Source organism: Spinacia oleracea, chromosome 4 (genome assembly GCF_020520425.1).
Source record: "Spinacia oleracea cultivar Varoflay chromosome 4, BTI_SOV_V1, whole genome shotgun sequence".
In the NCBI taxonomy this organism is placed as follows: domain Eukaryota; kingdom Viridiplantae; phylum Streptophyta; class Magnoliopsida; order Caryophyllales; family Amaranthaceae; genus Spinacia; species Spinacia oleracea.
Window position 1 is genome coordinate 176,152,396 of NC_079490.1, and position 71,613 is coordinate 176,224,008.

At 34.8% G+C, this 71,613-nt stretch overlaps 6 protein-coding genes across 9 annotated transcripts; 3 read left to right on the forward strand and 3 right to left on the reverse strand.

Moving 5' to 3' along the window:
• Nucleotides 1-475: 475 nt before the first annotated feature.
• Nucleotides 476-14,517, reverse strand: LOC110777391 (uncharacterized). Of its 2 annotated transcripts, XM_021981994.2 has the most exons (14): nt 14,259-14,517; nt 12,886-13,591; nt 11,131-11,212; nt 10,973-11,029; nt 8,475-8,530; nt 6,268-6,487; nt 4,542-4,625; nt 3,759-3,833; nt 3,268-3,351; nt 2,004-2,068; nt 1,573-1,819; nt 1,367-1,455; nt 960-1,074; nt 476-871 (listed from the first exon to the last, which is right to left on the reverse strand). In XM_021981994.2, the coding sequence occupies exons 2-14, from the start codon at nt 13,569-13,571 to the stop codon at nt 830-832; spliced, it is 1,902 nt and encodes a 633-aa protein (XP_021837686.1). In that variant the 5' UTR covers nt 13,572-13,591; nt 14,259-14,517; the 3' UTR covers nt 476-829. The 2 variants fall into 2 exon arrangements, with proteins under 2 accessions (XP_021837686.1, XP_021837687.1); XM_021981995.2 differs by lacking the exons at nt 12,886-13,591; nt 14,259-14,517 and adding an exon at nt 11,555-12,293 and having other exon boundaries at nt 11,131-11,460.
• Nucleotides 14,518-18,466: 3,949 nt separating this feature from the next.
• On the reverse strand, nt 18,467-24,355 carry LOC110777389 (translation initiation factor IF3-1, mitochondrial). Of its 2 annotated transcripts, none has more exons than XM_021981990.2 (8): nt 23,952-24,355; nt 23,745-23,835; nt 22,921-22,988; nt 22,257-22,355; nt 21,919-21,975; nt 21,503-21,571; nt 20,103-20,165; nt 18,467-20,008 (listed from the first exon to the last, which is right to left on the reverse strand). In XM_021981990.2, exons 1-8 carry the CDS (start codon nt 24,180-24,182, stop codon nt 18,707-18,709), a joined length of 1,980 nt encoding a protein of 659 aa, XP_021837682.2. In that variant the 5' UTR covers nt 24,183-24,355; the 3' UTR covers nt 18,467-18,706. The 2 variants fall into 2 exon arrangements, with proteins under 2 accessions (XP_021837682.2, XP_021837683.2); XM_021981991.2 differs by having other exon boundaries at nt 23,929-24,094.
• Nucleotides 24,356-24,758: 403 nt separating this feature from the next.
• On the forward strand, nt 24,759-30,120 carry LOC110780948 (protein FAR1-RELATED SEQUENCE 5-like). The gene is made up of 7 exons (XM_056842697.1): nt 24,759-25,254; nt 25,984-26,413; nt 26,880-27,450; nt 27,855-28,138; nt 28,468-28,862; nt 29,489-29,712; nt 29,815-30,120. The coding sequence occupies exons 1-7, from the start codon at nt 24,759-24,761 to the stop codon at nt 30,118-30,120; spliced, it is 2,706 nt and encodes a 901-aa protein (XP_056698675.1).
• Nucleotides 30,121-34,162: 4,042 nt separating this feature from the next.
• Nucleotides 34,163-35,860, reverse strand: LOC130472198 (uncharacterized). Its single transcript, XM_056842698.1, has 4 exons — nt 35,272-35,860; nt 34,579-35,080; nt 34,394-34,492; nt 34,163-34,307 (listed from the first exon to the last, which is right to left on the reverse strand). The coding sequence occupies exons 1-4, from the start codon at nt 35,858-35,860 to the stop codon at nt 34,163-34,165; spliced, it is 1,335 nt and encodes a 444-aa protein (XP_056698676.1).
• A 13,170-nt stretch (nt 35,861-49,030) lies between these two features.
• LOC110777388 (annexin D5) lies at nt 49,031-53,525 on the forward strand. Its single transcript, XM_021981989.2, has 6 exons — nt 49,031-49,292; nt 50,903-51,048; nt 51,399-51,611; nt 51,741-51,956; nt 52,025-52,114; nt 53,059-53,525. The coding sequence occupies exons 1-6, from the start codon at nt 49,217-49,219 to the stop codon at nt 53,254-53,256; spliced, it is 939 nt and encodes a 312-aa protein (XP_021837681.1). The 5' UTR covers nt 49,031-49,216; the 3' UTR covers nt 53,257-53,525.
• Nucleotides 53,526-53,662: 137 nt separating this feature from the next.
• On the forward strand, nt 53,663-56,237 carry LOC110777387 (annexin D5). 2 transcript variants are annotated; one of them, XM_021981988.2, is made up of 6 exons: nt 53,663-54,107; nt 54,492-54,637; nt 54,787-54,999; nt 55,071-55,286; nt 55,375-55,464; nt 55,669-56,237. In XM_021981988.2, exons 1-6 carry the CDS (start codon nt 54,032-54,034, stop codon nt 55,870-55,872), a joined length of 945 nt encoding a protein of 314 aa, XP_021837680.1. In that variant the 5' UTR covers nt 53,663-54,031; the 3' UTR covers nt 55,873-56,237. The 2 variants fall into 2 exon arrangements, with proteins under 2 accessions (XP_021837680.1, XP_056698987.1); XM_056843009.1 differs by lacking the exon at nt 54,787-54,999.
• Nucleotides 56,238-71,613: the final 15,376 nt, after the last annotated feature.

Consider the following 71,613-nt stretch of genomic DNA (forward strand, 5'->3'; position numbering starts at 1 on the left):
TGGATAAGGCCCAAATACTAGAGGACCCAAGGATCAAGGAGGAATGGAATCGGATGGAGCACAAATGGATGTTGATAATGGACCACAACCACGTTCAAGAGGCATCCAAAGTTTAGTAACAAAGGAAAAAGAACAATAAAAGAGGCCCAAAAAACAATTGGAGTAAACAAAAACAGGCAAATATGAGGATATGAAACGTTCAGATTCAGATGAGTGAAATGTCTGCTTTGCATCACACCAAAAATCGATACAATTTATCGGGAATTCTGATTGGATATCTGTTATCCAAAACTAAATACTAGGGCAGATTTCTATGCAACTGAGTGGCCAAATAAAAGTCATTTTTGTAACACCAGTAAGACGATTTTAAGGGTGTAGATGTCCAGATTGTAACTTTGAAAGAGACAAACCATATAAAGGGTGTTGCGTTGTTGTAACAAGAAAAAACATGTTTGCAACTGAACAACAAAAAGAATTGCAGGAAATATAAGCAATTATACAAAATTTGAGAAATGAGTACATGGCAAATTTGGTCACAAGTATTCAGACCCTTGGTATAACAAAAATTCTAAATAAACTTTGTGAAAAACAATAGTCTTTAACAAATCCAACCTATCAATCTATTCTCGCTACATTTGGAATAATAAAAGTACTCCTGCCGGACCTTAACCAGAAGGACCAACCTACTAAAGATCACAAAAAATAAATTAAAGAAAATGATCCTAATAATTGCCTGAGGCTTTCTCTACAGGTACCGGAAGACGACTCCAATCATCTTCCGGATATCTTTAGCTCGGTCACAAATACTGCAACTCCACAACATACTTTCTCATCTGCTTTCTGGAAATTTAGCCTCGTATTCTAGAGGAAGCTGCATAGAAGTATAGAACACCACTCAATGTATCAGGGATTTATCCCAGTGAATTACACCAAGGCCAAGGATTAAAAAATCTACTTACCATGTATGTTGCACTGATCATTTTCCCCGCAAACCATCTGCCATGTAGTGCACGTTGTGCGTTCATTGCTGATTGGGTATTATCAAACTTCAAGTATACATATCCTTCGGTATTCCTGCTCTCAGAAAGATAAAGAAACAAAGTGTGAACGAAGAACGATCAAGACACATTTTTAAACAAGACACCGATACATTGGGCCTTCCGCATTTACATATAAATACATGTATTTAGAGAATCTTGGACAATTTATTCAAAATAATCTCACCATAATTTAAGTCCTTTTATTGCGCCAGCTCTATTTTCAGGCCATTTATTATACAAAGTACTAATACAGCATGCATATAACCAAGAGTACGCTAATTATTTCATGACTTTAAAATGATGCTCTAAAAGCTTTGAGTTCTTACTTGTCTACAAAGATGTGCTTCAGTGGCCCAAACTTCGTACACTCATCCTGCACATCCTCCTTTATGTCCAGATCGAAATCTGGTTCAGTCTGAAAGAATGAAAAGAAAAAATATGAGCAACAAAAAGAAGCATTTCAAAGAAACCAACGGTATCAACAAAAAGACAGAAGCATTTCAATAGAACCCTTAATAATGATGCTACAAACCTCCAGGCTGGGATCAAACATATTTTTCAACAAAAGACATTCGCTGGGGACGCCCATGGTATCAACCATTGAGAGAGTGCCTGGAGCAGCAGAAAGACCAGAACCAGGTAATCCCCCAAGAGAAGAAACAGAAGGCTGCATGAGAGGAGCGACCAAAGGAGAAATTCCAGGAGCCCCTGGAAGTGGCATAGACGCCATAGAAAGACCTCCGCTATTAACAGCTGAGGAGGCAAGTGAACCAGCAACACTACAATCACACCAACAACATCAATCAAAACGCCATTAAATTGACAGACACCTATTTGTCTCAAGGTTGAGGAAAAGGCATACCACCAACTCAAATTCCCAAGACTTGACGATAAAGCTTAATATAACAAAAGTCATGGCCAACTAGACATTGGCCCTTCCAAATTAAATTGAAAGATACTAACCCTGTAGCATTGCCGCTGCGATCCAACTTTTGCATGAGGAGTGCTCGGGAACTTGCATTTAAAGCCTTAAAAAAAGCAGAATCAGATAATTAATTATTGGTTCTATTTTGAACAGAACATAAGTTGGAAAAGTAGAAAATATTCAGACTGCAGAGACCAATTTCATACAAAACAAGCAAAGATAATTGCGACTTTGCAAGACATATGGTCAACTTGTTGCTTTGAATAGTATAAAAAGACTAGGTTAGCCCTGTGCATTGCCCCAACATAAACAGTTTCTTTGGTGGAGGGGGGTAGTCATTACTCCGTATTCGGGAAATGGCCAATGGGTTGGAAGGACAAAAAAAAGAGGGGAAAAGATGATGTCATAAACAGTACAAATATGTTGTAAGCAATGCCTTCTTATAGTTACAGATTTCACTATCTCGGGGCCTCTGACTACAACGTCAATTTGTCAACTACAACTACGTTGTATTGTGTGTAGTTGGAAAGGGTTTCACCTTATACCCTTGAGGTCATGGGTTCAAAATCCCTACCAGGTGCTGTTCTTGGATGGACTCCCTTATCCTCCCCCCCCTCCCCAAGAGCCTAAAATAATTTCACCTTATAGTATGGTTGGTTTACCGGTAGGGTTCTTCATAACACACAAAAACAGTCAAATATACGGAGTAGATTAAAAGAGTGTTGCTATTATGTTAGGCGGTTTTTTCTTTTTCTTTTGGGGTGGGGGGGGGGGGGGGGGGGGGGGGGGGGGGGGGGGGGTGGCATAAGGTGTGGAGCACAATAAAAAGCACGTTGCTAAATGGTCCAGGGTAAATAACAACCAAGTTGAACACTGACTGCATATAATTGTACACCATATGCCTGGTATCCTTTCAAAGATAATTTGTTTTCTTTCTCCAACTTTTCCTAGGTAACAGGCATGCTGCAATTTGCACAAGCGGCACAACGCTCAGACAGCAAAATAAGTCTAGATCAGCATTAACATGTTTACTGTAACCAACAAAACAGAGGAATGGACAGGTTGATTTTATGCCAGCATCAAATACCCACATAAAACTCACAAAAACAATAAAGCTTTGAGCTACTTAGTGTTTTTGAAAAATTTTCAAAGTGGAAGCAACTTCTAAGGGACATTCTACAGGATAAAATTAACCCTACCCCAGACTCTGTTTCCAAGAAACATTAGAAAGCTTCAAATACAAGATATTAGCAGCAAAAATAAGAAAAGCGGAAACCCCAAGAAAAAGAGTCCCCTACTCACCAAGCCACCGCCTTCATCATCATCTAAATCACCAGTAGTTGCCCCTGCATCTTGCATTCCAGGTTGATCAGTAACAGCTGAAACCTGATATTACAAGCAACAAAATGTAGAATAAGTCACTTCACCAAGAAAACAGTACCTGTTTAGTATGGCATTTAGAACGGCTGTTTCACCAGTTTTGTAATGATTTAGCCATTCAACATATAAAACTTCCAACAAAATAACCACAACCACTAAATAAAAATTCCAAGTGGTATGAGATGGTCCAAATGTATGCGACCTAACTTCTAAACAGTCAAACACTGTTAGAACTTAGAAAGGCCGTTTCTAAAAGACCCTAATAAAACAATTTGCTTTTTAACAAGTAATAAAAAACATTGATCACATGTAGCTGCACATAAATCGGGAATACATAAAAGTATTCAACAAAGGTGTAAAATGTGAAAAACCATTTGCAAACAGAAGACTTAGAGAAGAGCTGTCATGATTACCTTCATAACCCGACCACCAATATCAAGTTGTCCATTTAAAACTTGAGCAGACTTGGCATCTTCAAGACGTGCAAACTGCAAAGCATGACAAAAATCAGCATCAAAATAAAAGAAACTCAACAGGAACCAACAAAGACTATGTAATGTAAGCCACTAGCAGTTTAACACTTCAAGTTGCACGCAAGTACGCAACAAGAGGAGAAGTTTGATGCATGATGATCTATGTCATCTAGTAAGAAGGTGACGAGGAAATTAGGGAGAGGGTACAACTATTGTAATCATTTTCAGCATTTGAGTAAGAACAGGAAAATGGGGGGAACAAAAAAATCGATGAGCTGGGAATTGAAGGAAAAAATCACTAGTCCTCCGTTTTTATTTATTTGCACCATTTCCCTTTTTAGGAAGTTGCATATTAATCTTTTACGGTTTGTTTTCACATGTTTTTTGGTGTGTTCAGACTTTACACGCCAAATATCCATGTTACCCTTAATACACATTTTATATCACCATTGTTACATGGCCTTTCTCTTTCTTTTGTTTGATATCACATGATCATTTTCGATATTTACTCTCTTAGTTTTTGTGCCAACCCCAAATGGTGCAATTGAAAAAAAAATGGAGATAGTTTTATTTACCTTTTATAATCTTCATCATGTCATTATACTATATACATTTTCCCTGACCTCAAAGTGGTCTATACTAGTTGCACGCTTGTGTCAATTGTTTAAAGAATCGGGGAAAAAAAAGCTAATTTTGCTGGAGGCAACTGAATGACATGCTCACCTGGACAAAAGCAAAACCCTTACAGAGACCTGCTTCATCACGAGGTAACTGCACCAGCTCTATAATCCCAAATGATTCAAAAACCTGGCAAGAATTTCAAATGTTATGACTCATAAAATAGATAGATGGTGAAAAAGCAAGTAAATAAATTAAAAAAAAGTCTGATTTCCAAATCTAAAAAGAAACTCTATACAGGCAGCCAAAAGATATATCGGGAATAGAAAACTAGCGACGACACACTACACTAGTACACACGCGCGCACAAACCCCAAAAATACATTAAAGTTGAAAAGTCCTGACAACTAAAAAATAACCACTGCAGGTAGAAGATTGTCAACCTGATCTTTTTTGACAACAAGAAGATAGTCAAAATGGACCTCTTCAAGTATAAATCCACGATTGAAGACATATTACGAGAAGATACGTAACTTTTGTTCCCCACTTGTTTTCTATCAATGATAATCCCAGTGACCCAACCATCCAACATCAGTCTCGCCAATCACAGGAAATAGAGAGGCCTAGATGTATAGCGCCTTCACCAAAACAATTAAGACTAGCAGCGATGCTGTTTCTATTTTTACAAACAAGTACCATGCAACTCAAATATAATTCCTTTTGCTTAATGGATCACATTGACAATGTTTCTATATTTAGCCATAGTTTATTGTCAACGACAACAATTAATAAGTCAACTGAACTTTCTTGATTGAAGCAACCGTTCCATCTTTACTGAAGTTCCAGCAAATTTTCAGGTTTCACTAACAGAAAAATCAATGTGGAATCATATATAAAACTTACCCACGAATTCAGTAGGCAGGAATTTGTTCGCTAACCTATATCTTAAAGATTTGGTAGAAATAAAAGTTTAGAGAAAGAGATTTGATGCTGAGAGTGAAATTTGATGGTAGATATGAGAGTGAGAAGAGAGTTTCTAAAAAGAGAGTTACATGTGCTTGAGGTAGAGCCATAGTGATGTAGAAAGTTAAACTAACCTGAACCGACAAAGACGATTCGATCAAAACTAACTTGAAATCTAGATACCCGTGAAAAGTTATTTCAAAAACTCACTTCTAAGTTGAGAACTAAGCTTGAACAACCGCCCAGCCTGTTAATAGTAGCACAAAACTAAACTTCACTCAAGAACCGGACCCAACCTCGAATAAACCAGAACAATCTAAATAAAACATTCCAAAACACACGGAAAAAATGGTACAAAAATGCACATCAAACAAGAAAATTAGACGAGTCTAAGATGTCTGTGCTCCAAAAGAACATCCCTAGACTCGTTGTAACTCTTTACCGACAATAACCCAGCCCGGTTGACCTATCTGACTGGTCTAGCTTAGAGGGTATTCCAGTCTTCAAACATGGTGGTAGGATTAGCTGCCAGTCAATGGGCCAAACCAATTTCTCTACTCTCTTTTTTAATATATAAAGCAGGTTTTGAGAAACTTGCATAATGTATACAAATACCTACTTAACTTCTTACTCTTTATTTCCAAAAGACATCAACTTCTTTCAATCCCTCAATATCTACAAAAACTTCAGAAATTTAACAGACAAGCCAGTATATCTGTAAGGCTTGTAATACCACATTGTGCAGTATCCAAAAACTACATTAATGAACAACTTAAAACCAACATAAATTGGATCTGAACACACACCCTAGTTACAAATTTCCAATAACCAATGAGCAACCAGGAAGAATAGAAACTGGATTTATTACCACACGTAGCTGATCTTCCGTAATGTTAGGAACTAAATTTCCCACATATAACCTCCTTGCAGCCCCTGAAACAGTGAGACCTGCAGCGGTAGTAGATGTAGACTGAACCAGGTTCTTCTCTGCTTCAGAGGGTTTAACCATGATTGGTTGACCACGGATAAGTTGCCCAGACATAGCTATAGCCATTGGAACTGACATAACATCGTAGAACTCAATATACCTGCACAAGCACATGACATGATATAAATAAAAGAACCTATTTTATCAAACAAACTGCCAATTACATTATGCACTTTCCCAGCCCATAACAAATAGAATAATACACACGAACACAGTATATTAAAGCTATACCTGTGCAAATAAGTGATTGTCACATCATTATTTAGCTGCGTGTACATTCGATGCTTTTGAATTCATCTTAAGTAAACATCAGATTCATTTACCAATTTATTTAGCAGGTGCATCATTTTTTCATTGCAAGTACAAACTTTTAGAAAAAATTGACCTGATGAAAGATTATGTAGCTGGCTTAAGTTCTTAAAATATGAACCTGTGACATAAAGATAGTGTTCCTGAAGTAGACAATTCATGTACTTGCAGCTGAATACATGTAGAAATCCTTCTCATTTTAAAAGAACACACACGTGAATGTGTTCCTCAGTCAATTTGGAACTGTCTCAGCACTGCTAATTAGCTGACAAGTAGAGGGGGAAATTAATGCAAAAGAGTGAATCTGGAAGTAAATCCCTATTGATTTGCCTATATAATGAATTATGACGCATACTTCTCAGGAATGAGTCTGGACTATGGAGTATGATCAGACTCAGGAAATGAGTCAAAGATGAAATAATTTGCAGCAATAAGCTTATACAAACAATACAAACTAGGGTTGATGTAACAAAAACTAGAATGAAAAAACAATCGTTACATTTTAAAACCTTGAACAAGGGTTGTCCCTGGCTAATGCTGTTTATATTTCCACTGCACGAGTGCATGTTGGATGATAAGACCTAATCTTTATTATTTTCTAAAAAGTAGTGTTTCCTTTATTAAGAAATCAATTCCCTCGTGTATCTGTTGCTGCATAACATGATTAACATTACCTCCCCCCCCCCCTATGCCAACTGGTATCAAAGCAATCACCGAACAGCCCCTAACCTCCTCAGACAAATTTCAGTGTACGAATGTACGTCATGCAAGTGTGCATGTACATTCTTTTCCAATGATAAATCTTGATTTGTATGGATTCATTGTAATTCTCCCCTAAGAAAAGGTACGTCTTTTTTACAGCTTTTGAAAATTTACAGCTTTTTTCCCTTGATAAGGAGATTTCTTCCACCGATTGTTTGGCGTTAAATATAGCGGGTTTTGCTGCTTACTAAATTGGCATAGCTGGAACTAATCAAAACTCCTTTGGTTATCAAAATTCCCCCACTTGTACTAAATACAATTTTTTATTTTTTTTGACAACTTCAAACAATCCACCTCTTCACAATCAAACAAGCCTGCATCTGACATCCCAGTTGTTATGCAAAGAACCAAGTGTAAGGGAAGGGCATAATAGGTGGTGAGTAATATTAGGTAGAAGACAAATTAGGTAGTTAGAGTAGAGATGCTATAAATAAAGACACACTGACTAGGGTTTAGAAGGCATGTTGAGAATTTGGTAAGCTTTGGCTTTGGAGAGTGGAAACCTCAAGTCACTAACCTGGAGATTGGTGGCCTCAAATCACTACCTTTGTATCCCATTTTGTGTTCATTCATCTATCAAGCAAATTATTATATTTTCTTCTGTTAATTTTCTGCTCAAAAATAACAATTCTTTACATGTTAGTTGTTAATAATCTTCACAAACTCCTCAGAACCAGAAGGATGTCCTCGGCCCGGGTTGGAGAAATTCCAAGATGTCAGCCTAATTTTCTGACAATATTTTTTGAAATGACAAATACAAAATGAAATAGCCTACTAAAAGACTAACTTCAATTTCAGAAACTGTGGAATTTCAATATGTAAAGTTGTAAACCAAACAACACCATGGGTAACTCAGGGAGTCAGGGACATCAGCTTTAACTTTCAAATACCAATTAAAAGCTTGATAAAAGTAAACTTCTCAAAATACCCAAGTAATGAAATGTCCTATAAAGGAAGACTAATCAGTAATCCACAAAGATCCATAATGTGAAGCCATATACAGTGAAACAGCTTACCCAACTCCCTTCGAACGTCTAGAATTACGATCCATGATGAGCCGTACATCTCGAACCTGCAGATGATCAACAGAACTCAGAAAATATTGGGGGGGGGGGGATAACACTTGATGTTTTAAGAACGGATCTCATGGAATAATCATATACTCATATAAATGGTTACACAGAGATCAAAGTAGCCAGCCAGTTTTGTAAAAGAAAGCAAAGGAAAGGAAAAATGGGTAGACAATGCACAGATAATACAAAACAAGAAAAAAGCAGCCGTGTGAAGCAAGGAAATTTCCGGCAAACATGTTATCTTTGTCCACAAGATTCTCAACCCAATCATGCTCATTGTGGTAGACCAGAGATGGTGGGTTGATGTGTTCTTAGACGTTACCTTTTAAGCAGCTGGGCTTCATCCAATAGCCAGAGCATTATTTTCAAATTATACTAAAATCTTTAGGGTGTCAGAAGGACGAATCCTAGCCACTGTGCAGATAAATGTATCTTGATATGGATTCATCAACAGTGGACAATACTTTTCATGCACTTCTGCTAATTGAATAAGTAGTATCAAAACAACGAAAAGGAATGAAACAGCTCTAGCTCGTATATGAAGTACTGGGGAATCAGTGGAAAAACGAGACCTACATAAAAAATAAGGTAGCAATAATGCCCCCACCCCCACCCCAAAAAAAAACAATATTTTCAATCTCCAAAGGTAAACATTCTTAAAATCACCAAGCACCCTAATGGATAAGGAAGCTATTGGGTAAATCAATCCCCAAGAAGATTGCATGGAAGAGAGGCTCATGATAAATAAATAAATCCAAGCATGTATGGCATCAGAAACTCGGAACAGCACCTAGGCAACTATAGAACTCAGGGTCCGTTCGGCATCATTTTAAATTTTTATAAAACTTAAAACAGATTTTAGTTTTAGTTTTGGATTTTTTAGAAACTCAATCAAAACGAGGCATTTTACTGTTGCCGACTACTACATCATAAACAGAATTTCCTCTTCTTTTTTTTTTTGGGGTACTTTGTATGTTTCGTACCAGGAGATATTATTGACCCCTTCCATCTTCATCCTCCGTCTCTTTTGCTTTCTTCTTTCCCAAAAACTTTAAATGGTGCTTCATTATATATAAATTGCACATCATCATATTTTTTATCAAGAAAGCTCTCTTTAGCCCCATCAGACTGTCATGAAATGCAAGTTTTTCCATTGTAAATTTATAAAAAAAATTGATAAATTTTGTGCACCCAAATAACACTAACCAATTTACCACCACTGTTTTGACCTGAAACCGCAAACCTCAATAGCTCCACTAGAACAACCATACCAAACCTCATCAACCGAATCAATTATTTGTCTATGATGCTGCTACTACTTAATTCACGCTTCAGTTCTCAAAATTGAAAGCCCAACAAATTTCTTCAAATCTTCTTCACTTTAAAATTATATCATAAAAATAAAACCTCAAAACACCATATTTATCAACCCTTTTTCCGAAAGATCCTTCATTCTTTAGGATGATTTTAAAATGAAAGTCGAGAAATATAATTGGTTTAACAAAGATCTGAATACAGACTACTCCAGTTTAGAGGAGATAGATCAAAAAAAATTCTTAAATCTATGAATTTGGGGAGGAAGAATTTGAGTATATTTGTGAAGGACAACCGACGAAGGGAAGAGCAAGAGGAGAGTGGAAATCTGTGGAAGAAGACGAAACTCAGAAATTAAATGGATACAAGTGAGAGGAGAGAGACACTCAAACTGGATGAGCAGAAGAGATAACGCTTCCACAGAAAACCAAAATACAGAAACCACTAACAGTGGTTTTTGATTTTCCGTTGTAGTTTTGTGGAAACCTACGAATACTTGATTTTTTCAACGCTTTATCCGTACGCGTTTTATTTTATTTTTGATGAAAAAACAGAAAAACCAAAAACTAAAATAGTCCCGAACGGACCCTCACATAGTCACATGTCCATTTTCACATTTTGGTGGCGACAAAATCAAGCTTGGATGGATTACCAAAACTGAAATGGAAAGTAACAACTAACATATGGAAACTGACTCCCTTGCAACTTATTACCAAAACTTACTAAAAAGGGTATGAAGTTAAACGCTTAAAAAAAGGGACAGTGAAAAATATATTCTGTCAACTTAATATGGGGAAAAGGAAGTATTAATTCAATATTTATAATAAGATATTAAGGATTGAGCCAAACCAGATCAAGAAGTTCAAAGGTTAAAATTATTCATTAGCATTGATTTTAGGCAAACGTTGACCCTAGACTTGAGAAGAGTGGCATAAAAGAGTGTTAACGCAACAGCAAACAATATACAATGAATGACATAAAAGCAAAACATGATGAGATTTCACATAGTATACCAACGAAAATAATTTCAGAATTGAAAATTGGAAAATCCATCGAAAGTCAGTGAACAACAGCACCCCATGTATAGTACTACTGTGTGAAACATTGCACACAATTAGACTTCTCACCTTGCCTGCTCTAGAGAAAAATTCAAAAATGTCCCTTTCATCCGCCCTTAGAGGGAGCTGCCATCAACATAAGATAATTTCAGCTAATAAAATTGGAAAGGAAAATACTGCCACAAGCATACAAGGTAAAGACTGATAAAATATGTGCACAAACGTACCTGATAAGCAAAAACTGTCCTCTGATCTCTTTCAGGGTCAGCCTCTGGTTCAGTTGTTTCGTCCTTCTTTTCCTTGTGACGTCTGCAGAAAATAAAAACACTCAAATAACTTAACTTAAGAAGAGCAAGATCGGGGGGGAAAGAAGGCAGAAACTGAGACAAACACTTCACTGGGTTAAAACCTATGAAGAAAAAGTCAAGTCCTAATCCAATTGATATAATAAACATAAACCATCGGACCAGCAAGGATGTTTAAAATTATTATAGCAATAAAGAGATCTTGAAATAGCAGCAATCTGCTCCACTACTCGCATAAAAGTCGACCAAGCCCTGCAGCGAACTGCAGCAAGTTACTAGAAGGAACAAGATTTCACAAATAATCAAACTTTAATATCATACGGGAGTAGAAGACAATCTGACAAACCTGTTCAAACACAAGGACATGGACATCAAGAGCAAGGGAATTTTCAAATAAATTTCTAAAGAACTAGGGATGCAGCATTTTTGTTTATGAAGAATCATTTTTGGGAGCGGGTGAGGGCTGAGAGGCTATAGGTAATTTTACTATCTACGTGGAAAGAGCCCAAAAGATTTCCTCGGGCAACCCAAACAAGCACCATTCAATCTGCCAGGTTAACCTTATTGGTGAGCAATGCCTACAGCATACAAACAGGTGAAAGTAGAAAACCCAAACAATACATTCAAAGAGCAGACAAAATGGGTTCATTGGGAGAACGGACTTCAAAGGGCTGACCAACAAGAAGAATTAGGTAGGTACTATCGTGAATAAGTCCTGAAAACATCTCGCTGGTGACAGGCTGGCAGCAACGCCATTGTCAAGTGTCTAGTAGTGAATAGAGCATGGAGTAAATCTTTGAACTACTTAAATGGGAAAAGGATTTAAGGAGAACCTCCAAATAGTATACCATATGAATTCAATAGCCTAAGGATTGATATTAAGTCATTAAACAATTTGTTAGAACATAATAGTCCTGCTATTTTGCAAGCCCTGTTAGCCAAGTGAACACTGTTAATCCCACAGGAATCAGAAGATGAAGTGCATCTCCTAAGCAAAGCCCATCACTCCCTTAACAGCATGTCTGCAACAGAATAAATGAAATTAAGCACTGTGCCGAGAGGTGGAGGATAAGAAAAATTCTTAACAAAACATCATCCTAATAGCCTCCAATACTGAATCCCAACAGCAAGACTTCTCACAAAATCCCCGGGAGTTTATGCAGAACATTAAAAGCCATAGCTTGATTTCCAGAGCCTGGCTCATTTGCCAGAATGACCATCTGAAGATTGATCTAGCATATCTGCGAGTTCCCAGAATCTAGCTTTCAATACTTGGAAAATTTTACCATCAAAAGCACAAGAAAGCACATAAGTCATTACAAAACGTAGGAGTTCTGCTTAACAAAATATCACCAAAAATTAATTACAGCATCACTTGAACAGGGAATAAAAATGTTGCATTGATGCCTGACATGAGTCATGAAAGACACCAAGCTATATTTGAGCTCAGTTTAAAAGCCTGCTGAGACACGTAGAAGTGATATCAAGGAATCCATTAAATCAAGGAAACAGTTTGTTTGATGGCAGAACTATTAGCGAGAATCAAAAAAGATTCATCAGCCATTTATCACAAACTGGAGAATACATATGCAGATGTCAAATTAGATGAAGAAGTTTACCTCTGAAAGCAGCCAAATAAATAATAAATGGTAAAAAGATATTTTAACACAAATGTACCTGCTTTCTCTGTCACGTCCATCTCTTTCATGACTCTTTTCTCTAAATTCTTTGTCCCGACTCTTCTCAGCGAGTTCTCTGTCCCGGCTTCTCTCCCTGTGTTCCTTATCCCGAATCCTCTCCCCATCCTCCCGGGTCTTCTCCACATCCTCCCGAGTCCTCTCTCCTTCCTCCCGACGTCTAACTGAATGACTCCTACTACGTCGATCTCGATCATCTCTGTCCTTCTCACGGCTCTCTCCATCCTTCTCGCGGTCGCGTTCTTTTTTACCAGAATCACGGTCTCTTTCACGTTCTTTTTCCCTTTCCCTACCTCTTTCACGGTCCCTCCCATTTCTCTCTTCTCTTTCTCTGTCTCTATCCTTATCCCTATCTCCTCGACTACTTTTGCGCCTCTCCCCATCCTTCTCGCTCCTTTCTCTTTCTCTAGATCGTGACCGATGCCTGGATGAACCCTTCTCTCTATTTCGTTCTTGATCACGATCACGTACCTCATCCCCAGACCTAGACCGCTTAGATTTGCGATCTTCATCCTCAACCTCTTCACCCCGACGCCGAGAACTCCGGCTGCGATCCTTCTCCCCTGATTTTATGGATTCATCACCACCATTGGAAGCTTCCTTCAATTTCTGTGGCTCGGGATTTTCTACCGTCTTCTCTAAATAATCATACTCGTCAAAATCCATACTGATGGCTCTTCAAATCACTGCACCAACAAACTGTTCAGCTTTATCCTCGAAGAAGGATAAATATGGATTTCAAACAATGATTTTTGAGCACATAACAAAAATCAAACACTCCATATTACCAAGAGTTGGACTCAGCAACAACAAAATCCCCCAAGCAAAACAATAACTGTTCTAATGGCACGCCTCAATTAACATAAAGTACAATATAGCACATAAATCGGGTTTTAATCGAGAAATCAGGTAAACAACAACTACAACTTCCGAAAAGAGATAATAAACACCCAACTTACAGTCAATAACCATAAAGCTGCAACTCACAGTTCAGTAAAACCTAATAAAGCTCACTCCTGAGCTAAAATTAAAAGATTAAGCAATTCCCTCAAAAGCAAAATCTCAGTTATGATGCCTATTACATCTATTGACGACTATTATCATCAATTTTAACACAAATCTATTCGGATAATTCATCAACGACGACAGATTCGGCAACATGTAATTGAAAAACAAGTAGAAGTTCGAAGTAGCAGAGTAAAGTAGAGTAAATTCAACATAAAAATTGAAACCCTAAGCATAAACAAATTGATTTACAAAAGGGGAAATTAATTTCCACTGGATTATAAACCAATATAATGTACGAAAAACGAAATTGAATCCAGAAATGAAAGAATTAATGAGGGATTTTACCTCAAAAGTATGTGGAGACGAGCAAGGGATAACGAGCAAGGAAGAGAGAGAAAATGGTGTTTTTGAAGAGGGGAGAAGAAATAGCGAGAGAGCTGCTACTTGTTGAGAATAATATTTTCGGAGATTACTTTTTCGGGGGCGGGCGCCTTCTCGCTCTTTTTGGCTTGTTTTTGATAGACTTGGAAAACCAAATTACTCCGTAGATAGATTGGGGGGGATAGGAAGTCGTTTTAGGGCATCATGATTTTTTGATATTTGGATTTTAGGAATGGGAATACGGGGGAATATGGTGGATTTATTTGTCACACATTTTCAGTCACATTAAATAATTAGGTGCTAATAATATAAGGCTTTTAAATGGATGATAAGAAGATAGGGAGCTAAACTAAATTACGGAGTATAAAATGATAATTCTGAAACGTTATCTACGCTTGAGTTTTAGCAACTGAAATTTTCTTCTTCTTTTTCTTCAAAAAAATTTGATAATAGAAAAATAATGGAATAACCAACAACATATATCTCTGTTTCGTGGAAAAAAAATGTCTCCCCTATCAACCGATCAAACATATTCGGTATGTTACTCTACCTTTTATTTTACTTTATTTTTCTTATTAGTTTTCCTTGAATTTGATTATTGTGTATATTGAGGATTGAAGTATATATTGTGAAAGAAACACACTTGCGGATTGAGATGAAGATTTTTGTGGGATGCAATAGTTTTATTTATGCCGCGATGCAATATCATTTCCATAGTTTATGTTTGTTAGGTCAAATCCTAATGATGTTTAGAAATCATTATGAGAAGCACCCAGTGACATAACCTCGTAGTCTTTAGAAAAAATCTTCAAGGATAAGAAATAGGGCATGTTGAACTATGATAGAGTGACATCTGAAGAGATGCATGTGATTCATGATATAAATGATACTCCGTAATCAATATGGGGCACAAAGTGATTTTTTATTTAAAGTCAACAGGATATTGGATTTTATATTAAAAATATTTGTAGATAAATAATATGATGTAGTTATATTTAATATTTTGTAACATATGGATCTCTCTAAACCAGAAAAACAGACGTATATTGTATTGTGATTTTTTGGAATTACCACCTTAAAAAGTTCAAACTTTTATAGTTACTACCTTATAATTTATTTATTTTTAAAATTACCACCTCAAGTTAATAAATGTTTTCAAAATCACCCCTCTTAATGGAATCTGTCAAATTTGTCGTTAGTGGGGCTCACTTCAACAACTTTTGATTTTCCCTCCTTTTATCCTCCGTTAAATCTTCCTTCATTGTTCATATCTTGCTTCAAATTCTCACAAATAAAACAAGAAATTCAATCATTTTCTTTTCAATTTTTTCAAGTACTTTAATTAAAGGCAACAAAATCCCTCAATTTCCCCCAATTTGGATCATAGATAGATCATGCAAGCATTTAATTTCCCCAATTCTGAAATTAGGGTTCTTTAATTTGTGGCTGATTTTAAACCGCGAAACGAGATTAAGGTTATAGTTTATTACCTTTTTTCTATGGAAGTTATAGTTTATTACCTAATTGTTAATTTACACACCAATTAAGCATAAAATGATCGTTTATAGTCCCCCCCCCCTCCCCCAAGTACGTGAAGCGCAGGGTCGGCTAAAAGGGGTCCAACAGGACCTACAACACCGGGCCACAAAATTTTGTGGACCAAAAAGAAATTATGTTGGTTAAAACCCAAAAACAAATATTATATATTTAACAGCTGCTTTATTATGCATTATGTAATCTTTGTCCCAATTGATAAAGACTCATAAGTCATAAGTGTGGTAGCTAAGACCAGAGTTCGATTATTCGCCTGCCCCTTTTTATTTGCTTTTTCATGTCCATCAAACTTTTTCATCAATTTTCTCAAACCATCATACATAAAATGTTAAACCATATTATTAATTTGACTATATAGTTTGTATAAATAAAACAATATTAATATAATAATTATGTGTTTTACATTAAATAATTGCCCTTAAAAATTTGTAGGCGCTCAATATCTGTATTTAGCACAGGGCATCCATAAAGTCCACATTGCCGGAGACGACCTTGGTGAAGCGATTGATTTCCCCCCACAATAACATGCTTGTACTATATTCTTTTTTTACTTGACTAAACCTTTTTGTGCAATATATTATAACAGAGATGGAGGAAGGAGAACTTTTAAGGTGGATGAGATTTCAAAGTACAATGAAGAAGAACATTAAAGAGGAAGAATGGAGGGGGAAAAAAGGAAAACTTAACATAACCGTTGAGGACTTGTGGTGTGCCCTACTAACGACAAACTTAACAGTTTCCGTTAAGAGGTAATGATTTGGAAAAAAAAAACATATCAGGTGGTAATTACAAAAGTTTGAACTTTTTAAGGTGCTAATTATTATCAAGTATAATAATTGTTTGCTAAAATCCCTAGCCCCATTAACGAGTTTGAAGGGGCTCCATCAACTTACCGATGTAAAGACCTAAATTTTAATTTTATGTTTAATTTTTTGGTTTATTTGTTTTGTTTTTAGGTTTATAATATTGTTTCCTCCTTATACGAGGAAGATTTCTCCCTCAAAAGATAAGGATAGTTGTCTTCTCCTTGCGATTTTGTTTGTTTTTTTTAATATTCAGGATCGGTGATCTGAAAGACTACTGATAATTAGTCCATTGGTAAAAATAAATGTGATCGCAACGACGGTCATTTTACGAACACATTCAAATGGAAATCATCCTCTCATTGCTACGACAAATTGTTATTATTTATTGAATTGGCTTTACTATATAAAAAAAAGTTAAATAATACTACCTTAGTTTTATGAAGATTTTTACGGTTACTATTTACACAAATATTATGATAAAAATGGAAAAGTTGATTGAATATAATAAAATAATAGACAAAGTAAGAGAAATAAAAATGTGGGTGGTGTAAGAACAACAAAAATAAAGTAAAAGAAAGTGAGTGAAAATTTGTAAATATTGTGGGGGTATGAAAGGTAAGTTAGTAAATTTTCATGTTCAAAAATAGAATAAAGAAAATTGTAAAGAACATTATGAAATGGACTAAAACGGAAAGTGTAATTATCATTTTGAAACAGAGGTAGTAATTTGTATGAATGATTTCACCATTCTAAATTTATTATTGGAAATTTTTTCAATTATTACCTAGATCTTTGGTGAGTTTGTGAATTGTTGAAAGTTGTGAAGTACTACATACGTCTTTTAACATTCGTTGTCAAGTACTACCTAGTTGTCATTAATTTATTTTCTAACCAATTAGTCAACTAATAACACCATAATCACCCTAAAAATATATTAGTTATTTTAATTACTAATTAAAAATTAAAACCATTGATTTTTAAGTTTGGGTGGGTTATTTTTTAACTTGAAGGATTCGACTCAAGTGGACCATAAAACAATATAACTCGGTCGATAATTGAAGGTCCAGTGAGTTCGAAACTCCTAGCACCACTAACCAAGCACACCACAATCCTCGGCCGATTCAACTCAGCCTTACGAACTAACTCTGCCGCTGCAATCACCGTCGACAAAGACAGTTGTTGACGGAGCTCGCGTTAACTGAATGTTTCCGGCGTTGCCGTAGGAAGAGAAGTAGAGGAGGAAGAAGAGGGACGATAAGGGTAAAGGGAAAATACGTCAATCAATTCCACACGCCAATCAAGTCCACTTTGTTAACTGCATCGATTAAAAATCAATGGTTTTACTTTGTATTTTTTTTTAATTTATTATTAGTAATTAAGATAATTAATATATAATAGGATGATTATAGTGTTACTAGTTAACTAAATGGTTAAAAAATAGATGAATTGACAAGTAGGTAGTAATTAACGTCAAATGTTAAAATTGTAGGTAAAAATTGTTAACTATTAAAGATGTAGGTAGTAATTCACAAATTCACCAAAAAGCTAGGTAGTAATTGACAAATTTTCCTTTATTATTTTAAGATAGCGCTTCATATGTTTACTGTTGCAGGATGGCAAAATCCCACTCAATTCTACACACTCTCGAGGATCAGTCGCTCATTTTTACAATTCTATAACCTGTATCACGATTATAACAGCCAGACCCAACTACAAGTCGGGAACCTAACCTGAAAACAAACGGGCTTGGCGAACCATGCGTGTGCCACCACTTCGGAAAAAGTAAATTAACATGAATAATTTGCCAAACTCTGCAGAAAGAACCCAAAATTAAAAAAAAAAAAACTGCGGTAATATTGTGCTTATACAATACAAGTATTAGTACAAACCCTGGAGAACAACTTTCTTACCCCCTCTCAACAAGGGCACAGGAAAATTTGAAACAAAAAATAAATAATAATCCCCATGATTTGAACCAGTAAGTAGAATGAATAATTATCATTGAATCGTTCTTTCACCAGGTGTGTTCTTCTCTGGTACAAAATTTGAGCTCTATTTACTAAATATACCCCATTTCTTATCAGGGGACACTGATTTTTGGGGGCCATCAGGTCTCGATATAGGCGGGTTCAAAGTACCTGGAGCTTTACCTGGGCCAGAGTTTCTTGTAACATCTGAAGGGCTGACACTATTGGGAATGTCAGCATCTACTTTGGTACTGCTAAATGTACCAAAACCTGTTGCCTGGGATCTAGGACTACCAGTATTACTAGGCGGCTGCCGGTGTCCAATAGATCCTGATAAGTTACTATTAGGATGACTCGGTCGATTTTGAATCTCATCCCTAGGCTGAGGAATCTCATTTGGAGGAAGACGGGACTTAATAGGTGGGGATCCTTCCAGTCCACCTATCCTCGAGGGTTTAGGTAGATCTACTGTTGCACTGCTAAATGTACCAAAACCAGTATTACTAGGCGCCTGTTGGTGTCTAATGGAGCCCGATAAGTTACTATTAGGATGACTTGATTGATTTTGAATTTGACTCTGGCGTGGAGGAAGCCTGGAATTCATAGGTGGGGATCCTTCTAACCCACCTAGTCTGGGGGCTTTGGGTAGATCTACCGTTGTACTGCTAAATGTACCAAAACCTGTTGCTTGGGATCCAGGACTACCGATATTACTAGGCGGCTGGTGGTGTACAGTGGAGCTCAACGAGTTACTGTTAGGTTGACCTGATCCAATCTCGCCCTTACGTGGAGGAATCTCATCTGGAGGACCGCGGAAATTAGTGGGTGGATGAACTTTGGGGTGAAGGTGAGATTGGGGCTGGGTTTCACTGTTAGGGAATCTCATAGGAATCTTCACAGCTGAAGCATTATTTGCTGCACTTTTGGCATACCTATTTCCAGTTTCCTGTGCCACATTTGGACCACCAAAGCTGGGCACTACAGGAGGAGTGGATCTTGACGCACTATTAGCGAAGGTAGAAGAGGTTCCTTTGCTGTCAAACGGCATTTGCTTCTCCTGAGAGCTGGCGCTCCCCTTCACATCATGGCTAAGATCAAACACTTCAGCAAAGTTCTGGTCTACTGCACTAGAAACTGAAGTATCTGACCATGCAGATTCTTCTTCACATTGCAAGGATGCTTCTACTTCTTCATCGTTATCCATGTCAAATTCTTCACTGTATGCTTCTTTCCCCAAATCTGCAGCGGTGGCAGTATTATGGATCTTAGGGCTGGCAGCAGTTTTATCCTTGGAAGTCTTGCCTCCTTTCTTCGACATTCCAAATTTCACATGCCTGACAATTAGAAACGTCGGTCTTTCTTCTTCGACAAATGCTTCATCTTCAATCTGTATCATTTCAGATTGGAGAAACAAACACAACTGAGAACCAGAGCTCTGAAAGTGGTGAAATACTGAAATACACAAAGTACAAGGTCTCTACCAGAGCAGAAATTTGAGAAAGAGTTCCAGTTAAATCTTGGTCTTCGGTACCGGTAACCATACACTGGATTCGAATCAAAGAGAATTAACCAATTAGTGTCATACAATAAAACAAAGGCAAGAGATGCATACTCCGTATTAAAATTTCAGGAATATAATTGTCTATAACAAGAATTCAAATGCCAGCACTTCACTTTCAACAACATTCAGCGAAAATCATTCAACCCCTCACAACTTCAAGAGGTATTTCTACATTCTAGGAGTCTACGGTAATCTTCAACATATTCCAAGCAAGGGAGGGTGTGAGGGAAAGGGAATGGAGAACCTACTCCATGAGTCCATGATCAGACGGTAGTTTAATATATGATGTTATTCAGCATGCCAGCTCCCCAAACAATATTTTGAATGTCAGGGATCCAGTCTTCGAAAAGCATCCAAATTGGCGTTCACTGCATTGGAAAGAAAACCTTCCTACTATGCAATGTTTTGGGTTCAATTATGCTTTTTGTTTTTGTTTAATTTATCCTGTACCAAACTATCCCAATTGTTTCCTCTCCATATTTCTATTTCATTTAACAGTTTTGCATTATTATTGGTATCCCTACCAGGTACCTTTCGGGTACGAGTACTGTACGGGTACCTCAAGGAAACGTCCAGGATTCATCTCTAAAAAATCGGGTAAGGTCAATTGATATGTTTACGGTCAACGGTTGAGCCGAGTACGTTTAAGGGACGTTTCGGGCCACAAATATAAATACACACTAAAAAAAGGGGAATTAATAGGTCAAGCTAGGCATTCTCTAGCCTCCATCTCTCGACTACCTCTCTGTTTGTGGAGGATTTATTTATAAGTAGTTGCTTTATGTTATTGTTTCTTGCCACTGCCGTCTTTGTGCCTTACTACTGCTAGTGCCATCTTTGTGCCTTATTGTTACTTCTTGATGTTGTTGTTGTACGGATTAAAATGGCTGTAATTTATTTTCTCCTATGGTTCGTAACAAATTCTTTAAGGCATTGGCCTAATCAATATATAATCACTTGTTAAGAAAAACACAGTGTCCCATATTTCCATAATTTGATTCTTATGATTGATTTGTTTATTTAATTTATTTTTGTTTTGATTTTTTTTCCGTACCTGTTTCTTGAAATTTTGATTTTTCCATTTTCCGTCCCTGTATTTGTCCCCGTTTCCGTGCTACCGAGCTAGGAGACTAAAGTATAATATGCCCTAGCTATTAAGTTTGACGTTGGCCGTACAAGCTTTATTTGACCTTAGTTTAAAGCTTACATGATCTTAGAGGACTTTTTTTTTTAATTCAATGTCAAGTCATTAGTCACTGCACCCCCCCCCCCCTCCCCCAACACACACGCACACCAACAAAATCATAAATGTGCAATTACCTTTACTCGGTATCCACGTTCCATCAGTCTCTTAATTGTGTCTGCTTTGATCTTAACATCCTTCGATTCCTGGAGCAAGGAAATCAACAAGCTGATTACGAATATAACAAGTCTCAAAATATAAATGCTAACGTCGCACAATGCTCAAATTTTTGCTAGTATATAACATGGGACAAAGTATCTCAAAGAGGGTAAATGATTATTATAGGGCCTTCAAATGATATGCAGAAAAAAAAGGGATAAACTACTATACACAGGAAACACATCTCTCGAATCTAAACAAAGCTACTTGCAGTAATGTTTGATACTTGATTCTTGGAAATTACAACAAAAAAATTCAAACAAGTAGTTAAATTCACACAAATGTAGATGGTTAGCTTTGGCAAGTAGCAATTTTCTAGATTGCAAAAACTTACGCTCTTTGCAGAAACACGGATTTCTTTGCAACCTCCTCTCTTTAAACTCCCAGCAGACTGCAAAAGAACAACAAACACATACAGATATTACAAGACTGGTTTCTAGAAATATGTTATTAGAATAACGTCAAAAGCATTATACAGTCCAGGGTTTCTTATAAAGGATAAAAGTTATACTATAAAAAAGAGGAATCAACAAATAAAATTGAATGCACTTGAAGAAGATTTTACTCAACTTTCCGAGAAACCAAGTAACCTTCTTAAGCAAAGCTATAATAATACATATTAATACATGCCAAAAAAAAAATATGAAGAGGGACACCATCCCTATCTCAAACCTTTATCTTAGCACGCTCTTTTTCTCTAACTTGTTTCTTGTACCGCTCTCGTTGATAGTCCACGATTTTGCAAACAGGAGGCTTCGCAAGACGGTCAACCTGTGAACTCACAAACACACCAGACCTCTATAATACCAGAAAATATGAAATATTGACAAATAAATATATTGATAAATAAATCAACGAAGTAGCTCAAACGAAAATTAAACGATGGGCTTGGAGACTGATCAACACTGGATCTAAGAGGGTCAATCATGGAGAAGAAAGAGAAACTACGGGTAATGATAATAAGAAAAGGTCAACTTGGATGATGAACTTGGTGAAAACTGATGGATCCCAGGACTTCAATTAGCTGAGACAATTTGAACAATTTGTGGATATTATCTCAAATAACTTCCGTGCTTCCACGACGAGGGGGTTATGCAGATTCTAAATTCTACTTGTGAGTTAACCAGAGAAAAGCATGACATTGCATTCAGACAAGCAAATATTTTCTTGTCAGATCATAAACTGAAAGCAAAAAACAAAATCATACAACCTAATCAAAGGAAATACTGTATGCCAATAATTTAACCATTAAACATGTTATCCACATTTTTAGAAAGAATACTACTTTCACCCTTGTAACTTGTATGGAATGTAAAACAATAATAGGAACATTTACCTCAACTAAATCAAGATCGAGATTCTTTGCACGTGTCAGAGCATCATGTCTTGACATAATAGTATGTCCTGCAAGTATGAACAACACATACAAAATCAACCTCACAAACCCCTTGGAATATACTGTGCGTTGCCTTTCTATTTCGTCTAAGGCTATGTTCTATTCTAACTTACTTCACTTATTTCAAGAAAATAAGTTAACTTCAGGAAAAATAGTTGTTATCCAAGTTCAGTTTACACCTCAAAAATTTACAAATTGCTAATAAGATCAAATTAGTTCTGATAAGTTATGTTCAGACCTTCAGGGATAATTAGAATTAGATCCTATGACTATAAGTGAGAAACAGGTGAATATAAGACACCCTAATTCTCACTCCTTTCATCCAAACAGTGACAAGTTAAGTTTTAAGGTAAAATAATGTTTTTTCTATGACAGGTAAGGTAAATTCAACAATGCATAAGCTTCTAAAAAAAAGTCTCCATCCTTATCAGTCATCGCATACAGGGTACGAAATACAAAATGGTTAGGGCAATAGGCGAGCAAGGATGATTAAGTTTATATTAAACATCATTTTTGGGATAAATGAATAAAGAGTTCTCTCTCAATAGCATGTAAAGTTTGAATATCAACGCATACACATTATGACTCTGAACGCAACAATTATTATGGAACCCTCATCACAGAACATCAACATACTCATACAATGTATAAATCATACTTCAACATAATTCAATTAACCAAAATCTCCAAAGGCTAATCAAATAATCAATAGACAATACAATCTTATTAAAGTATTATTATAACAAGTACACAAAATTTCATACCTTCATCAGTTACAACCCTTAAAATATCCGTTTTAATCTCTTCGTTAATCCGCGGTCGGCTGGGATTAACTATTTCCTCCTTCTTCTTAATCTAACAACATACAAAATCAACAACCAGTAATTAGTTTCTATGAAATCCCTAATTCTCAAAGAGAATACTGAAAAAAAATTCCAGAAAACTAACCGAAAGTGAATCACGAAAACAACCTGAACTGGAGCCGCAAAGAATCGAACCCTAGAATTGAATAATTCATCCCGACGTTGAGAAACAGAGCGGATTCTCGAAGAATTTGTGAGGAAAAAATAATCTGATACTCTTTGCGATGCTGCTGTTTGATTGGCAAGCCGAGGTGCGGGAATCTGGAAGTAATATCTTTTGAAATGGTGGATGAAATTGTTCGGTTTTACCTCTTTGATTCTACAGAAAATTGCCGTCATTTTCGATATTTTGGGTTTAATGATCGGAAAATGGAGCAATTTAGATGAAAATTTGCGGCATGTAATAAGTGTTCTTGAGGTCGCACTACCTAGGCAAGGTTTAAGAAATGGCACCGTAAAGATATTGTGACTTTGTGAGCCCTAACTCCATGAGCTCTACGACAGTGGAAAGGACTCTAATTTTACAAGTGGGAAGAAGGTAAGATCATATCAATTGGCCGTTTGGCTCAGTGGTGATTGAGGCTGCAGCGCGTTTTCTGTCAGGCGGCCTGACGGCCACGCGCCTGTCAGTCCGCTGACTCCCCCACGCGCGCGTGGGCTTCACGCGCCACATAAATACGAAACAACGTGTTTTCTTTCTCTCTCTTCCTCCTTCCTCCTTCCTCCTTCCTTCTTCACAACAGCGACATCCTTTCTCAAACCCTAATCTAATTTCGGGAAATTATTCAGCTTGCTCCGCCGCAATCGCCGCCAACAACTTTCAGATCCGACATGGGCGACGGCGGTTATGAGCAATTTCAACCACCAATACCGATATTTCCGCCACAATCACCGCCGACAAATTTCAGATCAGACATGGCCGACGGCTTTCAACCATCACCACCATTATTTCAGCCACAATTTCAACAACCAACACAGATGTTTCCGCCACAATTTCAACCACCGAGTTTTCAACCTCGCCACCTTCAACATTCTCCTCGATTTGTAACACCACCGAATTTTCAACCTCGCCACCTTCAACATCCTCGATTTCTACCACCACCGATTTTTCAACCTCGCGACCGTCATCCTCCTCCTCGTTTTCAACCTCCTGCGCGATTTGATAACCCTAACCAAAGCGACCTTCATCCTCCTCCTCGATTTCAACCTCCTGCCCGTTTTGATAACCATTATCAAAGCGATCTTCATCCTCCTTCTCGATTTCAACCTTCTGCGCAATTTGATAACCCTAATCAAAGGGCTTTTACAACATTGCAGCAAGTAACTACTGAAACAAGTTCTGGAACAAAGGAAAACACATCTGAAACAAGTTCTGCAACAACAGGAGAAACAACATCAGCTTATTTTTCAGGTTTTAAAATTAATTTAATGAATATAGTTAACTAATTGATTACTTGTCGTAACTAATTAGATTGTGCAATTAACTAAGCGGCTAAAAAACTAAACAAATTGGTTAACTAATTGCTTTGAAAGAATCACTAACTGGTAAAAATAGTGAACTAATTGGATAATAAACTAAATAATATATAAAGGAACTTAACTAATTAATATCAATACTAAAATAATTTTTTTTAAAGCTACTTTTCAAATTTCATTTTTCACTAAGTTAACCATTACCATCATTTAGGTAACCTTTTCCACCAAATAGTTAACTTTTTGAAGCAACTAGTTAACCTTTTCCACCAAATAGTTAACTTTTTGAAGCAATTAGTTAACTTTTATCATCAATTAACTTTTTGAAGCAACTAGTTAACCTTTTCCACCAAATAGTTAACTTTTATCATCAATTAGTTAACTTTTATCATCAATTAGTTAACTTTTATCATCAATTAGTTAACTTTTATCATCAATTAGTTAACTTTTATCATCAATTAGTTAACTTGTACCATCAATTAGTTAAGTTGTTCCCTTAATTAGTTAACTTGTAACATCAATTAGTTAAGTTGTTCCCTTAATTAGTTAACTTTTATCATCAATTAGTTAACTTGTTCTCTCAATTAGTTCAATTGGTTAACTAATTTCCTGAATTATGTAAATAATTAGTTTCTTTTGTTAATTATTACTTTTGTTCATTTTACAGGTTCAAAAGATATTTGGAACGATTTAACAGAGGATGATATTAGAGGACCTTTGACTGGATATACTGGCACTGTAGATGAACTACATGAACTTTATGACAAACATTCAATACTTCTTGGATTTTCAATAAGAAAAAACACATTAAGGAGAGATCAAAAAACGGGAGAGATAAAGGAAAGATACTTTTGTTGTTCAAAGGAAGGAAAGAGAAAGGAAAACACAAAGAACACAAAGAAAGAAGAAGCAACTGTATCAAGTGAGAGCAAACAGAAAGAGCAGTCAAAGAACGCAAGGCAGCAAAACCTTACTAGAACAGGGTGCAACGCATCTATACGATTGAAGTTACAAAATGATGGAAAGTTTATAGTCTTTCATCATGTTATAGAACACAATCATGCCTTAACAAGAGAGTCACTGCAAAACTTTGAAAGGTACAAAACAAAATACAAGTAATTAGTTAACCATTAAATATATTTAGTTAGGCTTTGACATTAATTACTTAAGCGTTTAAATAATTTTGTTTTAATAATAAACTAGATAAAACAGTTACTTACCTTTTTCCATCAATTACTTAACTTTTTTCATAAATTAGTTAACCTTTTCCATGCATTAGTTAACTTTTTAAAACATTTAGTTAATGTTTTGCATCAATTAGTTTACTTTTTACCTCAATTACTTACTTCCTAAAACCATAAATTAACTTTTTCATCAATTAGTTAACTTTTTCAATCAATTAGTTACGTTTTTGCATGAATTAGGTAACTTTTATTTTAATAATATATTAGTTATTTACCTTTTACAACAAATAGTTAACTTTTTGCATATATATTAGTTAACTTTTTGCATATATTAGTTAACTTTTTACAACAATTAGTTAACGTTTTGCATCATTTCCAGATCACAAAGAAAAATTGATGAAGAAAAGGGAAAAGTAATTGAAGGACTCACACTATCAGGAATAACACCAGCAAATTCCTATAGATATATGTGTAATGAAGCTGGCGACGCAAGGGTCGTTGGACACACATTAGTTGACCACATGAATTTCACAAGTAGATTGAAAATGAAAAGACTAGAAGGAAAAGATACACAAGCAGTTGTGAACATGTTAATTAAGAGAGGAGAAGAAGATCCAAACTTTTATTTTCGAGTAAAGGTGAACGAGGCAAACCAAGTAATAAGCATGTTTTGGAGGGATGGAATGATGCAAGAAGATTATGACATATATGGTGATGTCTGTGTCTTTGACACAACTTTCAGAACAAACAAATACAATTTAGTTTGTGCGCCATTTGTAGGTGTCAACAACCATTGGAGTAATGTGATGTTTGGTTGTGCTTTTATTGCTGATGAGAAGACACACACTTTTGTGTGGCTATTGGAAACATTTCTGGACTCTATGGGAGGCAAAGCACCTATAACTATCTTTACAGATCAAGATCAAGCAATGGCAAATGCTATTGAACAAGTAAGAGTGTATTAACTATTTGGGTTTTATAGTTAACTAATTGCTAAAAATTGTTAACTATTTGCTACTGGTCTTTAACTAATGAGTTGAAAAGTTTAACTAAATTGATATCCATTCATCAGTTACTTTTTCCATCAATTAGTTATCTTATTACATACATTAGTTAACTTTTTGAATCAATTAGTTAACTTTTGCAATGAATTAGATAAGTTTCTGCATGAACTAGTTAACTTTTGTTTTAATAATATATTAGTTACCTTTTTGCATGAATTAGTTAACTTTTTGCATGAATTAGTTAACTTTTTGCATCATTTTCAGATTCATAACTAATACAGAATTATGTTCTGACTTAACTATATAGTTTAAATTCTTAACTAATACATCATTCATCAAAAAAATTGCAGGTATTTCCTAATACAAGACATAGATTATGCTTATGGCACTTACAAAAGAATGTTGTGTCAAGATTTGGAGACTTAAAAGCTGACAATACATTCAAAGACACATTCAAGAAGTGCTTATATCGTTGTTACAATGAAGAAGAATTTGAAACCACTTGGTTTGACATGATTACTAAGTATAACCTTCAAGATCATGATTGGTTTACAAATCTCTATACAATAAAAGAAAAATGGTGTACAGCTTTGAACAAAGATTTTTTCTCAGCTGGAATATTGTCTTCACAAAGGTAAATGCTTAAATAAAAGAAGTCCACTAATTTTTTAATGCTAAACTAATTGCTCAGAATAATTCACTAATTGCTATAAATACTTCACTAATTACTATGAATACTTCACTAATTGCTTTGAATACTTCACAGTGTTTAACTAATTGTTTCATCTACTTAACTAATTCCTTTGCCTGCTTAACTAATTAATCAGAAAGATTAACTAATTAAACAAAATGTTTAACTAAATGTTTCACCTTCTTAACTAGTTCCTTTGTTTGCTTAACTAATTCCTGTACCTGCTTAACTAATTAAATAAAATGTTTAACTAATTCAATCTTGTTACACAGGAGTGAGAGCACTAACAATGCTATTGGATTTAAAGGGAACAAATCAACTTCACTAACAGAATTCTTTCACATTTTTGGAGCAACAGTGGATCGTTGGAGATATCAAGAAGATCAAAATGAATATGATTGTGGAAATGCTTTGCCTAAATCTGATTTTCCAATGGTCGGAATGATAAAACATGCGGCAAATGTTTACACACTTACATTGTTTAGAGATTTTGAAAAAGAATTCAAGTATGCAATGGGTTGCATCTCAAATGTCAACTACATCAATGGAAATTTCTTTGGTTACAAAGTGCAACATGAATCTTGGCCTGAACATACTGCCCATTATGTAGCATTTGATCCAACAACAAATTCCATTAAATGCACTTGTAGGAACTTCGAAGAATCAGGTTAGTTAATGCTCTTAACTAATTGCATTTTTACATACACTATCAATTAGTGAACTTTTTCTATCAATTAGTTAGCTTTTTCCATGAATTAGTTATACTATTAAGTTACCTAGTTTTGTATTCACTTCAAATAGTTTGTTGTACAATTAGTTAACTTTATTCATCAATTAGTTTACTTGTACCATCTATTAATTAATTTTTTCATCAATTAGTTAACTTTTTCTAACAATTAGTGAACTTTTACTATCAATTAGTTAGCCTTTTCCATGAATTAGTTATACTATTCACGTACCTAGTTTTGTATTCACTTCAGTTAGTTTGTTGTACAATTAGTTAACTTTATTCATCAATTAGTTTACTTGTACCATCTACTAATTAATTTTTTCATCGCTTAGTTAACTTTTTCTATCAATTAGTGAACTTTTTCTATCTATTAGTTAGCCTTTTCCATGAATTAGTTATATTATTAAGGTACCTAGTTTTGTATTCACTTCAGTTAGTTTGTTGTACAATTAGTTAACTTTATTCATCAATTAGTTAACTTTTTCTAACAATTAGTGAACTTTTACTATCAATTAGTTAACTTTTTCATCAATTAGTTAATATTTGGATGTCACAATATGCAGGATGGCTATGTTTCCATGCAATACGAGTTCTACATATACATTCTATTGTCAACATTCCAGAGCAATACATTTCAAAAAGGTGGACAAAGTTTGCAAAAAGTGAAGTATGGAAGAGAATGGAACATAGAGAAGATAATGGAACAGAAAAGAGAAAAATTACTCCATGGCGTTATGAGATGGCAAGAAATTTGTACAACTTGGTTATTAACTGTCAAGGGAGTGAAGCAGCTAAAAAGTTTTTAATAACTATTATTTAACTAATACATAACAATAAATACTAAATACTTCAAGAGTCTAACTAGTTTGCTTTAAATCTTAACTAATAGGTGCTTAAAGAGGCTTATGCTCATGCTAACGAAAGCATAAATAAGGTTCTAGAAAAAGAAAAAGCAGCAGAAAAGGAGGCAGCACAAAAGGCACAAGACGATGTTGAAGCACAACAAACCACAATCAACATAGCACCGTCTACATCATCATCATCATCAAATGCACCACAAATAATAGTTGAAAATCCACCACTAGTGAAGACAAAAGGAAGAAGTAAAAGAAAAAAAGGATTCTTTGAGATAAGGACATCGTCAACAGCACCTACAGAATTTGGAACTTTTACACAAAAAGAACAACTTTTTTAGTGACATTGGATTCAATTTAGTGTTTATCAAATTAGTTAACTTGTACCAGCAATTAGTTAACTTGTTCCCTCAATTAGTTAACTTCTTCCCTCAATTATTTAATATTGTTAACCTTACAATACATTAGTTAACGTTTTCCATCAATTAGTTAACTTTTTTCAGCAATTAATTAGTTTACCTTTTGCATCCATTAAGCTTTTAACAATAATTAGTTAACTTTTTCCATCTATTAGTTAACTTGTCCCATCAATTAGTTATCTTTTTCATCAATTAGTTATTGTTTTAACTTTTTAACAACTTTTTCTATCAAGTAGTTAATCAATTTAGGTAACTTTTTACTGCAATTAGTTAACTTTTTACTACAATTAGTTAACTTTTACAGCAATTAGTTAACTTTTTATAGCAATTAGTTAACTTCTTCCCTCAATTATTTAATATTGTTAACCTAGCTTACAATGCATTAGTTAACCTTTTCCATCAATTAGTTAACTTTTTCAGCAATTAGTTAACTTTTTCTATCAATTAGTTAACTTTTTCCATCAATTAGTTACCTTTCTATAAAAATTATTTAACTTGTTCCCTCAATTAGTTAACTTTTTTCATCAATTAGTTAACTTGTTCCCTCAATTAGTTAACTAATTGATTTCATTTTCAAAAGTCAAGTTACTGTAATTATTGTTGACGTCACAATATGCAGGATGACTATGTTTAACTAATATTGTTAACCTAAAATTAGTTAACTTTTTGCATCAATTAGTTGAACTTAACACTCTTTAGTTAACCTTTACCATCAATTAGTTAGCCTTTTCCACCAAATAGTTAACTTTTTGCAGCAATTAGTTAACTATTTTCATTAATAAGTTTTAACTAATTGAATTTGATATTTCACTAATTGACTTTAATGCTTAATAATATATTGAATCAGATTGACTGACTTATGAAATATACCAAGTAAATAATTCAAAATAAGCTCCCTCAATTAGTTAACGTTTTCCCTCAAATAGTTACCTTTTTGTAAAAATTATTTAACTTTTATCATCAATTAGTTACCTTTTTCTAAAAATTAGTTAACTTTTATCATCAATAAGTTAACTTGTACCATCTATTAATTAACTTGTTCCCTCAATTAGTTAACTTTTTCATCAATTAGTTAAATTTTTCCAACAATTAGTTAACTTGTTCCCTCAATTAGTTTATAGTATTATTAGTTAACTTTTGCTACCAATTAGTTAACTTTTTCTATCAATTAGTGAACTTTTTCTATCAATTAGTTAGCCTTTTCCATGAATTAGTTATTCTATTAAGGTACCTAGTTTTGTATTCACTTCAGTTAGTTTGTTGTACGATTAGTTAACTTTTTCTATCAATTAGTGAACTTTTTCTATGAATTAGTTTGCCTTTTCCATGAATTAGTTATTCTATTAAGGTACCTAGTTTTGTATTCACTTCAGTTAGTTTGTTGTACAATTAGTTAACTTTTTTCATCAATTATTGAACTTGTACCATCAATTAGTTAACTTGTTCCCTTAATAAGTTAACAAATTGATTTTATTTTCAAAAGTTAAGTTACTATAATTATTCTTGATGTCACAATATGCAGGATGATTATGTTTAACTAATATTGTTAACCTAAAAGTAGTTAACTTTTTGCATCAATTAGTTAACCTTTACAATCTATAAGTTAACCTTTTCCATCAATTAGTTAACTTTTTGCATCAATTAGTTAACTAATTGAATTTGATATTTAACTAATTGAATTTAATATTTATGAAATATATCAAGTAAATAATTCAAAATAAGCTCCTACTAAATATATATATACCAAAAGAGCTACTTGCTCAAAATATTCAAAGATTAAATTTCTGTTTTAAAGCACCTATTCTCAAAATATATCAACCAAACAAAGCAGTTAATAAAAATATTCACATATAAATGGTTTACTAAATAACAACTAAAAACAACCTGATAGATAAGTTTACTGATTAACTGGAAGGTGGCTTAAGATGAACAACTTTTGCTCTCTTTTGTTTCGGTGCAACAGTAGCTTTGTTTTGATCCATATCAGAGAATGGCACTGCTTCTACTGTTGGCACTGCTTCAGCTGCTACCACTGGTTCGTTGTTCTTGGCAATTCGCCTTGATGACTTGTATGTTCTCAAAGGAGCATTGTCATTTCCTTCTGGCTTCTCTTGGGCTGCTGCTTTTCTTTTTGCAATTGTTTCTAACCTTTTCCTTGTAGTTTCAGCCTTTTTTAAATCAGCCTGTTGTTTCAACTTTGCAGCCTCTTCTTCTTCTAGCTTCTTCTTTGCTTCTGCTTCTTTTTTCTGTCTTTCTTCTTCTTCTTTTTTCTTCTTTCGGCGATCACGAACAGCATGGGAAATACCAACTTTAATCATGTTGAATGATTCCATTTCCTCCAGCACATCAGCCCGAATTTCATTCATGTCAGAAAGGACTAAGGTTGAACAAATCTTAGCCCGTAACATTGTCCTTGTACCGCGCTGAAATAAAAACATAATATATAAGATAATGTATGTGTACTAAATACTGATTGTATGAAACAAAAAATAGGTTTATTAATAGATTAAAAAAGTTAACTAGTTGCTGTAAAAAGTTCACTAATAAATTTAAAAGTTAACTAATTGCTGTTAAAAGTTAACTAATTGCTATAAAAAGTTAACTAATTGCAGTAAAAAGTTAACTAATTGTTGTAAAAAGTTAACTAATTGCTGTAAAAAGTTAACTAATTGCTGTAAAAAGTTAACTAATTGCTATAAAAAGTTGGAAAAATTACTTTTAATAATCCAACCTTTTAGCCATTAGCCAAAATTAATCTAACCTTTTGATTATTTTTTATTAATCCAAGCTTTATACCCCTTTAACCTTTGTTGCACCCTACAGGTTACCAACAAGATTAGCCGGTCATTACCAATGACGTGGCATTGTACCGTTGTTGTGGGACCCATTTGACACCGTTCTTTCTTTTAAAACCCCCAATTCTGGTCATCCCCCTTATTTCCCCTGCTCATCATCTTCAACCTCTTCCTCCTCTTCGATCACCACTGCAAATACCTTCTTCCACCATTTTTTTTCTTATAGCTTCTTCCACCACTACAAATAGCTTCTTCCACGTTAATGGATTATGGGCGTTCTGTTTCTGGATATTCAAAAAATTCACGAATGGTTTTGAAATTCGAATGCGGCAACGATGCGGTTGTGCGAACTGTGAAACACGGGCCTAATGTTGGAATGAAGTTCCATGGATGCCCTTTATGGCCAGTAAGTGTTTAATTTCTCCCCCTCCCCATGTTTAATTTGTTGATTGTTAATATTGTTAAATGAACGTGAAAAGGGGGAATTTTTTGCAATTAATTTAGGTTTATGTTGGAGAAATGAAATTGGGATATTAACTAGTTGACATTCGAATTGGATTGGAGTAGAACACGAAATGTATTTTTTTCAGATGGATAAGTGATCATAATCAGAATGAAGAGCTTGAAATAAAGATGTTGGAGATGGAGCAACAACAACACTTGATGGCAGAGAAAAACAAAAAGTTAAAGGGGAAGAAAAAGAATCTGGAGGAGGAGAATCAGGAACTGAAAATCGAGCTTTGCCACACGCGCGTTGAGCTTATGAAGACCTCTAGAAATGAGAAGAATTTCTCCATGGCCTTGTTATGTTCTTGGGTGTTTTTTTGCATCCTACTTATGTATTTGAAGTAGTTGGTAGTTGGTGAATTGGTTTGCGTTTTGTTGGAATGCAGGAGTTATGGAAAACTCGGGGTTTTAGTAGCTTTGTAGAAGTTTACTAGATTTTAACATGTAATGTATTGAAATTGCATCAATGAAGCTACAACTTGTTTACACAATAATATCAGTTTCAAACACATTTCCCTTATATATTTGAGAATCATTATCATCAATACAATTCAAAACACGGCATAATATACGGGACAATGTTATATGGGACAATGTTGACAAAATCCAAAATACGACTTAGTGGATACGTAAACTGAAAATGCATAAACACCACTATCTTGCTACTGCCTAATGACATACATAAACAGTTCTACTGGAAACCAAATTTTTTTTTTGTTGAAGTTGCTACTGAGTTGCTTGGTGCAGTGTAGAGTGTTGGCTTGATTGGCTTGCTTGGTGATTGACATGCCTAGAACTGCCACCTTGCTGCAACAAAAAACACACCAGGTCATCACAGTGTATCCCTGAATTGCAACAAACATAAAAAGGACCATAAACAACTAAACACTCACATTGGTGTGTGCTGAACCATCTGGTGCAAAATACACCCCAACACCAATTGGAACCTGGACAGAACCAACCATTTCAGAAAGCAAAATTCAGATAAATATCTGAACAGAACCAACCATTTCAGAACAAAAGTCATCACAAATGGTAAATGCAAAACCCGAGTACAACAATGAAACTGAAAACTCACTTGGTCTCTTCCCCTTCCTCTTCCTGAAGGTGCCCTGCCTCCCCTTGATCCTCTACCTGATGTTGTCCTCCCCCCCTTGATGTTGTCCTCCCTCCCCTTGAACCTGCTCCACCTCTGCACATCCTACCGCCCCGTCCAAGTTGGGTGGGTTGTGCAGTTGCATTGTGGTGAGCAGTTGATGATTGTGCCACTTGTGAGTGAGAGATAGGAGGTTGCCCATCCTTCCTTGGTCTACCTCTAGACCTCTTTGGTGGTGGTTCAGTTGGGGCAGAGGCAGTGTCTTTGTTGGGGCACCGTCTTTTGTTGTGGCCTTTAACATGACATATACTACATGTCATTTCCATGCCGGTTCTTTGCAAGGTTCCCGGCTTCTTGGGATCCTCCATTGGATCCTTTCTCCTGTTTACTCTAGGCCTCCCTGGCCCAATTTTGATGGGAGGGGGATCTAAACCATACTCTACCCTCGGCCAATACCTTTCACCATCTATGGGTGGTATTGAACCTGAAAATAACAAAGCATAATTATCAACTTGCAAACACGATTACTTTCCTAAGTATCAACTAGCAAAACACGATTACTTGCCTAAGTGTCACATACCAAACACGATTACGTGCCTAAGTGTCAACTAGCAAACACGATTACTCGCCTAACTATGAGTATGATTACATGATTGGAAAATAAACAAGGGTTACCTGCATAGGCCTTCAAGTATGTTTCCCTTTTATAGCAATCTTCTACAAAATCTTCAGCTTCTTTGTTGAGGAAGTATATGCACGCAACGGCATGGCAGCAAGGATAACCGAGCATGTTCCACTTTCTACAACTGCATGTCTTTGCTTCCAAGTCAACTACCAACTGATCCAAATAGTAGTTGACATTGAACAAAGTGTCAGTTGATGGAATCACATCACAATTGGCAGCTTTGGTCTTCTCCTGATCAAGCTTCACCTGAATTCTTTGGCACACTGTAGAAGTTGATTTCTGCATCGCTTGCCGCTTGACAACCAGCCTCTGCATCAAGGAAATCCTGATGTCCTCCAACATGTATATCAAATGCTTAGTCCTAGCATTAATGATATAGCCATTGAATGTTTCTGCCATATTGCTTGTGATTGCATCAGTCTTCATAGAGATGTCCAAGTAAGCTCTACAGAATAGCTTAGGGTTGTAAGACTTGAATGCAGTGACGACTTCCTCATTAATGGCATTCATCTCCTCTACTGCATCATTGAAATCAGCTAGGTTGTATGCCTTTGCTATTTTCCAAAATAGCAGCTTCATTTGATCCCCTTTGAATGATTTGTGCCAGTGAGCAAAAATATGTCTCGCACAATGTCGGTGTTCCGCCTTGGGGAGAACTGAAGCCACAGCATTGATTATAGCCTGTCATCATGCATCACACACACACAAAATAGACATTGTTATTACATATGTAGTCATCACAGTAGTTATATTTAGTCAAAACAGAACATAAAAACATTAACTGCACGATTACTTACAACATGTTCATCTGAAATCACAGCAATGCCTTCACCATCAGCTAGGTCTAAACACTTTTGAAGCTTGATCATGAACCATTCCCAGGAATTGTTGTTCTCACCCTCAGCAACTGCCCAGGCAATTGGATACATCTGATCGTTCCCATCTCGACCAACAGCAACCAACAACTGACCACCTAGGAAAGTTTTCAAAAAACAAGCATCGATACATATCACCTTTCTGCATCCCAATTTCCACCCCTTTTGCAGCCCTTCAAAACATGTGAATAGCCTCTGGAAAACAGGTGGAACAGTTTATTTGGTTGGATCTGTGACCAATTCAATATCTGTTCCCGGGCTTGTCGACTTCAAAGCTTCAATGTAACCACCAACCTTCTTGTAATGCTCATGCATTGATCCATGTAGCATCTTATGGGCTGCATACTTGATTTTATAAGCAAGATTCCTACTAATCAAGACCTTAAAGGCCCTCCTTACTGACTCCATTATTTCTCTGGCTGGCCAGTGCGGTCTCGCCTTGAACACTTCAAGGAACTGTTGAGCTACCCATTTTGCCTTCAATTGCCTATTCTTCTTCATATTCCTATTACAACTATGCTCACCTATAACTCTTCTAACCACAAGAATTGCTCTTCTGGAATCCCAAGATGCATACACATAAAATGGACACCCTTTCACACACTTTACACCTAACCTCTGCTGCCTATTTCTGTCACTCACAACAAAGTATATGTTTCTACCTTGTAGCACACCATACATGGCCACTGCATCCTTAAATGCTTTTCTGTCAGGAAATCTTTGTCCAACAGACCACTTAAATGTGTTGAAGTCTGTATCAGCACCAACTAAAACACCTCTCTTTTTCTTCCTATCCCTAAAACTCAGCTCCTCATCACCTGAATCAGGAGGAGTGTGTACATCATCATCACTCTCTTCGTACTCACTAATACAACCATCACCATCACCATCTACTTCTGGTACATCATTAGTGGGAACAATAATTCCTTTTCCTTCAATATCTCTCTGTACTTGCAGAGCTAAATCAACTAACCTCTGATTTCACTCCTTCACTTTTTCTCTAGCACTCCTGTACTCATCATCACTGCAGTCTGACTGGTAAGCAGCATCTTCAAGTTGTTCTTCAGGCTCTTCTTCATCTAGATCTGGGTTAGAATCCCCTGCATCCTCACTGAACTCATCACTGAACTCATCACAGAATTGATCACCATCAACATCACCATCACAATCACCACCCTTATCAACTGTTACTGCCTTACCCTTGTCAATATAAGGGTCATAGATAGGATCTGCATCATCATCCTCAGTATCACTGTTGTAGTAATTAGCATTCAGGTCCACAGGGCTATTAGGTCTAGGATCTTCCCATTCATAATCATTCAGGAAGTTCTCTTCAGATTCAATAGGAGATGAGAATGGTTGTGTTTTAGAAAGTTTAGTCCTAGTTTTTTTCTGGTTTGGTTTTGGATCAGGAATGGTAGAGGAATGAAGTGGTTGGATGGGTTTTTCTTGCAACTTATTGTTGCTTTTCTCAAGGACAGATTCATGGTTGAACATAGGGTCTTGAGTTTCTGTGGGACCGGTCAAAGGGAGGGAAGCATCTTTGTGGGTGGATAGTGTTTTTTTGGCTTTTTCTGTGCTTTTCTGTTGGGATGATGCAGCACTTGACACACAGTTCCTGGGACTACATCTAACAGAATCTAGCTGAGGTGGATGTGGGGCCCTTTTAGGCTGCAACTTCTCTACTTTTTTATGCATCTGTGGAAGTGCAACCCCATGATTCACATAAACCTCAATGCACCTCATCTTTAGAGCTAACTCAGTCATTTCCAACACTTGAGCATCATCATAAACCTTCCTTATCCCATTACCCAAAGGTTGCCCAGGGATCAAATAACACAGCCCCTCAATTGTGGAATAATTCCCACATTTCTTTGCTAAATCGAGTAAATCCCACCAACACAAAACATCAGAATCAATTTGACAAGTCTTCCCCTTTCCACCCTCATACACTAACTGGCCATTATTCACAGTCTTAAAGATCCCACCATGCCAAATTTTCAACGTCACAACACCCATCCTAGTCAATTTAAACACGAGTTACCTAATTAATCCACGATGTAAACACAATACAAGAGCCCATCGAATCAATCACCAAAAACACAGCATCATTCAAACACGATCAATTTAAACACGACAAATTAAAACACGAAAAATGCAAACACAATATAATCAAACACGATAAATTCATACATGAACAATTCAAACATAAACAATCAATTCACCCAATATGAGGCAAAGATAATCCACAAATTCGCAAATTGATGAATTGAATTCGCAAATCCACATACCCTAATTTTTAAATTATTTAGAGCAAATTACATAATCAATGCTAAACTTCAAATTTTGACTACCAGGAACTAAATTAGGGTTCAATTAGATGCAAACCAACTAAATTAATCCAAATCAATCACAAAGAATCAAATTTAGGGTTTTTACTTACCTCAATTTTGGTAATTTAATGCGATTTTCAGAGCCTCTTCGCTTTTTTCTTCAAATGGAGGACGACGTCATCGAGTATAGTCGTGCGTCAACTTTGCTGGTACTATTGTAGGTTGAAGATGGTGAAAGCAGTTATGGCTGGTGGGTAGAAGGACGTTAATGAAGAGAGTATTGAATATGGAGGGTGAGAGACAGTATTGAAGAAGACGTTGAAGAAGACGTTTTTGGGAGGGAAATCAATAACCAAAGGTCAACGGATATTTTTGACCTTTTTAGCAGGTTACCAGTTTTTTGGAGCAACAAAGGTTAAAGGGGTATAAAGCTTGGATTAATCAAAAATAATCAAAAGGTTGGATTAATTTTGGCTAATGGCTAAAAGGTTGGATTATTAAAAGTAATTTTTCCTAAAAAGTTAACTAATTGCTGTAAAAAGTTAACTTATTGCAGTAAAAAGTTAACTAATTGCTGTTAAAAGTTAACTAATTGCTATAAAAAGTTAACTAATTGCAGTAAAAAGTTAACTAATTGTTGTAAAAAGTTAACTAATTGCTGTAAAAAGTTAACTAATTGCTGTAAAAAGTTAACTAATTGTAGTAAAAAGTTAACTAATTGCAGTAAAAAGTTACCTAAATTGATTAACTACTTGATAGAAAAAGTTGTTAAAAAGTTAAAACAATAACTAATTGATGAAAAAGATAACTAATTGATGGGACAAGTTAACTAATAGATGGAAAAAGTTAACTAATTATTGTTAAAAGCTTAATGGATGCAAAAGGTAAACTAATTAATGTAAAAAGTAAACTAACTGAAAAAAGGTTAACTATTTGAAGTAATAAGTTAACTAATTGAAGAAAAAGGTTACCTAATTCATGAAATACTTAATTTGAAATTATTGAAACTAGAAAAGATAAACTAATTGCTTGAAAATCTTAACTAAAGTAGACTTACATAGGAAAGGTCCATGGGAATATTTTTGCCATTAAAGTACTGCATTGCTGTCATCAAAAAAATTCCGCAATCTACATGATCAGGGTTATCTGATCTCCCAGCAAAGTCCAGAATTGACATTTCAAAATTTAAGCAATCAGCAGCAGCCGCATGGCCAATCTCTAGCAGAAACTGTGCAAATCCTTCAATAAGCAATGACACCATTGCCATATAATCATGAATCTTCTTACTCCAAATTATGTTGTCAACATAGACAAGACTTCTCTGATTTATGTTGACAATCAACAGAGAGAGGTGTTCTTGGTAAATAATGGGAAAGAAAAACTGCAAATGAATCAAGGGAAAAAAGTAAGAAAAATCAAACTAAAATATATAAAAACTTAACTATTTAATATCACAAATTAACTATTACATATAAAGGCATAACTACCAAAATACCAACTTACCATTCCCACATTTTTCAGATTGAATCTGTGGTCATTGATTTGCACCCAATATTTCCAACTATTGATAAGTTCATCAATAATTTGATTTAGAGATTCAGCTGACTTCGTCTTAAGAGCACCTTCAAGCTTCCTCTGGCATAAGCAAAAAACCAAATTTAATTAGAAAACAGTATAAACAAATTAACTGAACTGAATACAAATCTAGGTACTTTCATGTGTAACTAATTGATGGAAAAGGATAACTAATTCATGGAAAAAGTTAACTAGTTGATAGAAATAGTTAACTATTTGATTGCAAAAGTTAACTAATTGATAGCAAAAGTTAACTAATTGATAGAAAAAGTTAACTAATTGTACAACAAACTAACTGAAGTAAATACGAAACTAGGTACCTTAATAGTATAACTAATTCATGGAAAAGGCTAACTAATTAATTGAAAAAGTTCACTAATTGATAAAAAAAAGTTCACTAATTGATAGAAAAGGTTAACTAATTGATAGAAAAAGTTCACTAATTGATAGAAAAGGTTAACTAAATGTACAACAAACTACCTGAAATGAATACAAACCTAGGTACCTTAATAGAATAACTAATTCATGGGAAACTAATTGATAGAAAAAGTTCACTAATTGATAGAAAAAGTTAACTAATTGATAGAAAAAGTTCACTAATTGATAGAAAAAGTTCACTAATTGATAGAAAAAGTTAACTAATTGATAGCAAAAATTAACTAATAATACCACAAACTAATTGAAATGAATACAAAACTAGTTACTTTACAGTGTAGGTAATTGATGGAAAAACTTAACTAATTGTTTGAAAAGGTTAACTAATTGTCAGAACAAGTTAACTAAATGATTTAAAAAGTTTAAAAGTTAACTACTTGATGGAAAATGTTAACTAATTGATGTAAAAAAAATAATAATTGTGGTAAAAAGATAAGTAACTCATTATTTAAACGATACAACATAAAAAAGTAAAGGACATTAATAAAAAATATTACGTAAAATAGAAACTAACCGTGTACTCAACACCAAAATAGAAATTGTTTTGTTCTTTATTCAACATGAACTGATTTTTGTTCAAGAGAATAGACCAAATCTCAACAATGTTGGATAAGATATATTCCTCAGGAATCAAACATTGCATTTCCTGCCTATTTATTTTGTGGAGCATCCCAAAAATAAAAACATCAGCCCTGTTACACAAAAATTAAAACAAATAAATAAGGAAAATATTAAATTATGTAAAAATCTCAACTAAATGACATATATAGTTAACAAATTCATCTCACAAGATAACTAATTGTTAACTTACCGTTGATCAAGTGCCTCATCATCCAAGAAACAGAAGTCAATTACTTCTTTTTCCAGTCTCCTCAGACGACCGAGGGTCTTCGGAAATCTCTCCATTAACTCAGATAAGCAGAAGACTTCTTCTGTAGCAGAACCAATGGGAAGACTGCTATAGAAACTCCTAGCTTCTCGTTCAGGTTCAGCATCTTGGGGAGCAACATTTCCAGAACCTTCAACATTTTTCTCAATTGGCTCCTTATCACCAGGTCCATTATCACCAGAACCCTTGTTAGCAGCACCAACATTCTCCTGAATTGGCCCCTTGTCAGCAGCACCATCAACAGCTTGAGAAGGAGCATTATCATCAACAACATTATTTTCATTTCTCAAGTGTTCAGCATAGGCAACAATTGAGTCAATTATCTCCAAAAACACAGGATCACTGTATCCTGGACTGTCTGATAATTCTTGTCGCCGAATCTTTAACAAATTTATACGGTCCTTATGGAAACTGGACACAACATATAAATCGCGACAATATATTCTCATTGCCAATTGCAACTCCTTCACAAAAAAAAAAAAAAAAATATTAAGAAAAGAAAACAACAGCTAAATAGTTAACTAATTGAATTATCTAAACAATTATATAATTCATGGAAAAAGATAACTATTTGATGGAATACATTAACTAATTGCTGTATAAAGTTAACTAATTAAAGGAAAAGGTTAACTATTCGATGAAATAACTTAACTAATTGATGGAATGATGAAACTATTGGAAAAATTCATTAAAAAATAAGTTCACTTATAGTGAAAAATAGTTAACTAATTGATGAAATAAGATAACTAATTGCTGAAATAGGTTAACTAATTCATAAAACAAGTAACACTTGGTTAACTACTTAATGGAAAAAGTTGACTAATTGCTGTAAAAACTTAACTAATTTAAGCAAAAGGTTAACTATTGTGAGATAGGTTAACTAATTGAATAAAAAGGTTTACTAATTCATAAAAAAGGTTAACTAATGGATGGTACAAGTTAACTAATTGAATAAAAAGGTTTACTAATTCATAAAAAGGTTAACTAATTGATGGTACAGGTTAACTAATTGAATAAAAAGGTTTACTAATTCATAAAAAAAGTTAACTAAATGCAAAATAGGAACTCCTTCACAAAAAAAAAAGATAACTAATTGATGAAATATATTAACTAATTGCTGTATAACGTTAACTAATTAAAGGAAAGGGTTAACTATTTGATGAAATAACTTAACTAATTGATGGAATGATGAAAGATTGGAAAAATTCATTAAAAAATAATTTAACTAATTGATGAAATAAGATAACTAATTGCTGAAATAGGTTAACTAATTCATAAAACAAGTAACACTTGGTTAACTAATTAATGGAAAAAGTTGACTAATTGCTGTAAAAGGTTAACTAATTTAAGCAAAAGGTTAACTATTGTAATAGGTTAACTAATTGAATAAAAAGGTTTACTAATTCATAAAAAAGGTTAACTAATTGATGGTACAAGTTAACTAATTGAATAAAAAGGTTTACTAATTCATAAAAAGGTTAACTAATTGATGGTCGGTGTTAACTAATTGAATAAAAAGGTTTACTAATTCATAACAAAAGTTAACTAATTGACAAAATAGGTTAACTATTAAAAAGATTCATTAAATATGAACAAAAATAAATATGAACATTATCATGACTTACATCATCGCAGGTAGCTTGAATTTCAGCATCTGTTTGATCACTTTCCGGAATTTGAAACTCAATAATCCTGCTTCGATCAGCTTGGGAATTACCGGGTGCACCTTCCGAAGCTTTAGCAGAAGCAGCAGGAGCACCAGAAGCAGCAGGAGCACCAGAAGCAGCACGAGCAGCAGAAGCAGAAGGAGCAGCAGAAGCAGAAGGAGCAGCAGAAGCTTCAGGAACCTCGAGTTTGATAGGGTTAAGACCCCCTAACAAATCAGCAAAAGTCTTAGACACGGGATAGCTGGTTATATCAACCAAAGCTACCCCAAAACCCATCTTCTCTTCGGAAACTAGACGTTCAGTCACTTGTTCATCATTCCAATGTTGAACAAGGGGGATTTCCTTAGGGGGGACTACACCCCGAAATAACGATCTTTGGAGATAAATTATCTCCAAAAATAGAACACAGCCACCAACCTTGTCATTTTTGACACTCGCTCTCCACCTCTCAACAGCAAATCCAAGCTGGTTTAACACGTATTTACACCAATTTTGTTTCACAATCTGTGAAACATCCTCAACAGCCTTCAAAACCTTGATGTCTAACAACCGGTTAGACGTAGGAGCCAAAAATACACCTATAATAACAATAAGATAATTACAGAAATCAATAAGATAATATGTTAACTAATTCATAAAAATAGTTCACTAATTAATGTAAAAAGTTAACTAAATGATGAAGATAGTTAACTAAATGTAAATAGGTTAAATGATTGATGAAAACAGTAACTAATGGATAAAAAGGTAAACTAATTATTAAAATGAACTAATTAATGAAAAAAGAAGAATAATTAATAAAAAAAGGTAAACCAATTAATGTAAATAGTGAACTATATACTTGCTGTTAAAGGTAAATAACTTGAGCATGATTAATTTAGAAATTTTTACCTAAAACATATACCACAAAGGCACGTTTAAAATCATCTCCACATTCATCTGTTTTCAAAAAAGATTCCAACTCCGTCAAGGTGGGTGCCTGAACAGTTGGTTTCTTGTGGAACTTCTCATTCCATCTTTGAATCATTTCATGGTTGGCATCTCCTTCAACCCGCTTTCTTGGCGTCTCTTGAACATCAAAATCCTTGTTCCATGGCAAGACAAAGACGTCATAGACATCATAATCATATAATTGAACATTTTGTGTTTCTCCAAACTGGAGCATATGACCAACACAATTAAAATGTTGAAGCAGCCATGGAACAAGGCGTGTGTTGACTTCATGAAGTCGAACACTCAACAAACCACCAAAACCTATCTCTTTAATGGCTTTCACTTTGTTTTCATTCTTCTTTATAGAATTAAGAAGATTAATCAACGCCTCTGGTCTACAATTTAGTTTGTAACCCCTACACAAAACAAAAGAATTTAATTAATGAAAATATTTAACTAATTGCTTAAGAAGTTAACTAATTGAAGAAAAAGGTTAACTATTTAATGAAATAGGTTAACTAACTGCAAAAAACTTCACTATTCATGCAATAGGTTAACTAATTGATAAAATAGGTTAACTAATTAATGGAAAAAGTTAACTAATTGCAGTCAAAAGTTAACTAATTATTGACTTAACTAATTGCAGTCAAAAGTTAACTAATTAATGTAAAAGGTTAACTAATTAGTGAAAAAGTTAACTAATTAGTAGAAAGATTCTTTTTAAAAAAAGGTTAACTAATTACTGAAAAATATTTAACTAATTGTGTTTAAAGGTTAACTAATTATTTTAATTACATAACTACTTCATATAGGTAAAATAATTTGTTTCAAAGCAAAAGTAATTAATTTAAAAATAAATAACAAATAGTCATACCTATCCAACTAATTAAACAGTGATAAATAATAGTTACAAAGATAGGTTAACTAATTGAAGAAAAAGGTTAACTATTTAATGAAATAGGTTAACTAACTGAAAAAACTTCACTAATCATGCAATAGGTTAACTAATTGATGAAATAGGTTAACTAATTAATGGAAAAAGTTAACTATTTGCAGTCAAAAGTAAATTAATTATTGAGTTAACTAATTGTAGTCAAAAGTTAACTAATTAATGGAAAAGGTTAACTAATTAGTGGAAAAAGTTAACTAATTAGTGGAAAGATTCTTTTTAAAAAAGGTTAACTAATTACTGAAAAATATTTAACTAATTGCAGTCAAAAGTTAACTAAATTATGCAAAAAGTTCACTAAATGTAAAATAAGTTATGATAATTGCAAAATCAATTTTTAAATAGTCATACCTATCCAACTAATTAAACAGTGATAAATAACAGTTACAAAGATAGGAGTTATACCTATCCAACTCTACAACTTCCCCACCATCTTCCGTATATTCTACTTTAACTTTCGACTTCTTTGGCCCCCTTCCAATTTTCCTCTCATCTGCACTCAGCTTTGGACTAGCTGGAATATCTTCAGTCGGCCTTGAACTGCCTTCAACATCTTGACTCGACTTCCCAGCATCGTAATAATCAGATGCTTTGTTTGCATTTTTTGACCTCATTATGTGAACTGAAACTATAAATGAATGTAGTTCAATATATTGCAATGCGCAAATAAAAAGAATGTGTAATGAACATAAGCAGTATAAATAGCAATAAAAACAAAACAATTTCATTGTGTAACTAATTGATTTGAATGTTTCACTAACAGGTTAAAATAGTTAACTAATTGGATTATGCAATTAACTAATTGGTCAAAAAAGTGAACTAATTGCTCAAGAAAGTTTGAAATTAAATAAATTAACTAATTCGTTTAATACTTGATTTATGAATGTCAGAATATGACTAATTGCTTTGAAAGAATAACTAATTGGTAAAAATAATTAACTAATTGATTAAAAAACTAATTATTTATCAGCGAACTTTTAATTGAACAAATTGAACAAAAAAACCAAAACAAACTTCAAATTATGAACAAATTGAACAAAAAGAAGGAAAAAGGACAAGAAGCTTCAAAAATATTGTCGAAAATGAAGAACAACCAAAAGTATCACAAATCACAATTACAAAACCCTAAATCACAACCAAAACAGTAAGAAACAAAAACGAACTTCAAATGATAACAAAATTGAACAAAAAGAAGAAAAAATGACAACAAAACTTCAAAAATATTGTCGAAAATGAAGAACAACCGAAATTATCACAAATCACAATTACAAAACCCTAAACAAAACAAAAAACAGTAAGAAACAAAACGAACATCAAATGATGACAAAATTGAACAAAAAGTAGATGAAAATAGAAAGAACTTACCGAAACTTGAAGTAAATCGGAAAATATCACAATCACACCTTCAAAACCCTAAATCGAACGAAAAAAAAGAGGATAAATCAGTAAGAACTACACACGAACAAAGAAAAACAAGTGAAAATGCAAAAAACTTACAGAAATTGAAGAAATCGAAGAGAAGATCAAAGAGTAGAAGCTTTCTCTCTCCTGAAATGGAAGAACTCGGCGGTTTCTCTCTCTAAAAGTGAACAGTGATTTGAAAATGGGCAAAAACGTGGGAAAGAAAACCTTTTATACTAAACCCGAAAAAATAACCGTTTTCGACCCGATTCGGATTTGACCCGCGGCCTGACCCGCGTCACGACCCGCGCTGCCACGTCACCCGTCTGACGCTGTCAATCCGCCTTATTCAAGTTTTTGTATTGAGGCTGAACTTTGTAGTGTTCGATCTCCCGCGGACTGGAATCTATCCACCCAGAACTCGCCCCGAATTCGGATTAGCCATAAAAAAAAGTAAGATGTATACTACGTATTATTGACTGTCTACCCCAATCTAAAAATATTTTAATTCACGTATATGTATTTAATTGTTCAAATGACACCTTTTTATAACTTTTAATAAAGTTAATAAGATAAGATAATATAATACTTCGTATAAGATAAGTTCAGGGCCAATAATATAAGATAAGTGAAATTCATGTGAAAGAGAATCCGGATTAGCCAGAATTCGCCCCGAATCCGGATTAGCCATAATGATAAACCGAGTGCTAACACACAAAAAAATAAAAAAATGTAAGATGTATACCATGTATTATTGACTGTCTACCCCAATCTAAAAATATTTCAATTCACGTCTATGTATTTAATTGTTCAAATGACACCTTTTTATAACTTTTAATAAAGTTAATAAGATAAGATAATATAATACTTCGTATAAGATAAGTTCAGGGCCAATAATATAAGATAAGTGAAATTCATGTGAAAGAGAATGATACCTAAGCTTTTCGAACTACACATGTCGTAACTATTTGTTGCTACAATGGTAGGCTAATTGTCAATTACTCCCTCCGTTTATTTTTGTTTGTTACGTATTCCTTTTAGGGTGTTTCACAATGTATGTTACGTGGGAGAATCTTTCCTTTTATAAATTTATTCCCTCCGTATTTATTTAAGAGATACAATTGGCCGGGCACGGGTATGAAAAAGAAGAATTGAATGAAATAAAGAAATAAAACAAGTGGGGTTGGGTAGATATTTTAATAAGTAAAATAAGTGGGGACCATGTCATTTTAGGGGATGGGGGTAGATTATTTAATTAGATGGTGGAGTTGATAAGTTACTAAAAATGGCAAGTGTATATCTTAAATAAATACGGCCGTAAAAGACAAGTGTATCCCTTAAATAAATACAGAGGGAGTATTATATTGTAATTTTTTGTGCTAGCTTTTAATTTTAATTGTTCCAATTTTTTCAACTCATTAAATTTCTTTACGATTTTCAAGTATGGTAAGTTAGCAATTTGTGTGTTTTTCTATTATTGGTTCATTTTGATAAATAAAACAATCTGATTGGTTGTTGTAATGACTAGTGGATTAAGGTTTTACTTGGGTTCACTTTTTTAATAATAAAAAAAGAACCTTTATTATACATTAATAAACGTGCAAAAGTCCAAACGTAACAAACAAAAATAAACGGAGGGAGTATTAGTTTTTAATTTTTTGTTTTATGTTTTGAAACAAAGTTTTTGTTTGCCATATTTTCCAAGCTAATTTTCACTATAAAGCCAATTTAGAAAATGAACAACAACGGTATACCTACTAGCTTAATGATTGCTATTGATGGTCCGTAGGACTGCAGTGGGACCAATGTATAAATGTATCTAATTAGCCTATTTCTAATTTCTAATTTCTAATAATTGACTGGGCACATGAATCGGATCTAGACCGGGTCTGAGTCTGAGAATATTAGACCCGGACCTAGACTCATTTTTAAACACATGGATCCAGATCCGCCCCAGATCCATTGGGTCTCAAATAACTAGACCCAGACCCTTAAAAATGGGTCGGGTCCAACCGGGTCTGGACCGGGTCCTGGACCCATGCCCATCCCTAACCAAATAATATAAAATGACTTAATGCTGGCTTAACATCATTATGATTCAAGTTTAAAACAAATTTTACTGGTGCAACTTATTTATGATGCAGACATCAACAATTGATTTCTGATTCACAATTTCACATGGTGAGCCGTGAGATAAAGGATGATAACAGATCGACTTTGGGTCGATTAAAACTTCAGTTTGATCATCCATCCACCCGACATTTGCGAACAAAACGAAAGGATCAAAAGACTAACAAATGAATATTTTATTAAAAAAAATCTAGATCAACTGCAATTGTAACAAGTGTTGAGTAATACGTATTCCATAGTTATTTTCAACAAAATAATTTTTTCTATTTCATTATTAAAAAGTAACAACAAACGGTTTGAAAATTTAATTTGCAACAAGAATTAAATATATTTTTTTTAATAAACATTTCCATCGCATTAATTAAATTTAATCCGTCATCCATTATTCACCCGTTTAACAACTACGGATAGATCATGTATTCCGAATAACATCTACTCCGTAATATCGCCATCGGTACGCGAGACAACCGTTATCGTATAGACTATAGACCCTTCCTATTTGTTACCATCCCCGTACATCATGCATGTTAATATGTCATCACGAGATAGGACATCACATAATAGAACACGAGGAAGGAGTAGTTGCGTCTACTCCGTACTATTCTCTATTTTAAGCCACAAAAAACCGAATTTCATCAGTTCATCACCTTCTATCTCTTGGCACGGTTGAGCTATCGCAAATCGCAATCCAATTTCACAATCAAACTTATCTTTGCACTGTTACAATAATTGATATCTGGGGAATACGAAGATGTCGACTGTGAATGTTCCTCCAGTGCCGCTTACTCCTCGCGATGATGTTATTCAACTTCACAAAGCCTTCAAAGGTAATCAATCATTCAATCACATCTTCATTTCTTAATCTATTCATTTTACTATTTCGATCGAATTCATTTTTTCTCGATTTTCATTCATCTTTTTAGATTATATGAATATATGATGATTGATTTGTTTCCCTGTAATGTTAGCTTGATTTTCTTGACTCGGTTAATTAATCTCGTTCTTACTAAATTAGGAAACCCTCAAAGATAATTTGTATTTGGTGTGGAATATTTAGGGTTATATGAGGTACGAATTTAGGGTTGATTGTGGGAACGTGTGAACTGTGAAGTTCTTTCATGAATTATAGAATTATGTAATCATTTAACAGGGTCTTATGATCAAAGCGATGGATGATTGATTGATGGCTAAATTCCGTTTTCGATACATGTGGTTCAGGGTTCTGATTTTAGGGGGGAAATTAACAAGTTTTTCGTCTTACTGCATTATCTGATTACTCCTTGATCAAATACCTCTTAGGGCATGCTTGGATTGAGGGTAATGTATTAAAGGGGTAATAAAAGTCAAACTAAGGTAATTGAAGGTGATGATGTGGGGATGAATTGGTGGCAAAGGGAACACCGCACCCTAGTGTTGGCAAGAAGAAAATAAAAGGAAAAGGGGAACAAATACCCTCATCATGGCGGGAATAGTTACCCACCATCCCACTAGAGTGATTATTACTCTCATTTAGGGGGTAATAACTCCCCCCTTCCTCCCTTCTCCTCACAACACCACCACTACCACAACTTCTCATCACAATACCACCGCACCACCCTCCTTGCAACCACCTCAATTCACCTTCATTGTCCTTTTATTATGGTGGTTTGACTTTTATTACCCCTATAATCCATTACACCCAATCCAAGCGTGCCCTTAGGTTCCCATCTAGTATGCAGAATTGCAGACATTGTAGTTTTGGAAGTATCGCGTCATGTGTATGTAACAGAATGTAAGGGAATTTTTAATCAACGGAAAGCTAAAGAATTGTTGTAGAATGAGTCATCTTGGTGGACAGGTAGTAAAAGGTGGAAGCGAAACTCATGTATACTTTTGTTTAGTGACTAAGCCTCCGTTTGGTGAAACCACTTTTCCATTTAAAAGGGAGTGAAACCACTTTTCCACCTTTCCTCCATCTCTCTTCTTCCCGTCAATCTTCACCATCTTCTCTCACTTTCTTTTAAGGAACCAAACAAAGAAAAACTAGTTTGGAATTGTGTTTTTCCTTGGAAAATATTTTCCATGGAAAATCATTTTACATTGGAAATGTTTTACGCTAAACCAAACGGAGCCTAATTCCAACCCTAACTCAAAGCCACTGCTTGGAAACAAACAAACTTGTTTCTTGTTTTTATTTTTTTGTTACATGGACTTTTGATTGCATTGATATTTAATCTGAAATTCTGTTGAAGATCACATATCTTTTAGAAGTCTGTCAGTGTTTATGGCTTAGTATCCAATGCCAGCAGATTTTAAGCTTATCAGTGCCTTAACTTCTGGTTAGAATTTTCATTACCCTCAAATTAATCGTCACGACTCATGAGTATAGGCTAAGCTATGAATGACATGCATTATTACTTCAAAATCTTATTCTTATTTTGAATTCTCTTCCTGCCAGGATTTGGTTGTGATACTACAACAGTGATCAATATCCTTGCTCATCGTGATGCTTCACAGCGTTCATTTATCCAACAGGAATACAAAACTTTGTATTCTGAAGATATTCTCCGCCGTTTGTCAAAGGAGCTCAGTGGTAAACTAGAGGTATGATGTCAGTGGTGCTTTCTTTCTTTTTAAATTCAAACTTATTCATACTGTCTACTCCTATAATTTTACCAACTAATAGGCACTATATTGCACTTATAATAAGTAATAACATCTGTATTAGTATTTGAGTTTTCGCTCATTTAGCTTACTTGTGTATTGACTGCCTGAACAGTTTTTCTTATCATAACTTATGTTTTGATATGAAGAATATAAGGTGACAGTGGTAGGGGTATACAACCCCCCCCCCCCCCCCCCCCCCCCCCCCGGTCATGTTCCCTTTCTAGTGTGAGCTTCACCTTTTGCTATACAAATAATTTTAACCTGTATGCCTTGTCCTTTGTGTTCAGAATGCGATTTTGCTTTGGATGCAAGATCCGGCAGCGCGTGATGCTGTTGTTGTGAAGCAGGCATTGACTGCAAATGATCTCAGAGGTGCCACTGAAGTTATATGTTCTCGTACACCTTCTCAGATACAGACTTTCAAGCAGATCTACCATGCAAAGTATGGGACCTACCTAGAGCATGATCTAGAACGACATACCTCTGGAGATCACAAGAAGGTACTATCTCTATTCTTTGTCATACTGATGATTTTCTTTTAACTTGTGACTTGTGATCTGATGAATCTTACTATCCCAATTGTAAATGCCTTTTGATACTGACAAGTTGAAGTGTCACTTTTTATGCAGCTTTTACTAGCATATCTATGCGTACAGCGTTATGAAGGTTTTGAAGTTGACAGAATGATCACTGAGAATGATGCAAAGGCACTCTACAGAGCTGGAGAGAAGAGACTGGGAACTGATGAGGATATGTTCATAAGAATTTTTAGTGAGAGAAGCAGGGCACAGTTAGCTGCTGTAGATTTAGCCTACAATAAAATGCATGGTCACACTCTTGAAAAGGTATTCCTTTTGGTTGACATTTTTTGTACAAATATATGAGATGCTGAACTAGTTTTTATTGGGTGCAGGCTATAAAGAAGGAAACATCAGGGAACTTTGCATATGCTCTTTTGACAATTGTAAGATGTGCAGAAAACCCAGCAAAATACTTTGCAAAGGTGACTCCTGAGTCCTGACTATTTCATGATCTAATCTTTCTTTGTTTTTCTAGTCATTATGAATCAGCTTCATTTTTCGACACTACAATAAACAAATATGAATAATGACAAACCAAAAAAAGAACGTTTAAGCAACTTTGAAGGAATAATGCTTCAATTAATGGACATGAGAAAATGGCCGGCAACAGACTTAAGCTATATGCTATTATGCTGTTATTTTACAATTGAAGTGCCAGAGGAATTTTGCTGTTATTAAGTCTCATGTATTCTGTATTAAGTTCTCTTGCAATATTGTATGGATCAAATTTCATAACTAATTGGTGTGTTTGGGTGGAGTAATATGTAGGTTAGGGAGGGGTTCATCTTCCCTTGTTTAGGTATTAGTACTTGGGAGAGAGGGAAGGAGAATCGGAGGGATTCATATATTTCTTTCCCTTTCAAGAAATCAAATCCCTTAAATTATTGGAAAATGCAAGGTCACATCTTTCCTCCCCCCACTTCCATCTATTTTCTGTATCCTTCCATGCCCTCCCTTTGCCTCCATAATAGTTATTCGTATAGTGTAAGTGACTAAGTGCATTCAAGTAAGCAGTGACGGGGTGAATTAATTAAGTAACAATATTGTTTTCTGCAATATGCTGTTATATTTTGTTCTTTTAGCTTTTCAACTTTTGAAACTAAAGTGCATTTTTGCGATTGGATACATTTAATCAAGTGATTCTCTGTTAGAAGCTTGGGTGATTATCTTATTTGTAGTTATTGCCTTTCTCTGTTCCATAACTGCAACCCATACATGTAGTTCCGCTTTTTTGGTTAATTTTTGGGAACTTTTGCTTGAAATTTCAACTAGTTTCTGCCCAGATGCAGGTTATGAGAAATTGTGCTAATTTCTCCTCCCATTAAATTATTGCTCCCAACTTATGACCTCCCTTATTCTATTGCAGGTACTACGAAAAGCAATGAAGGGTCTGGGAACAGATGATACAACACTGATCAGAGTTATAGTGACAAGGGTGGAGATTGATATGCAGTACATCAAAGCGGAGTACCAGAAGAAGTATAAGAAGTCATTGGTTGATGCAGTTCACTCTGAAACTTCTGGCGATTACAGGAAATTTCTTCTTGCTCTCCTGGGTCCATAAGATTGAGAATGTGTTTGTGTTAATTAGTATGTATTTATCTATGTACGTATTGTTAGAGAATAGTTTACATTGAGCTTATTAATGTGTGAAATGAAAACTTTATCCAGTGTCAATTTAGTCGACTGTGTACAAATTAGTCGACTGTGTGATGAAGTGAAGATTGCTTGTCTACTCAGCCAAAATTAAAAATAAAATTAAAAGAAACTCAAGATTGCTTGTCTGAATTTCTTTGTTTGTTCAGCATATTGGATACTTCGTTTTTTATTCGACTTATTTTGTAATATTTAGATTTCAGTTTTTTTATTCGACTTATTTTGTCTGAACTTATTTTAATTAAACTTATCTGAAATAGTCAAAATAAGTCGAACAAAACAAAGCCTTACTATAGTAGAAGTCCTGCACCATTGATAGATTTACTACCGAGCACCAAGACTACCAACTAACACAGACACAATCTTTCCAAAGAATTTGGAAATTTCAACCAATGAGTAATGAGTATATATGAATTGGCTAGGAAATTTCAAAATTGGAAAGTTCTAGCACCCCCCTTTTATGACTTGTAGAAGTTATCCCACCTAAAGTCTAAAGTCTAAAGTCTAGTCTCCCTCCTTTTGCGTGTCTGTGTGTGTCACTGTGTGTGCATATAGTTATATACAACAGTAACGATCTCTACGTAATTTCATACTTGTATGATCAAAAGAATCAAACTTCTGTAGCATATATAGTTGTTGAATATTGAAGTTTGCTGTCGATAACTTGGATTTTGGGGACGAAGATGTCGACTCTGAGTGTTACTGCAACACCGGGTTCTCCTCGTGATGATGTTGTTAAACTTTACAAGGCCTTCAAAGGTTTCTTTCTTTCTATCTATCTTCATGTTTCAATCCGTGTTATTCAATTGTTTTACGTACTGTATTTCCTTCCCAGCATCTCATCTTCTTTACAGTATGCAGTTTGGCATTAATTATTGCATGAAATGTTGTAGGATGAGAATTAGTAATCAATGGAAACTTTAAAGAAATGTTGTAGGATGAGTCATGTTGGTAGAAAGGTTAGCAGATTTTTAGCTTAATGAAATTCCATTACAATCAATCAATTATCCTGAGAAAAAAGTGTATGCATCATTAAGTATAAGTATACTACTAATTAGCTTTAGCAGGATATTAGATGAGTGTAATATTTCATTTAAAGAATTATATATGTTTGATATCTTGGTTGAATCCTTTTCCTGGCAGGGTTTGGGTGCGATACATCAGCCGTGATCAATATCCTTGCTCATCGTGATGCTTCACAGCGCGCACTTATCCGACAGGAGTATGAACCTTTGTACTCTGAGGACCTTCTCCATCGGTTGGCAAAGGAGCTCAGTGGTAAACTAGAGGTATATATACTAATACTATCATTCATGATTTTCTTTCGATCTTTTGAATACAAACTAGAGGTACAAGTATGTCACTGAATTGTATACACCAATAAAATCATCTGTATTTTAACTGGCATGCATCCATGTTGTGTACATTACGTGTTCAGACTGCTGTTTTACTCTGGATGGATGATCCAGCAACGCGTGATGCTGTTGTTGTGAGGGAGTGTTTGCTTGCAGATGATCTAAGAGGTACAACTGAAGTGCTATGTTCTCGTACACCCTCCCAGATACAGACCTTAAAGCAGATCTACCATTCAAAGTTTGGAATCCATCTGTTACATGATCTAGAATATAATTCTTCCACAGATCACCAGAAGGTGACCATTTCTCTCATTTTATTAAAATCAAATTGGTGAATCTTAGTAATTTTAAACCTATTTGACTGCAGCTTTTGGTAGCATTAGTAGGCGCACAGCGTTATGAAGGTTTTGAAGTTGATAAAAACCTTGCTGATAATGATGCAAAGGCACTCTATAAAGCTGGTGAGAAGAAACTGGGAACTAATGAGGATATGTTCATTAAAATTTTTAGTCAGAGAAGCAGGGCACAATTAGCTGCTATAGATTCAGCTTACCATAGCATGTATGGACACTCTCTTGAAAAGGTACATAACTTTTAGTCACCCATCAATCCCTATGTCTTACTCCCATACACCCGTTTCAGTCTCACTGATCTCGTTGTTTTTGGTGCAGGCGATAAAGAAAGAAACATCAGGGAACTTTGCATATGCTCTTTTGACACTTCTAAGATGTGCAGATAACCCAGCAAAATACTTTGCTAAGGTGACTTGAACATTTTGCAAATCTATATCATTTTTTCCTAGTCAGCTAGAAGTGAACACACAGTAGAAGTGAAATTTAAACCACGGTGTCTTCTGCATGAACATTTGCTGATCTATTTCTTGTGGTTGGCGCGATCAATTAGATAAATATATCAAATAATTTACAATCCCGACTTATGGTCTCCCTTTTGTAACAATAATACAGGTATTAAGAAAAGCAATGAAGGGTTTGGGAACGGATGACACAACACTGATCAGGGTAATTGTGACAAGGGTGGAGATTGATATGCAGTACATCAAAGCCGAATATGAGAAGAAGTATAAGAAGTCATTGGTTGATGCAGTTCACTCGGAAACTTCTGGAGATTACAGAAAGTTTCTTCTTGCTCTTCTGGGTCCAAAGCATTGAGGATTTGTGTCAGAATTTCAAGCTTAATGAGTAACAATAAGCAACCCTAGTTGCCTCAGTTTTGGTATTCAGTTTCAATTCTGCACTATTCACAAGGTCGATAGACATTTGGTATTCGATCAGCTGCTACCTTCGCGGATGTTCTTTAATTTGTAGTTTCCGTTTGTATTAAATGTTGTTTGGATTTTGCTTTTTAAGGATCAACTTTATTCAATACAATGTATATCGGTATATGGATTAAAGTACAAGAAATATCAAGTGTATTGTTACTTTGTTAGATTCATATCAACAAGTACTTCTAAATATTGTAGTACTTTTTTAAATGTTTGTCGATATATGAACGAAATTGATTGGTCATTTACTCATTTTCTATCTTCAAAGGCAAAAGTGTCATTCGACCAAGTGACACACCATTTAGTCATTTACGCCATAGAATAGAGGGAGCGCCTAACCAGAGGACAATGTATTTTTTGTACTTGGAGGGGGGTTAGCCCCGGGTAGGGGACGGGACTTGGGTCTAGAGTTGTTAAACGGTTACTTGAGTCGAGTCTGGGCTGGGTAATTCGGTTTCCGATCATGATTCGGTCGGAGTGTCGGTCACTTTATCACCTAGATTAAGGTCGGGTTGGTCCCGTCATGTCAGGTTGTTTTTCTATTTCGGGCACATGTCGGGTTCGTGTCGAGTCATATGTGGGTCAGGTTCAGTTTCCAGTTCGGATCTTATTAAGTTGGGTTTAAACTGGTTTTGTAGCAGGTAATTTCGGGTTCATGTCAAGTTTGGATCAGATAATTATCGGTTTGATTAAACTTTTTGTGCGGTTCACACCCGGACACGGGTCAAGATCGAGTCAGATAACTAATTGGGTCTGGTCAAGATTTTAACTTATGATCATTTTTTTCTGTAATACCCCGAATTTTTAAAACTCAATTAATTATGCTTAATTATTTTCATTTAGCTTAAAATCGATTTAAATCCTAAAATTCGAGCTTTTTTTTTTTTTTAGTTAATTAACGAAGTTATATTTCGCTTGAATTTTTAATATTATTACACGATTTATTAATTTTTAGATTCTATGATTAAATTTCAAATTTTAAGAGCTTAAGCTACTTTTTAAAAATCTAAATTATTCCGTGATTTATTTCGGATTTTTAATAATTTCGGAACGTTCTTATTCGAAAACTAAATTTATTTTTCGTTAACGATATTTTTATAAATAATTATTTTAAAACTTGATTTTAATTAAACTTCTCTATTCCAATTAGTTTCCTAAAAATAGAGAACAATTTTCAGAAATCTTGCCTAACTAAGTGAAATGACCAAAATGCCCCTAAGGAACAAATTGGCATCTTTCCTTCTCTTTCAATTCCTTGCTATTCACGTACAAACAACAACAAGAATGAAGGAATTCCTTCATTCCTTTCTACCCACAATTCAGACTACATTCATGCCTTGATTCCCAAGGATTTCACTCAACTCAACACTATAAATAAGCCACAAATTGTCACCATTTTTCCAACCAAAAATCAGTTTAACCAAAACTGGAAACCACTCCTCCCTTGTTTCCTGCCTTATTCGAACCACCACCATCAGTGGCTGCCTTCCACAGAAACCACCACCACCATTAACCACCTCACCTACCACCCCTAACACCACTGACTACCACCAACACCACTCGACCACCGCACGCACCACAAACTCCCACCCTCCTCCTTCTCCCGATCACTCCCCTACTCTCTCTTTCCTTTCCCCTGCTGCGCCACCACGCCACCAGGCCATCATACCACAACCACCATCATCAATTGACCTCCTGCCCCAATCCCCGGCGAGACGCCGCCCAAAACCGCCCCAAGAACACCCCCAAACTCCCCTGTTTCCTTTCCCCTTGCTCGCACTCCTCCTCCTTCCCTCGCCTGTAACGCCACCGCACAACCACCACCATCAGTATCGCACCCCGGCGCTACACCGAGCCACCCTGCCACCTCCTCCCTTGGCCTCTCTCCTTCCCTTTGTGCTCCTTCGTACCCTCCTCTGCTTCGTGTTTCCATTCCCAGGAAACCAAAAATCAGATTTCAAAATGAAATCTTGATTTTTGTTTCCTCAAACCCAATTTTAAAGTTGGGCCATTTTAGTTGGGCTTTTGAGTGAGTTAAAATTGGATAGTTGATTTCAGATTTTCTATTTAGTCATATTAATCTTTTTACATTTTCTTTTATAATTATTCACTAATAAATCATTATTACTTTTCGGGTTTGATTATCGATTTTACTAAAGTAAATTACTAGCTTTATTTAACAAAAAAAAATGGAATTTAAATGATATTTTGAGTAAATCGACTTATGGAATATAAATATATATTTTGATTGATATTTCGATTAATAATTAAATTAGGAAAAATTATGTTTTATTGAAATTCGTTAATTATAAATGAATTCATATAAAACTTATTATTTATAAGATGTTAATTTTAAATTATTTATCGTTTTAATAACTAATTCAATAATTTAATATTTTGAAAGAATTCGGACTCGGAGCTCAGAAAGAACGAACCAAGGGCAACGCTTAACAATCGTGGAATTGAGGTAACGGTTATTGCTAGTACCCGCAATCCCTTCGAAATGTATTTATGAATAATGTTGTGAATGATTGATGTTTTATAATGTTGTTCTATGATTTGCGGGATTACAAGTATGATTTGATTGAATTGTTTTATGATAATGCAGCTTTATGCAAAGTATTGCTTTAATGAATTATTATTCCTGAAAGTAATGATTTTATGAAATAACGAGATTTAATGGTTTTATTGAACAATCCTGAATGAATGAGATTTTCCTGATTAATTTTCAACTAAAAGAAATGTAAATATGATAAATGAAAGTGTAAGAACTGGTCAAGTTCCCCTGATATGGAGCCCAGGCTCCCCCTGATAAGAAGCACTGGCTTCCCCTGATATGGAACCAAGGTTCCCCCTGATAAGAAGCACTGGCTTCCCCTGATATGGAACCAAGGTTCCCCCTGATAAGAAGCACTGGCTTCCCCTGATATGGAACCAAGGTTCCCCCTGAAATGAAGCACTGGCTTCCCCTGTTATGGAGCATTGACTCCCCCTGTTATGAAGCACTGGCTTCCCCTGTTCGTAGGAGACGTCCTACCATGTTTTCCTGTAAAGTCATGACGACCAGAATAAATACTGTTAAAAGGAAAAAGAGTAATGAAATGATGTTCCTGAAATTAATGTTCCTGAAATGATGTTTTTGAAATGATGCTTCTGAAATATTGATTTATTAAATGTTTTACTATATTCTATTCTCCCTGTTTATTAAATTAAATGAATTGAAATGATGTTACGATGCTAGGGTAACTTGTTACTGAGTCTTCGGCTCACCGTTTTGTTTTCCGTTTTAGGTACTGCTGGGGACCACGGAAACGAGTAGTGGCGAGGATTTCACTATTACCAAGTTCACCTAAGTTAATGTTAAGTTGTAACAAGTTTAAGTAAAGATTCTTGATTAAGTTTCGTACTTTTATTAAGGAATTGAGAAGGATGATTATGTGAATTTTGGAGTTTAATAGCTTATGATTGATAGTTGCCTTGTAATTCCCAAGAGGGAGTTACGGCGGGTAATGTCCCGACCGAATTAGGTTAATTACGCTGCTAATTATGATTAAATAATCGAATTAGAGGTCGGGGTGTTATAGTTTGGTATCAGAGCCAAGGTTCTGGACCATAAGTGCTAAACCTTACGGGTTTTGCGCATAGTAGAATTCAATAGGCTTTAAGCAAAGACTTTTTAAGGAATAAGTTAAAAAGAATATGTTAAAATCATGTTAAGTTAAAATGAAATGAGTGTGAGTGTAGGAACGGGCTGAATAGGGGATTATTTTCCTATTATGTATGTTTTCCTGATTGAGCATGTTATGCAGAATGTCGACTATCGAGGTGACTAACGATATTAACGATGGAGCGCACAACGAGCACAACGTCCATGTCAACGATGACACTATCTACGAGGATGTTGCCCACGATGATCCCTATGACGATCAACCTATCGAAGATCACAAAGAAAGGATGGAACGATTAGAAACCGTTAGCACGATGTTAGCTGAATTAATCAAAGATTCTCAGAAAAAGAAATCGACGAATGCGAACGAAAATGCGTCAATGTTCAAGAAGTTTTCATCCCTGAACCCACCATCTTATGATGGCAAGCCCGACCCTGTAGAATTCGAGGATTGGATTAACCGCATAGATCAGTTGTTTGAAACCTTGCAATGTCCTAAGGAATGGAGAGTCGATTTCGCCGTGTTTTACTTAACGGGTCAAGCAAGTTTATGGTGGAAAGTTAATAAGGAAAGGAAGAATGAGCCTAGATTTAGTTGGACCGAACTGCAAAAGTTATTAAGAGACAAGTTTTATCCACCATCCCTGAGGAAACAAAAGGAAGACGAGTTTTTACACTTGCAACAAGGAACAATGAGTGTTATGGAATATGCAAACAAGTTCATGGAATTGTCAAGATTTGCACCGGAGCTGGTATCGACAGAACAATCTAGGATGAACCGTTTTGAGCGAGGTCTTCATTTGAAATACCAAGATAGGTTGGCAACTCAAAGGTTTACTTCCTATCAAGATATGGTTGATATTGCAGTTAATGTCGAACGAGTTGTATTACTACGAGAAGCACAAAATGTTGGTGATAAAAGGAAGAATGATAATCAAAACCATGAAGGAGCTAAAAGGCCAAACCAAGGAAACCATAATTATAGAAGAGACCAAGGTCATAATGATAGAGCAGCTCGTAGTGTATGGTGTGCTAAGTGTGGAAAGAGAAACCATACTGAAAGTGAATGTCGTGCAGGAACGAAGACGTGTTATCGATGTGGAGGAAAAGATCATTTTGTCAGGGACTTCCCTAAACCACCTCCCACAGATACTGGAAGAGCAACCTCGACCAATCATGAACGAAACAACAACAATGCTAGGGTTAATCATGACCCACCACGACCACCAATATCTGGAAAGGCTTACATGATGAGAGCTGACGAAGAAGATGACGCCAACGCTGATACTATTTCAATTTAGTTCTTATGTACGTTTGAACCTAAGTTTCCTGTTTTAGATTTGAATCATGTTATAGATCTTTTGTCAAGGACATGTTATGAAATGTTTAAGGATCATTAATGTCCTCAAGGAAGTTTATGAAAGAATTAATAAAAGCATGATTTTGTGGATATGAATTATTTTAAGGAACTTTTATGTTTATGAATTATTTAAGGTTGATTTTTAGAGTACCGAAAGAGCATGAGTTTGTATTTAAGGATGAATGATAGAGTACAAGAAGAGTGTGAGTTTGTAAAAGATGAATCATCACTTAAATCAAGGTTATTCAGGGTTCAAAGCGTTTAAGTTATGGTTAAGGTTGATTTTATGGGTTATTTTCCCCGCACCTTTCATAATGATTGTTTTGTGGTTATAAGCACCTAAGTATATTTCCAGATATGTTAAGGAAGCTAAGCTAGAAATCTTAAAAAAGTTATGCAAAAATATTATGTGATCGAGACCAAACATGATTGATGGTGAAAATATGAAATTTAGGTCACACATAGAGTTATGAGGATTATACCAAAGGAAGTTATCAGGAATTAGTCTGTCAGTAAGGTTGATGGTGTTTTTAGTCTACCTTTCCGCATCATTTATAGGATTGTTTTTGAAAGAATGCCTGATAATCTCCATAAAGAAAGCTAAGCGAGGAAATGTAAGGTTTGCAAAAATGTTATGTGGAAAATATGATTTATGGTGAAAGCATGAGATTGAGTTTTGCATATAAGTTTCAAGGATCTTACCAAAATAAGTTATCGAGAATTAGTCTGTCTATGAGGTCGATAATATCAATGAATGTTATGAAGTTTGAAAAGAATTATGAATGATTGAGGAATGCAATGGAGTTAAGAAAAGAAATCGACGAAATGACATGTCTGTAAAACCAGGTAGTATGAACTAAGTTTCTGGAATCTAGATTGTTTCTGATAAAGGCACGTGTGATGGCTTAGAATTGACCGCCACAACCCAAGTGTTTGTCGACTTAAAATACTAAGGATAAGTAACGAAGTCGTACGTCTAATGATGTAGTTTCCTGTCACGTGAATGGACTCGAACCCCCCGCAACGAACGTAGTCGACAAGTTGTGTGACGCAAAAGAAAAGATCGGAAATCGAAATCGAAACGAATCGAATAACGAAAGTCAATGACAAGATTCCCACAACAAAGAGGCCAATAGAAATTGAAAGCGAAATATCTCTAATTATTCGCCCACGAACGATATGATGTGCGAATGACTATGCTTTCTATGAATGATTATATTTTGGTCAACCATGCTCGTGTGTTAGATGTTATGCTTATGTTGAATTTGAAATGTTCACATGAATTATGTCTCTATGATATGGATTATGTTTATGATGACATGACATGATTGTACTGGTAGTCTAATTGTTATACATGGAAGCCGCCTCCGATGGAAGTTCTCCTGAGCTCAGAGTACGAGATTGATATAATAAATGACTTTTACAAATTATTCGAGTATTGAAATTGGTTGATAAATATTTATTTTCACTACATATACGTATATTTTCAGAATTATAATTTAATTTTTCATTAAAAGTTACTACTTTCGGTCGAAAATATTTCAAACAAGATATCACAAAGTAAAATGTGAGCCTAGTCTAAGCTAACAATTTGCCCCTTTTATGTTCTTTGCTCCTCGGTTCTATTCTATGAAATAAAGTGGAGATACGAAAGATGATGGCGGAATATAATTGACCTTAATGACGATTAAGGATCAAAATATGATTTTGCCCCTTATGTGTTCTCTACTCTTCGGTTTTAGGTCTCGGGTTGAAGCGGAGTCCTAAAAGATGATGGCGGAATGAAGGCTAGACGTTGTCAGAATTGAAATTGTGAGATCTTGGTTTTAAAATAAAACATCATACTTTTATTCGATTGTTTTCAATTTTCAACAAACATTTTATAAATCAAATTTTCAAATTTCGAGGACGAAACTTTTTCGAAGGGGGTAAGAATGTAATACCCCGAATTTTTAAAATTCGATTAATTATGCTTAATTATTTTCATTTAGCTTAAAATCGATTTAAATCCTAAAATTCGAGTTTTTTTTTTAGTTAATTAACGAAGTTTTATTTCGCTTGAATTTTTAATATTATTACAAAATTTCAAATTTTACGAGCTTAAGCTACTTTTTAAAAATCTAAATTATTCCGTGATTTATTTCGGATTTTTAATAATTTCGGAACGTTCTTATTCGAAAACTAAATTTATTTTTCGTTAACGATATTTTTATAAATAATTATTTTAAAACTTGGTTTTAATTAAACTTTTCTATTCCAATTAGTTTCCTAAAAATAGAGAACAATTTTCAGAAATCTTGCCTAACTAAGTGAAATGACCAAAATGCCCCTAAGGAACAAATTGGCATCTTTCCTTCTCTTTCAATTCCTTGCTATTCACGTACAAACAACAACAAGAATGAAGGAATTCCTTCATTCCTTTCTACCCACAATTCAGACTACATTCATGCCTTGATTCCCAAGGATTTCACTCAACTCAACACTATAAATAAGCCACAAATTGTCACCATTTTTCCAACCAAAAATCAGTTTAACCAAAACTGGAAACCACTCCTCCCTTGTTTCCTGCCTTATTCGAACCACCACCATCAGTGGCTGCCTTCCACAGAAACCACCACCACCATTAACCACCTCACCTACCACCCCTACCACCACTGACTATCACCAACACCACTCGACCACCGCACGCACCACAAACTCCCACCCTCCTCCTTCTCCCGAGCACTCCCCTGCTCTCTCTTTCCTTTCCCCTGCTACGCCACCACGCCACCAGGCCATCATACCACAACCACCATCATCAATTGACCTCCTGCCCCAATCCCCGGCGAGACGCCGCCCAAAACCGCCCCAAGAACACCCCCAAACTCCCCTGTTTCCTTTCCCCTTGCTCGCACTCCTCCTCCTTTCCTCGCCTGTAACGCCACCGCACAACCACCACCATCAGTACCGCACCCCGGCGCTGCACCGAGCCACCCTACCACCTCCTCCCTTGGCCTCTCTCCTTCCCTTCGTGCTCCTTCGTACCCTCCTCTGCTTCGTGTTTCCATTCCCAGGAAACCGAAAATCAGATTTCAAAATGAAATCTTGATTTTTGTTTCCTCAAACCCAATTTTAAAGTTGGGCCATTTTAGTTGGGCTTTTGGGTGAGTTAAAATTGGATAGTTGATTTCAGATTTTCTATTTAGTCATATTAATGTTTTAACATTTTCTTTTATAATTATTCACTAATAAATCATTATTACTTTTCGGGTTTGATTATCGATTTTACTAAAGTAAATTACTAGCTTTATTTAACAAAAAAATATGGAATTTAAATGATATTTTGAGTAAATCGACGTATGGAATATAAATATATATTTTGATTGATATTTCGATTAATAATTAAATTAGGAAAAATTATGTTTTATTGAAATTCGTTAATTATAAATGAATTCATATAAAACTTATTATTTATAAGATGTTAATTTTAAATTATTTATCGTTTTAATAACTAATTCAATAATTTAATATTTTGAAAGAATTCGGACTCGGAGCTCAGAAAGAACGAACCAAGGGCAACGCTTAACAATCGTGGAATTGAGGTAACAGTTATTGCTAGTACCCGCAATCCCTTCGAAATGTATTTATGAATAATGTTGTGAATGATTGATGTTTTATAATGATGTTCTATGATATGCGGGATTACAAGTATGATTTGATTGAATTGTTTTATGATAATGCAGCTTTATGCAAAGTATTGATTTAATGAATTATTATTCCTGAAAGTAATGATTTTATGAAATAACGAGATTTAATGGTTTTATTGAACAATCCTGAATGAATGAGATTTTCCTGATTAATGTTCAACTAAAATAAATGTAAACATGATAAATGAAAGTGTAAGAACTGGTCAAGTTCCCCTGATATGGAGCCCAGGCTCCCCCTGATAAGAAGCACTGGCTTCCCCTGATATGGAACCAAGGTTCCCCCTGATAAGAAGCACTGGCTTCCCCTGATATGGAACCAAGGTTCCCCCTGATAAGAAGCACTGGCTTCCCCTGATATGGAACCAAGGTTCCCCCTGAAATGAAGCACTGGCTTCCCCTGTTATGGAGCATTGACTCCCCCTGTTATGAAGCACTGGCTTCCCCTGTTCGTAGGAGACGTCCTACCATGTTTTCCTGTAAAGTCATGACGACCAGAATAAATACTGTTAAAAGGAAAAAGAGTAATGAAATGACGTTCCTGAAATTAATGTTCCTGAAATGATGTTTTTGAAATGATGCTTCTGAAATATTGATTTATTAAATGTTTTACTATATTCTATTCTCCCTGTTTATTAAATTAAATGAATTGAAATGATGTTACGATGCTAGGGTAACTTGTTACTGAGTCTTCGGCTCACCGTTTTGTTTTCCGTTTTAGGTACTGCTGGGGACCACGGAAACGAGTAGTGGCGAGGATTTCACTATTACCAAGTTCACCTAAGTTAATGTTAAGTTGTAACAATTTTAAGTAAAGATTCTTGATTAAGTTTCGTACTTTTATTAAGGAATTGAGAAGGATGATTATGTGAATTTTGGAGTTTAATAGCTTATGATTGATAGTTGCCTTGTAATTCCCAAGAGGGAGTTACGGCGGGTAATGTCCCGACCGAATTAGGTTAATTCCGCTGCTAATTATGATTAAATAATTGAATTAGAGGTCGGGGTGTTACATTTTCTTATATTGTAAAATTAATGTTCTACTACGTATTTATTTAAAGTGTTGAATTTTATTCAAAACGGTAAGGTAATCGATTTATCGTGTGTTCTTATCAAGTCAATACATATATAAAGTTAATATGGATCGAGTCAATGACTTATTCGACCATCTCAAAATGTTAAAGCGTGGAATATTACTCCAAATAAGTAAAATTTTGTTATGAATCTAAACTAACTTAATCATTATCATTATTGTACTAGAAGTATTAATTAAATATAGACCAGAGATATCTTCTATAATTTTATATACAAAGTATATGTCAAGATAAATGAAATCCAAATTACCAAGAAAAGTTAATACTTCCTCCATTCTTAATTAATTGACACAATAGAAATAGGCACACATATTAAGAAAAGGAGAGAGAGTGCAAAAAAAGTACAACAACCCATGTGATGTTAAGTCTAAGCAAAACCGCAGAATTAGTGTACTTATTTAAGTTTAAGTTAATTTATGTCAAAAAAAAGGTTCAAGTTTATTCGAATATTAGATTAGATCCCGTGCACGCACAGATTTTGATCATTTTTTTCCAAAATATTTAACTGAATATCTCCCAAACTACTGCATAGTTATAACATTTTTAACACACTCGTTTAAATTTATTCATCTAATGTGCATATTTAAAATGCTAATATGGTAATTTGACCAAAATGTTAGTGATATATTTTCTATTATTAATATAGCGATTTGACTAAAATATTACCAACTTAGATTAAATATTATTACGTCGTATCTATTATTGCCATAATTTATAAACTAAATTTTGTTTCTATACATAAATAGTTTATAAAAAAAGGTAGAGAATAAAAATAAAATAAAACAGATATGCTTTTTTGAAAAATGTGATTTTTGGCGGGAAAAAATCGCACCAGGAATTGACACGTGTCATTCGTGGTGTCTCTTTTAGTATATAATAAAGTAATAGATAAGACATAAAAGTGTGAGTGTACAACTATCATTTAGTTTAAAATCGATAATGATGATAAATCTAAGTAGGAAATGTTTACCATTAAGATTATTAAAATGTCCATTAGATATTTAGATTATATTCATAGTTAAACCGTATAAGACAATTAAGATCATTGAGGTTTAGAGTTACTATTTAGCCTGGTCAATGATAAGTCGGGTTATCAACAAGTCAGGTTAAATCGAATAACGGGTCGCCACAGGTCGAGTCACTAACAAGTTGTGTCGAGTTATAATCGGATTCAGATATTTGTCGACCGGGTCGGGTTGGGTGTCGAATCGGGTTCAGATAATTGTCCTGTCGGGTTAGTTCTGCTATCGATCATCTTCCGGTTGGGTGTCGCGTCCGGGTTCGAGTCATGAAGTATTGGGTCAAAATCGGTTCTTTGTTTTGTCGGTTCGGATGTAGTCGGGTTATCGATTTCCTATTTTAACAACATTTCGGGTGGAGGACGGTTACGGGTCCGAATCGATTCAGGTTAGATTCTCGAATCGGGTTAGGTTTTAACGACTCTACTTGGATATAAGACCTAATGCATCCTACTTTCAACATACGTACTCATCTCTATTCCTAAAATACCCTTTCTCTCATCCTCCGGTCCTCCACCCCCCACCACCAAATCAACACAACCATGGGTGGAGACGGGGGCGGCCGACCCCCCCACCCCCCCAAAACAGATTTATAGTGTTTAACACTAAATTACGTCACTAAATGCTCATTGACTCGGTGGTGATTTCTTGGACTCTTTGATCAAGAGTTCGGATCGTATTTACCATAATGTGCTCTTACATTTTTTTTCCTTGTCCCCTAACATTAAATTCCTGGTTCTGTCAATGAACACAACACTGCTACCCGCCACTATAAGTCTATAACCATAATCAAATTATCATGCAACGAAGCCTATCTATATGGATAAGAAAGCAAAAGACGTTAAAAGCATGAAATACTGCTAAAAGAGTATTAATATAGATTGAAACCCAACCTTCTTTTTTTTTTTTTTTTTTCTGGTGAGAAGATTGAAACCCAACTTAAACAGGATGAAATTAACACAAACCCTTTATGTTGTTGAAATTTCAATTTATATGAATGTTTCTTAAAGAGTGGACGGGTTTGTGCTTCATCGCTTTTATGTTATTTTTTTTGTGGCTCCATATACCAAACAAAGAAAAGAAATAACATTAATAAAATGGCTATTGTTAATTGGGGATTTGGGGGTGTGAGAATGAATGAGCTAGTTAATTAATGGGCTATAATTCATGTGTCTACATTTTTATAATCTTTTAATTTTTTTTTGCCAAATATTATTTGTTTAATGTAAAAGCATACTATATGTAGTAAGAAATTTTGGTTATTAGTGTCATTATTACTAAGTGATGTTGATTATTTAATACTCCGTGTTAGACACTATTTGTTTATTAAGTTGAGAGATATCTCATCTATACTACTTTTTCTGTTGCTTAATGTTCTTCCTGGTTGGAATCAAGGAGGGGATTAAGAAAAATGAAATCTTGTTATAATTGGATGTAAAAGATTTTACTTTTTGGAATAAATGAAAGAGAAAGAAAATAATAAAGAAAAAAAAGGAAAGGGAGATATATATTTTACTAAGAGAATCATAAAATAAGGTGGGTGAACGAACAAGGGGTGTAAATGAATTAAATAAGGTGAGTGGGGAAATCAATGAGAATAATTGGGTAGGTGAATGAAATAAAGGTAGGATATTGTAGAATGAGGGTATTTTGGTAAAAAAGATGGCCAAAAATAATAATGATTCCAACTGGGAAGTACAAAAAGGAACACCAAATCAGAAAACAGAAAGAACATTTAGGAACAAAGAGAGTAATCTATACCAAATATATTAAAACAGGATATTTTGTATACGATGATGCCACGTGTCATGTTATCTCATGCCATCTCATCTCATTTCTTTCATTTCATTGATATTTTATTTTGAAAACCACCATTTTTTTATGTTAATCCTTTGCACTTTTCCTATTTAATTTGATGTTTCTTTTCCTAGAAATTAACTTTATTTGTTTCATATGCTCATTTCAATTTCATTATGCTCCAAATGAATTATAGTTTATTATTTCAAAAGTTTCGTATGTTATCCTATATTAACACACAATATAACCAGATTTTTAAAGTAAGAAACTCATGCATCGCACATGCAATAACTAGTAATCTAAATACAATTAAGTTTTCACTAAAAAAAACAATCTCATTAATGACAGGCTATTTATAACGTGCTCAAATCCCGTTTTTTATGTGAAAAGTTCTACGACATAGTCCCGTCATAACCTAGCCCAAAAAATCTAATAAACCAAATGATCGACATAATATTTGCGATGGGATAGTCAATTATGACATCCCCTTTCAAGACGGGCTTATCACGAGTAATCCCATCGTAATTGTTATTTTACGACGAAAAATTATGTCGTTAATAGTACGTTTTCTTGTAGTGTTTAACAAAATGTTATTTTTAAAATATAAATTATATATACTTGAGTGACGCCCTGATTAACAAGGATTGAGGGGATAGATTGTAGATAAGGGGAATGGTAGGTGCAACAAGGAAATCATGCAGGAACCACATGAATTGAAAACGAATTGTGAAGTTCTTCAATCTGTCTAATTTGGACCATTTCATTTCGCAATACTATTTCAGAGAATTGATATCTAGTACGGTTGATAATCACATTTGATTAATATTTGCATGATTAGATACTAATTACCAGCTAATAAAGGAAAAAGGATCTATCAAAATAACTTAAGACAACAAATCTTTTCATTAACTTGTGTTCGATCTTATTAGATGAACTCGTTCAAATTAAAATACATCTATCACTTTCTATGAATGCAAATATATTTTCCTCTTTTCTTATATGGCGATACTAAATTCGGATCCGAAAAAATAATAATTAATATAAAAGACACAACAGTGTGTTTTTGTACGTAAGTAAGTTAATGTAATACACATATTTGTGTGTGTACATGCTTAACGATAGATGAAAAGTGTGATTTTCAAATTTGGTGAGACATTCTTATCAATTTTCATAAGTTGACCATGGAATCTTGATCGCAAAGTCTAATACGTAAACCAGCAGTATGTTGAACTCATATGCACACCGCTGTACACAAATGAGATCGACATCGTCAATTATGGCTAGCTACATCGTTTCTTGTTTTAGTTTTTGATGTAACTCCTAAAAGAATTTATAATTCATGCATGTTTGACAAATATAATCCAAGTTACGTTCATACAAGATTTTGAATGTTCTTAAATTAGTACGTATATATCTCGACTCTCGAGGATAAGATATAGTAAGCCCTTATGAAGTTACAAGTATATTAAAATGTAAAAAAAATATACTTTATATATATATATAAAGTATATATATGTAGGTCTAAGGTATATTAATGAAGTTTATCCTTACTATCCCAATCATTGAGAAATAAGTCTATTTCCCTTTCCCAGATGCGATTTTGACGTGATGAATGAAGTTGCACGAGTGGCAATTATCTGTCTTCTACCCTAAAGTCCAACGATCGATTTCAAACGTCCAAAAACAACCCACATGCATCAATGTCCCGCATATTAATTGCAGCATAACTGCTGTTTTTTTTATATAAAAAGGAACGGTTTTTAACCGATCAACCTCTATCGCATGTAAATTGACGACTCAATTACACAAATGACAAATATTACAGTTTGAAATATGACATATCAAGATATAAAACTCTTACCTTCTTGCCAATTCGTGGTCATAAGGGAAAAAATAAAAATATTCTTATCCTCAAAAGTATTCTTGCCAGTTCATGGTATACAGTGAGTACTACTTACACATACTCACATAGGTATAAGCTAGAAATATGTGTTCACCTCTTATGTTTGTCTTATTAACATAGTTTTAAGATGAAATCATGTTTGTTCTTTTAAAATGTGTTTTTGGCAAAGTAGTTGGGTAAACTACCAGCTTGGCAAAGTGACAATTAGGTCATATTATGTACATTTGTGAACCTCATATATTCATGTAGCTTGAAAATGTTATAACTTAATTTTAAGATATCGGAATACAAATTAACGTTGTAACGTGTTATCGTGGACGCCTATCTTTCATTTGTGGTTGACCGTTGGATTTCACAACTTGGAGGGTCCCCTTAAGCTAAGTGAAGAGTCTGAGCAAAATATCAGAGTAAGCAAGAGAGAATTGTATTCCAGAATTTAGTGAATGAAAACAGAATTCATTGCTTGAGAAACAAGTAGACTAGGGAATATATACAAAGACCCTAACCAACTAATAACAGAAATCAGTTATGGAAAAAATAGATAAAATAATAATATAAATTATATATTTTCTATACTCCCCCCTCAAGCTGGACCTTGGATAAGAGACCAAGCTTGGCAGATAACAAGTGGTGTTGAGAAGAAGGGAGAGGTTTGGTGAGCAAATCTGCTAACTGCTGAGAACTAGGAACATGAGAAGTGTTGATGAAGCCAGCTTCCACTTGTTCTCTGATGTAATGCATTTCTCGTTTGAGATGCTTAGTTTTGTCATGATAAACTGGATTGTGTGCAAGGTGTTCAGCTGATGTATTATCACAGTAAAGAGTAACAGGCAGCTGAATATGAACTTGAAGATCTTCCAATAAGCCTTGTATCCAAACCAGTTCACTAGCCGTTGCAGACATGCTTCTGTATTCTGCTTCAGCAGAAGATTTGCTCACACTCTTTTGCTTTTTAGTTTTCCAAGATATCAGATTGGAACCAAGGAAAACAGCATAGGCACTAAGTGATCTGCTCCTGTATTGACAAGAACTCCAGTCAGCATCACTGTAAGCTGAGATTTGCAAGTCAGAACTTGAAGAGTACCATAAGCCATTGTCCAAAGTT

Bases quoted from the DNA above. Each gene is read 5' to 3' on its own strand.
- LOC110777391 (XM_021981994.2), bottom strand. From the start codon at position 13,571: ATGGATTTTGACGAGTATGATTATTTAGAGAAGACGGTAGAAAATCCC. The intron at 11,030-11,130 runs GTACGTTTGTGC...TGTTGATGGCAG, and splicing joins GGACAGTTTTTGCTTATCAG to CTCCCTCTAAGGGCGGATGA. The intron at 6,488-8,474 runs GTAAGCTGTTTC...GTGCTTGTGCAG, and splicing joins AGACGTTCGAAGGGAGTTGG to GTATATTGAGTTCTACGATG.
- LOC110777389 (XM_021981990.2), bottom strand. From the start codon at position 24,182: ATGACGGCAATTTTCTGTAGAATCAAAGAGGTAAAACCGAACAATTTC. The intron at 23,836-23,951 runs GTTGTTTTCGTG...GTATGTTGTTAG, and splicing joins TCTTTGCGGCTCCAGTTCAG to ATTAAGAAGAAGGAGGAAAT. The intron at 21,976-22,256 runs GTTTGAGATAGG...GTTCTTTTGCAG, and splicing joins AAGAGCGTGCTAAGATAAAG to TCTGCTGGGAGTTTAAAGAG.
- LOC110780948 (XM_056842697.1), top strand. From the start codon at position 24,759: ATGGCCGACGGCTTTCAACCATCACCACCATTATTTCAGCCACAATTT. The intron at 25,255-25,983 runs GTTTTAAAATTA...TTCATTTTACAG, and splicing joins AACATCAGCTTATTTTTCAG to GTTCAAAAGATATTTGGAAC. The intron at 29,713-29,814 runs GCAGCTAAAAAG...CTTAACTAATAG, and splicing joins TTAACTGTCAAGGGAGTGAA to GTGCTTAAAGAGGCTTATGC.
- LOC130472198 (XM_056842698.1), bottom strand. From the start codon at position 35,860: ATGAAGCTGCTATTTTGGAAAATAGCAAAGGCATACAACCTAGCTGAT. The intron at 35,081-35,271 runs GTAACCCTTGTT...TGTTATTTTCAG, and splicing joins ATACTTGAAGGCCTATGCAG to GTTCAATACCACCCATAGAT. The intron at 34,308-34,393 runs GTGAGTGTTTAG...TTTTTGTTGCAG, and splicing joins ATGGTTCAGCACACACCAAT to CAAGGTGGCAGTTCTAGGCA.
- LOC110777388 (XM_021981989.2), top strand. From the start codon at position 49,217: ATGTCGACTGTGAATGTTCCTCCAGTGCCGCTTACTCCTCGCGATGAT. The intron at 49,293-50,902 runs GTAATCAATCAT...TCTTCCTGCCAG, and splicing joins ACTTCACAAAGCCTTCAAAG to GATTTGGTTGTGATACTACA. The intron at 51,049-51,398 runs GTATGATGTCAG...CTTTGTGTTCAG, and splicing joins AGCTCAGTGGTAAACTAGAG to AATGCGATTTTGCTTTGGAT.
- LOC110777387 (XM_021981988.2), top strand. From the start codon at position 54,032: ATGTCGACTCTGAGTGTTACTGCAACACCGGGTTCTCCTCGTGATGAT. The intron at 54,108-54,491 runs GTTTCTTTCTTT...TTTTCCTGGCAG, and splicing joins ACTTTACAAGGCCTTCAAAG to GGTTTGGGTGCGATACATCA. The intron at 55,465-55,668 runs GTGACTTGAACA...ACAATAATACAG, and splicing joins CAGCAAAATACTTTGCTAAG to GTATTAAGAAAAGCAATGAA.